Raw genomic sequence first — 70,798 nt, forward strand, 5'->3', positions numbered from 1 at the left:
GTGGCGGCCCCCGAATTCCGATCCGGTATCCCCATGCGGCTCACCTCCTGGAAAGAGAAGGGCCTATCCTGGGGTTCATCGGTAGAGCTGACCGGACTCCAGACCTGCGTCAAAAACATGATAAGCAAGAAGATCAAGCTTGTCAACGTGGTCCAAGTCATGCTCTTCCGCCGGATCCTCCCGTGTCAAAGACGGGCATTCAATTTGTGGGAGTTCGAGCCGGCTAAGCACCAGACGCTGCGAGAGCTCTTCGACACGATGCACAAGGACGTCTGGAAGGTGTTGTTCAAGGGCGCCGAGGTACCTCCTCCCCTTACCGAGGATCGCGGACTCAGCGCAAGGCGCCCTGCCAATCCGGTAAGTCTTTTATATCTCATAAGATGTTCCTTTCCCCAGTATAACCGTGCGAGGGATCTGAGCCTCCACGCCTTTTGACAGGACTGGGTAGCAACAGCGGAGCAGATTAATTGTCCAGCCCCCCTGCCCGAAGATCCAGCATATGCTCTCCTAACAGAGATGCTGGTTCCGGCGCCTTATGAGGTGCCGGAGAAGAAGGCCAAGAAGAAGGCCGCGGGGGCCAGGAAAGGTCTCCAGCGCAAGGTTATATCGAACTCATCGTCCGAAAACACCGAGGCGCACTCCTCCCGCGAAAACAAGGAGGAGGAAGAGGAAAGTTCTCCCCCCCAGCCGGGGGAGACAAGAAAAGGAAGGCCGCCCCGTTTGGGGAGGCCGAAGGGTCCAAGAAGGGAAGGACTCTCCTTCCGGACTGTTCCACGACGGCCGCTTTTAGCGACGAGGAGTGGTTGCCCAGGGACAAGCCCCTGGCGAAGTCGTAAGTATTCGGATACCATAATAGTTCTTGGTATGTTTTATTTTATTGCTTCTTATCACACCGAACATGATTATGCAGTCCATCCCGAGCCCATATCGACGTATCTTCTTCGGATGATTCTTTGGCCCCGTCGGATATGAACAGCGATTCACTCCCGACCGCCTCCTCCCCCCGCCCTACGGACGATGCCGAGGTGTTGTCTCAAAGGGAACTGAACCGGGGGGAGACAGTTCCGGAGGCGCCTCAAGGCGGCATTCCAGGCGCTGGGCGCACGAGGGGCAAGACTCCCCAGGGCCCTAACGCCGGGGGCAGCAAGTCTAGCCCCCAACCGAATACTGCGTCGGAACCTCCAGTGGTTCCGGATATTGTCAGGCAACCCCTCGCTAAGGGGGGCAAGGCGTCTGTGCCGATGGCCTCTGTCCATCCAGAGGCATCGGACAACTTGCTGGAAGCGCTTCCATTGATGAAGAGCACCGCACTGTGATGAGTGCGGTGGTCAAGAAGGTTCAGTCCGCCAAGAGCGGACTGACTGAAGCCTGTGCCAGCCTCCTAACAGGCTTTGAGGTAAGTAATAGAATTATAAGAAAATGTTATAGCATAGACAGTAGCCCCTGATGCTCTGTTTGGCGCTCGCGAGGAAAGGCCGAATAGAGGATCAAATAATAATCGCAGGAGTCTAATCAGAATGTGTCTATGTGAATAAGCAGGCTTCACTGCTGGCCGCTGCCGCTCGTACTGCGAGGTCGCCGCACTGAAGCGGGACCTTGAGCGGTCCAAGGAAGAGCTCGGCCTTACCAAGAGGCAGCTCGAAGAGAACAAAGGTAAGTGATACCCCGTCTGTATATTGATAAAGAAAAATGTGGTTTTTGAATAATAGGTTCGTCATGAATTTTGCTTAGGGGCCACGACCGAAGTGGCGGCCCTGAAGAAGGCGCTGTCCGAGGCCGAAGACAAAGCGGCCAAGGAGTGCATCGAGCGAGAGAAGCAAGAGGCCCGAGTCGGCGAGGTGCAGCAAGAGCTCCAGGCTCTCGTCAAGAAACACGAGTCCTTGGAGCGTGACTCGAAGACGCAAGGGTCCGAGCTTGCGAAGGCCCTCGAAAACGCACAACATGCCAAGGCCGAATCCCAAAAGGCCCTCCAGGAAATTAAGGCGGTTAAGAAGATAGCGGCGGGTAAGGCATTCATTATGCAAAGCAAGCATGTGAAGGAAACTTTCCTTTTGCTTGCCCGAATTCGGAGCTCTCCAGGAGCGTTCGCAGATCTACCCCACAGTGTGTCGGATGCCGCGGAGTTCTACCGGGCCGAGGAGGGGAGCTCGACGGAGAAGTTGTTCTGGTCTCAGTATACTGGGACCGAACATCCGATGCCCTTGAGCGACCAGTTGAAGCAACTAGTCGAGCTTCACAAGGCAGCCGAACTGGCCATGAGGGGCCTTATAGTCCGGATGTGGCCTCGCGAGCCCCTGCCTGGCAGCTATTTCGGCCTGGTAAGGCGACTTGTGAACGCCTGCCCAAGGCTTGAAGTCATAAAGCTGCCCGTCTGCATCGAGGGTGCGCACAGGGCTTTTGCCTGGGCGAAAGTGCACTGGGCGAAGCTGGACGCCGAAAAGCTGGTGAAGGAGGGGCCGCCGGAGGGCAAGGAGCATCGTCACCCCGAAAAGTATTATGACAGTGTCCTGAAGGGTGCTTGCCTTGTGGTGGAGGAATGTGCTAAGGATGTAATATTTGAATGAATGTACTCATGTGATCCTGTAATATGAAATGAGTTCATGTGCGCTATGTAACGCTTTGTTAATTTAAAATATTACCTTCTGTGCGACCATTTATAAAATCTGAGAGTTGGCCAGTCGTCGGCTTCTGCCCCCATGTAACTAGTACTGAGGTGTTCGGGATAAACCTGATCACTCTTTATCCCAATTTTGGGTCCTTCGAAGGAGGTGTTCAGCACAACGAACCAAGCAATCGGACTATAAAGCTTTATCACTCTCACTTAGCTATAGAATTCTACAATTTTAAATTTTGGCGAAGCCCCTAGTATTCGGAAGGCTGAATTTGGGGCGCTATATACGCCTAAGTCGGACAAGGTCGACTCCTCGGCCGAAGCGGAAGAAGTCTTTAAGGACTTGAGACCTCTCGAACCGCGACCAGCTCTCGCCGGATCATGACAGTCAGTTTTCGGCTTTCTCTACTGAGGTGCTCGTCCGGAAGAACCGGGACACAATCGCAGTAGTTCTCCCAGTGCTACCTTAGCCGATATAGCGGAACGTAAGGTACCAAAACATGGGAGCCGGGCAAACCCAACTATTGACCCAAGACATGATTCGGAGCTGATGCATATAATGTTATAAGTTCGGGGTGCCGCACTGTCGAAAGTGTTCGGACTTTTCACGCCATGTTATGGGGTACACTGAAGCCCCTGGTGCACTGGTCGTACCAGAATGTACGGGTGCAATTTGTCGTAAATAAGCAGACAAGGGGAAAAAACGAAGTGCAATAATAGGCTAACGCTATGCATTGTTATTTAAATAATACGTCAAAGCGTACGGATACAAGTAGTGCAATAAGCAAAAAACTAGGACTATTTGACACGTCCTATCCAAGGGCAAGCTGCGTACGGGTATGTAAAACAGGTATTCGATCGTTATCAGAGACCACCTGGGGATTCCCTTGTACGTCAGAGCGTCTTGCTTCCTTGGTAATTCCTTCCCGCAATGAGTCAACAATCAGACTGCCAGAGAGGTCTTCCTGAGAGTAAGGTCCTAAAAGAGAAAAATCATAAAGGTATACGTGCCCGGGGGCGGTTGAGCCGCATTGTGGGCCGTGCCATAGCCGTGCCTCCGCCTATGCCCATGGTATCTTGAGTGCGTAGTTATGTACGCGCGGCACAAATTTTGCCGCTTGACTGGGACTATGACGGAGGCCGAATTGCTAGGCGAGCTCAAAACGTACCTGGTGATCCTCCTGCGGGGTACCCCGGACTCGCTTGAAGGTGTCCGGGGTCTTCTTTGCCGAATTGGCGGTTTGCCTAATAAGGCTGCTTTGCACTTCTGCTGCGAGGGCCGCAGTGTGCTCCTCCGTGCGGAGCGAGCGTTCTGTGTTTCCATTCACTGTTATAACCCCACGTGGTCCTGGCATTTTGAGTTTGAGGTATGCATAATGCGGTACCGCATTGAATGTGGCAAATGCGGTTCGTCCGAGCAGTGCGTGATAGCCGCTGCGAAAGGGGACGATATCGAAGATTAACTCCTCGCTTCGGAAGTTGTCCGGAGATCCGAAGACCACTTCCAGTGTGATTGAGCCCGTGCAACAGGCCTCTACACCTGGGATGACACCTTTAAAGGTGGTTTTGGTGGGTTTGATCCTCGATGAATCTATACCCATTTTGTGCACTGTATCCTGATAAAGCAGGTTCAGGCTGCTGCCACCGTCCATAAGGACTCGAGTGAGGTGAAATCCGTCAATGATGGGATCAAGAACCAATGCGGCCGGACCGCCATGACGGATACTAGTGGGGTGGTCCCTGCGATCGAAAGTGATCGGACAAGAAGACCATGGGTTGAACTTTGGGGTGACTGGCTCCATCGCATAGACGTCCCTTAGTGCGTGCTTCCGTTCCCTCTTGGGAATATGGGTTGCGTATATCATGTTCACCGTTTTCACTTGGGGAGGAAATTTCTTCTGTCCTCCTGTGTTCGGCGGCCGGGGCTCCTCCTCGTCGTCGCTATGCACCCCCTTTTCCTTGTTTTCGGCGTTCAACTTGCCGGCCTGCTTGAACACCCAGCATTCTCTGTTGGTGTGATTGGTTGGCTTATCGGGGGTGCCGTGAATTTGACACGAGCGATCGAGTATGCGGTCCAAACTGGACAGGCCCGGATTGCTTCTTTTGAACGGCTTTTTCCGCTGACCGGATTTAGAGCCACTGAATCCGGCATTGACTGTCGTGTCTTCGGCGTTGTCGCGTTGTTGCGGCGCTTGTGTCTGGTGCGACGTGGTCTACCGTTGCTGTCTTTGGCATCTAAATTGCCAGGATTTCTTGATGTGTTATTGCTGCGAGCCAGCCAGCTGCCTTCGCCCGCGCAAAGTGGGTCATGAGTGTTGTGAGGGCTGCCATGGACTTCGGCTTCTCTTGGGCGAGGTGTCGGGCGAGCCACTCGTCACGGATGTTATGCTTAAATGCCGCTAAGGCCTCGGCATCCGGACAGTCGACAATTTGGTTCTTTTTAGTTAGGAACCGAGTCCAGAATTTCCTGGTTGATTCCCCTGGCTGTTGGGTTATGTGGCTCAAGTCATCAGCGTCCGGTGGTCGCACATAAGTGCCCTGGAAGTTGTCAAGGAATGCATCTTCCAAATTCTCCCAACTGCCAATGGAGTTTGCTGGCAGGCTATTCAGCCAATGCCGAGCTGGTCCTTTGAGTTTTAGTGGGAGGTACTTGATGGCATGTAGATCATCACCGCGGGCCATGTGGATGTGGAGGAGGAAATCCTCGATCCATACCGCGGGGTCTGTAGTACCATCATATGACTCAATGTTCACGGGTTTAAATCCTTCTGGGAATTCATGATCCATCACTTCGTCCGTGAAGCATAGGGGGTGTGCGGTGCCTCTGTGCCGGGCTATGTCACGACACAGTTCATACGAGTCTTGTCTGCTATATTCGGCCCGGCCGGATTTGCTTTTAGTGTATCCGGCGTGACGATCATCGTCACGCGTTGGGGCGCGCCCCCGTGATCCGTAGATCGATCTTGTATGTCCTGCTTTGTTTTCCAATACGTCTCGCAGGTCCCGCGTGTTGCCCCGGGCCTTGGTGTTTTCGTTTGAATGGCGGCGGGGTGCGGGCTGAACTTTGGGCTGATATGCCACTCTGTCTCGGCCACGAGGTGGCCGATCAGCCGCATCATACGCTGGTAATGTAGGTTTTAATGCTTCCTCCTCGAGTTGGGGTAGCAACCTGCGCTTTGGGTAACTCTTGGTTGGGCATTCGAGTTCGTATTCCTCGGCCGCCAGGACCTCGGTCCATCTATCCGCTAGCAGGTCTTGGTCAGCTCGAAGCTGTTGTTGCTTTTTCTTCAGGCTATTTGCTGTGGCTATAAGCCAGCGCTTGAAGCGCTCCTGCTCGACGGGATCCTCAGGCACGATAAATTCTTCGTCGTCGAGGCTCACCTCGACTTTGGAGAGAGGCATGTAATTGTCATCCTCTGATTCTCCGTCTGCTGCCTGTTCTTGAGGGCTAGCTTGCCCATCCTCCCGCTCGAGGCCTGGCTGGAAGGGATTGTCATCGTCTTCGGCACTATCCGGAGAGTTATTGTCTCTTGTGCCGGTATCGCTGCTTTTGCTATGGCGAGACTTAGAGCGGCGTCGCTGACGTTGGTGCTTGGATTGCTTCTTGGAGGGATTATCCTCTGTTGCCTTATCGCCATTGCCTTCTTTGGGGGTGTTCACCATGTATATATAATATGATGAGGTGGCAGTCCAGCGCCCTGTGGGCGGTGGTTCCTGTTCGTCTCCTGCATCGTCGTCCATACCGTCGATGTCTTCGGAGCCGAAATCGAGCATGTCGGTTAAGTCGTCGACAGTGGCTATTAAGTGGGTGGTGGGTGGGGAACGAATTTCTTCGTCGTCCGCTTCCCACTCAAGCCGGACATAGTTCTGCCAAGGGTCTCCAGACAAGGAGAGAGACCTTAATGAATTTAGCACGTCGCCTAGTGGCGAGTGCTGAAAGATATTGGCGGAGGAAAACTCCATGATTGGTGCCCAATCAGATTCGATAGGCACGGACGCAGGCGGTTCGGAGCCCGTGGCCGGGGACGAATCCAGGTGTCCGGTAGCACAGGCCTCATAGGGGGTGAAGTCAGCATTCGGCTCTATCACCGCTGAGTGTGCGGCCTCCGTGGCGGGGTCTATCCACCCTTCCTCAGACGGCACGATCTGCTCCGAATTGAGAGTCAGAGTAGCCGCGGGTGTGATCGCCCGAACATTGTCCGATGGCAGAGCAGTCGTGCTCGTCGTGACTGTGCGGCGCACCTGACATGGGCTCTAATCCGTCGAAGATCAAGTCTCCGCGGATGTAGGCGGTATAGTTCAAGCTTCCAAACCTGACCTGATGGCCAGGAGCGTAGTTTTCGATCTGCTCCAGATGGCCAAGGGAGTTGGCCCGCAGTACGAAGCCGCTGAATATGAAGATCTGTCCGGGGAGAAAAATCTCACCCTGGATCGCATCGTTGCCAATGATCGAAGGAGCCATCAAGCCTTATGCTGACGGCATAGTGGAACTCTCAATGAAAGCACCAATGTCGGTGTCAAAACCGGCGGATCTCGGGTAGGGGGTCCCAAACTGTGCGTCTAAGGCGGATGGTAACAGGAGGCGGGGGACACGATGTTTACCCACGTTCGGGCCCTCTCGATGGAGGTAATACCCTACTTCCTGCTTGATTGATCTTGATGATATGAGTATTACAAGAGTTGATCTACCACGAGATCGTAGAGGCTAAACCCTAGAAGCTAGCCTATGGTTATGATTGTTGTTGTCCTACAGACCAAACCCTCCGGTTTATATAGACACCGGAGGGGGCTAGGGTTACACAGAGTCGGTTACAAGGGAGGAGATCTACATATCCGTATTGCTAAGCTTGCCTTCCACGCAAAGGAGAGTCCCATCCAGACACGAGACGAAGTCTTCAATCTTGTATCTTCATAGTCCAATAGTCCGGCTAAAATATAGAGTCCGGCAGTCCGAGGACCCCCTAATCCAGGACTCCCTCAACGAGCACAGGGCGCGGGTGGCGACGAGCACAGTGGGCACGGGCGCAATGTTGGCTTGGCCGCGTTGTGCCCGTGCTTGCTGCGGCGAGCTCCGACATCGGCGAGCGCCAGGGTGAGTTAAGGACGTCGGGACGGTGATTGTGGCGAGGTTTGGCAAGGCGCGGCGGGGTGGGAAGCGAGCACGCGCTAAACAGAGCACTCGGCGGCATCCAGAGCGCATCGACTAGCTCATTGGCATCATGCACACGCGTGGTCACCGCGCGAACTCTGGCATAGAGCCACGTCTTGCCATAAATTCATGTCTGGCGGTTTGTTCTTGATGATCTGAGTCACTCCATGGGTTCGAGTTGATCACAGGCGCACTGTGTGAGTCGGTTTCTTCCTGGGAAGTTTCTGGTCAGAAACTTGTGAGGTTAAATGTGATCAAACCAAAAATAGTTTAGGGCTGATTTTTGGTGGTTAGTAGTTTCTTAGGAGGGTAATGAAGCCCTAGAAATTTGAGCTCCATTGGATAAAGGAAAAGTATACTTGCTTTAGAAACTGCATTTTCTGACCAGAACATAAACGATTTTCTGTACCAAAAATATTCCAAAAACCTATGCAATATTTTTGCTCAGGGATGTGTTCCAAGGTTCAAAGAATATTTGGGATATTTTTTAGATTTTTGTGAGCAAAGAAAATGAGGGTTGCTTTGGAGCATATGTTGCTGACTAGGGTTTTTGAAGGAAAAATGAATATTTTTCAATTATGAAAAATATTCCTAGGATTATTTTGGGATTAATCAGAGAGGAAATGATGGTTTGAGGGAGAGATGAGCCACTTGGGTGAAAATCAAGTGTATGCCCAAGGGTTTAAGTCCAACTGAGTTGATTCAAAAATCCAAATTCAAACCAAATGGAAATAAAAATCAGAAAAAGAAAATAGGGCAAAAACCAGGCTGTCACATCAAGTCTTTGATTTTCTTTCTTTTTTTGCGAGGAAGGAAGGAGGACAAAATTGAGAGTTCCTGGGATTCAAACCCAAGACCTCTCGGTTGAAAACCAAGGGTGCTAGTCACTTATGTGGTGAATTTTCCTGAGAGGAGGACGGCAGACGAACGCATTTTCCTCGCAGTTTTAGTTCCGACGCAAGATCGAACGGTCGCAGTTTCGGGAATGTTATCAGGCGAACGAGCCCAGTTTTTCTTTTCTTCCTCTATATAAAAAAGTATGCTACTTGGTGTCGGCTTAGTCAACAAACAATTGTGCCAACCTTGATCGTTGGATTGACATTCAACGTTTGTCGTGTTTCTTCAGTCTCTTCTTCCTCCAACAGCCAAAGCCAAACCAGCGCCGGCGGGACCGCCTGCTCCCGCCTCCCACGGCTGGCTGTGCTGCCGCGCACGCATCATGGCCACATCGCACCCTAAAACTCTGTGCATCTTCCCCGGCTCCTGTTCGTTCCCGTCCGAGGCCTCACCATGGTGCTCCGCCTTGGTTCGCTCGCCGCGGCGCTGCCCTCCGGTGTTGTCAACATGGTCAACAACCGAGAGGAATAAGGAGATGATTGTACATGGTGAGGATGACAGTAGGGACCCAGCAGCGCGCGCAGTAATTTTGTTTTTTCGGGACGAAGAAGGGTATCAACCGGGTTGTGCGGGAGCTGTGGCCCGTCTAGCCCAGGCTTTTATATCATATGTTTAGCACATGACCAGCCCAGTTTGTTTTTTTCCTTTCTGAAAATGGCTAGCTGTGATGCCCCCGATTTGACTGTACACTAATCATACACGCAAATGTGTACGATCAAGATCGAGGACTCACGGGAAGATATCACAACCCAACTCTAGACACCAATTAAAATAAAACAAGCTTTATATTACAAGCCAGGGGCCTCGAAGGCTCGAATACATAAGCTCGAAAACACAAGAGTCAGCGGAAGCAATAATATCTGAGTACAGACATAAGTTAAACAAGATTGCCTTAAGAAGGCTAGCACAAAAGTAGCAACGATCGAAAAGGCAAGGCCTCCTGCCTGGGACCTCCTAACTACTCCTCGAAGCCGAACTCCACGTAGAATCATCCTCGGGATCTCTAGCTCCTGGACTCCAGTATCTGGTTGCGACAACCAGGTATAGAAAGGGGAAAAGAGGGAGAAAAGCAACCGTGAGTACTCATCCAAAGTACTCGCAAGCAAGGAGCTACACTACATATGCATGGGTATATGTGTAAAGGGCCATATCGGTGGACTGAACTGCAGAATGCCAGAATAAGAGGGGGATAGCTAATCCTGTCGAAGACTACGCTTCAGGCCACCTCCATCTTGCAACATGTAGAAGAGAGTAGATGGTAAGTTCACCAAGTAGCATCGTATAGCATAATCCTACCCGGCGATCCCCTCCTCGTCGCCCTGTTAGAGAGCGATCACCGGGTTGTATCTGGCACTTGGAAGGGTGTGTTTTATTAAGTATCCGGTTCTAGTTGTCATAAGGTCAAGGTACAACTCCGGGTCGTCCTTTTACCGAGGGACACGGCTATTCGAATAGATAAACTTCCCTACAGGGGTGCACCACATAACCCAACACGCTCGATCCCATTTGGCCGGACACACTTTTCTGGGTCATGCCTGGCCGCGGAAGATCAACACGTCGCAGCCCCACCTAGGCACAACAAAGAGGTCAGCACGCCGGTCTAAATCTTATGCGCGCAGGGGTCTGGGCCCATCGCCCATTGCACACCTGCACGTTGCATACGCGGCCGGAAGCAGACCTAGCCCCCTTAATACAAGTGCGAGCTTACGGTCCAATGCGGCGCACGCCGCTCAGTCGCTGATGTCACAAAGGCTTTGGCTGATACCACGACGTCCAGTGCCCATAACTGTTCCCGTGTAGTTGGTTAGTGCGTATAGACCAAATGGCCATACTCAGATCAAATACCAAGAACTCGTTAAGTGTGTTATTTTTAAGTATCCGCGGACGCCGACCAGGGCCAGGCCCACCTCTCTCCTAGGTGGTCTCAACCTGCCCTGTCGCTCCGCCACAAAGTAACAGTCAGGGGCCGTCAGGAACCCAGGCCCACCTCTACCGGGATGGAGCCACCTGTCCTTTCAGCCCCCTCATCAGAATCACTTGCGGGTACTCAATGAGCTGACCCGACTTTAGTCACCACATGTGTCATGTATATAAAGTATATAGTATATACCCGTGATCACCTCCCGAAGTGATCACGGCCCAGTAGTATAGCATGGCAGACGGACAAGAGTGTTGGGCCACTGATGGAACACTAGCATCCTATACTAAGTAGTAGGATAGCAGGTAAGGGTAACAACTGTAGCAACAATGACAGGCTATGCAACAGAATAGGATTAACCGAAATCAGTAACATGCTACACTACTCTAATGCAAGTAGTATAGAGAAGAATAGGCGATATCTGGTGATCAAGCGGGGGCTTGCCTGGTTGCTCTGGCAAGAAGGAAGGGTCGTCAACACCGTAGTCAAACTGGGGGTCGCCGGCAGTCTCGGGGTCTACCGGAAAGAAGTAACAGAGGGGGAACACAATAAATAACAGAGCAATCAAGCATCATAAAGTGTAACATGGCATTATGAGGTGCTAGAGGTGACCTAACGTAGTAGGAGGTGATACCGACGAAGGGGGGAAACATCCGGGAAAGTATCCCCGGTGTTTCGCGTTTTTGGACAAATGAACCGAAGGGGGAAAGTTGCGTGTGTGCTATGCTAGGAATGTGTGGTGGATGAATGGGCTGCGTATCCGGATTCGTCGCGTCGTTCTGAGCAACTTTCATGTACAAAGTTTTTCCATCCGAGCTACGGTTTATTTTATATTGATTTTTAAAGTTTTAAATCATTTTCTAAATTATTATTATTAAATTAATTCGAAATTAGTATTATTGCATCAGCATGACATCAGCATGACGTCAGCAGTCAACAGAGGTGTTGACTGGTCAAACTGACGTGTGGGGTCCGCATGTCATTGACTCATCAGGCTAATCAGGATTTAGTTAAGTTAACTTGTGATTAGGTTAATTTAATCATGATTAATTAAGTTGATTAATTATTTAATTAATTAATATTTTAATTATTATTATTATTTATTCTTTTTTTATAAAAACGTTCTGGGGCTAGGCCCCACATGTCAATGGGCCAAGGGGACTTAACGGGCGCTGGGTACGGGTAACGGGCGGGCGAACCCGCTTGAACGGGCACGGGCAATGGGGCGCGCTAGGGCACCAGCGCCGGCCGTGGGAGATGGCCGCGGGGGCGCGCGGCCGGCGGCCACGGCGCGGCTGGAGCCGCGGGGGGGGGGACTGGTGGCCGGAGGCGGCGCAGAGGGGTCAACAGCGCGGCAACAACAAGCAACGCCCGGGGCCGCAGCAATATCAGAAGGCAGTTGCGGCCAAGTAGGGAGCGGCACGGGCGGGCGCTTGCGCACGACGGCGCGGCCGGGGCACGGTCACGGCGGACAGCGGGCGGGTACGGCGCTAGCGACGTGGACAAGGGAGAAAAAAAGGGGTTAGGCGGAGTGGGTCGGGGTCCTCACCCCCGTTGCAGGGGTTCGCCGGCGAGGCTCGACGGAGTCCGATGAGGAGGAGGTTGAGGACGGCATGGCGAGGTCGAGGTGGACGGTGACGTTGTGGTCGGGGCGGCGTGGCTTGATGCGGGCTGTCGGGGAGGAGGTCGAGGACAAGCGACGAAGACGGGGAGGCGGCGGCGAGCGCTGGCACCGGGGAACGGCGACGAGCGGCGTCGGTTTGGCGAGGCGTTTGCGGGGGAGAGCTTTGGCGCGGGAGTGGTGGCGAAGGTTGGTGCAGGGGAGGGTGAGGCGAGATCGGGGGATTCGGGCACGAGGGCCCTCGCCGCTGAGTGTGTGGCGGCGCGAGGAAGATGGGGAGGGAATCGAGCGAGAGGGAGTGGGGGTCGGCGCAGGCTAGGGTTAAGAGGGAGTTAGGTGGGCCTTGGGCCAACTGGTCCGGCAGCTGGGCTCCCTCTCTCCATCTTACATCTCTTCTTATCTTTGTTTTCTTTTATTCCTTTTATTTTATTTTCTATTTTGCCTTTTTCTTTTTATTTATATTACCTTTTCTGTTATAGTTTTGTTTCCTATTATTTTAGTTTTAGTAAAATATATACTTAGTATTTCAACTTAGTCCATAGTCAAAAAGTCTATTCCTCAAATAAATTAGTTTGACATTTTATTAATTACAAAAGGCATTTAAATATTTGTTTTTGCTGTTGTTTTATTCATCTCATAGTACTTAAATATTTTATAAAGGTGTGGTTTCTCCACCATAATTATCTATGCAATATTTGGTTCACTCTGAACATTTTAGTTTAAATATTTGAAAACTTTTATTGTTTGCTTGATTTTGGATTTGAATTAGAATCGGTTTCGACCTAACGCGAGATTAGCAACCATAATCGAAGTGACGTGGCATCATTAGCAGAGAATTACTGTAGCTTAAATATCCGGGCGTCACAATTCTCCTCCACTACAAGAAATCTCGTCCCGAGATTTAAGAGGGGAAGTGCGGGGAAGGGATTTGGTTACGAAATTCTAACGAGCGTACTCGATCTTCTCGGCCCTGGTTGCTTTTCTCGAAGAGGTCAATCCACTACGTTGATGTCTTCATTTCTCTGCTTCCAGTCATCATGATGAAGTAGGCATTCTTTCTTCGGGAACTCCATTGTACTTACGAAAGAATAAGGGGGTATTCTGGGAGAATGGACCTCTGCAAGGTTGACTATGCGGTCAATAACATCGGGGAAGGTGGTGGAAAGTAACTCTCGAATTGAACTTAAGAAAATACCGAGAGCAAAGTAAGGAGGTATCATGGAAAGTTTCGAGCGGGTACGCAATCGCTCGATGTCTGAAACAGGGCATGAAAGGGGTTCAAAGCAACGGGGATAAGTATTGTGTTTGATACCAGAATTGATGATCCCTCGAAAGGTGGTCGTGAATTATATATGAGGTCACGCGCGAGGAACAACCTTGGGAACCAGTGGTGTACAGGAGAGTCAGGTTTCGATCCTGTGGAACTGTGGGTTATGGACCCACCATGTGGGTTAAAAGTAGGAAGAGGGGTGACGTCTTGCATGGTCATGTAAGCAAGGCATGTCAGAGAATAACCGGTCAGTTATGTTGGCAGCATCGTTGGTACCAAGGGCGAGGGACGAAGAGAACCATTTTCCTGCTCGTTGAAACGAGGCGGACCAATAGGCAAAGTTCTCGTCCATCGGTGTTTACCGAAATGTCATCAACAATAGTAACACAGTCTTGCTGACACAGTTGCACACCAAGGTGTTTACATAAGCAGAAGAATATTACTGCTTAGATCATATAGATCACAAGCAACGTTAAACCAACCAATGGAAAGGAAAATATGACTATCAGATTAAACAGATCAATGGAAAGGAACATGTGTTTAAACACATATTTCAAGGGTATATCCTTCCGAAGGTCAAGCAGAGCATGATATCCATGTTAGGATATAATGTAGAAAACTCTTTAGGTAGGGGAGAGAAATTTCATGACATTACCCATACAGCGGTGTTTGGATAATTAAGCAGGAAACATTTAGCATTGGGCTTCAAATGTTCTTGTTGAAAATCGGAGTACCATAGGCATGCTTCGAGATAGCATTGACATGGTCATCAGGTGAAGATCAAACTTTGGAAACACAAAGGATCCATCAAGAATAACTTGTAGAATAAGTCTTACAATTTCCTCATGGAAGAATGGATAACCTTGCTGAAAAGGAATCTGTAACAATAGGGCCTCCGGCCAGGTGTGCTATGCATGACATAACCTTACCGGGTCATATAAAGACCAACATTATAACTCTTGGAAATATGTTCCAACCATCACATCTGACCGAGATTCAGACCTGATTGGTGTCACGATACCTTAGACTTAGGATGCCTGAGAAGAAAAGGTGCGGCACAATTTGACGAGATGACATTGTAAGATTCTCGGGAAATGAACTATGGAAGCGAGTTCCGAAACAAGAGTCCATCAGTAAACCAACGAGAGGATGAGGAGGTGGCTGATGGAATCAGCGACAATTCATCGAGATTAACAAAAGATGGATTTCCACAACTATGTGAACAAGGAGATAACATTTGTTAGATCAAATGGTATAATGATGTATGCTCGAGGAAAACATACACAATTAAACATTGGTTGAAAGGTGCGCCCGAAATATGGGCTGGGTTGCACGACCAACGTCGGAATGGTGATTCAATAATCAATAGTCTAAGAATGAACGGCCGACCATTAACTTCAAAGCAATAGGGTTGCTAGAAGAGCAGGATCCAAACAGCACCGGTCACTTGTTGGTACCCCGGTTGGAATCAACACGAGGACCCAAGAAAGAATGGTGATGTGAGAAGTATCACCATACCAAGAATTCTTAAGAGGTGGTGAAATTCTCACAACATTGAGGACAAAAGAGATGTTAATGTTCCAAGGTAAAGAAGAACAATTGCTGGATAGCAAGGAACTCAAGGTATAACACCAAACACGAACAAGCTTGTGTTGGTGGGAAGGCAATAAAGTGGTCGATGATAACACAGATCATCGCGGGCAAGGATGGTATTTCTCAGCATGAACTCAATCAATATCCTGGAAGAGCTCATAAGGTTGATGATGATCATGACACATTTGTCGAGAGATTTCATGAAGATGTAATCAATCAGCGACGACATCAAGTCAGAGGAATGATGAAGCAGACGGTTATTGGAACCATGGGTAGGACACAAACTTGAAATCAAGCTTGTTGTTCAAGGTGAAATGGTATGAGAGGAAGATCGGCGTAAGCTTAGCTCATCATTGAAAGTTGTGCTCCGGGGTTAAGGACCAGGTAGCACAGTTAAAATTTAGCACGCTAATGATATAGCCGATCAGGCTAGGAATGACTTAAATGATTATTAAACTCGTAAGCAACGAAAATTACTTAGAGTTATTGAATTGGAGTGCGGACTCGATTCACTATTCGGTGTTCTCGGTTGACAAACAACCCAGAACCGATGAAGTGAGAAAGACAAGGTAAGGTAGTACTTCATCAAAGTTTATAAGATGTAGTGCAATGGTAAGATATCCTCGAGATACCAGGGGTAATACTCAAAGGTAGATCATAATAGAGGTTGGGCAGGCGTATTGACCTGCAGAAGACAAGTGATTTAACTTATCCAAGAAATGGTATTTAAAGGAGAACATGGTCGGAAACCACGATCATAAATGATTGAACCACGGATACAAGATGAACTTATAACAAGGGGGGTAATTATTTTTACGAGCAGCTTCCATGATAAGTTATACATCGTGTCCATAGGCATGAACACAAGGTTCAAGGTCGACTCCCACTTCTTCAATGTATAACCTTCCATTCACTTCTCGCCTTGATAAAGGCATTAGTGTTGAAAGTTTTACCTGGTGAAATACCAGATGAGTATGACTCGTGAAACTTCCGAGTTCACACATATTAAGGAAGGCATAGGTTCAACCCGTCAGGGTATCGTGGAAACATATACCACAAGCTTCAATAGTAAATACCACCAGCTCGAAAACAGAGCATGGTTGAGAAAACAGAGGATACAATTTACCAAAGGCATTGTGTATCAGGGGAAGAACTCAAGGTTTTGAGAATATGCAGGAACGGTCGGATAATAATCCACCAAAGGATCTGGTGGACCGCAAAGAAACTGATTTGAGTATATATGTTCAGCCAGAAGAAGAAATAATGCCAAGGCGTCGGATTATAGAAAAATCTGGATAATTCGAGACCTTAAATGCAAGCAATTATGATTTCCAAATTGGGGGATCAAAAGCAGATGCTCTGATCAAAAGACAAGTAAGTTGAATAGACTTAGAGGCACAAACGGTGGCAATTTGATTGGTCGACAACCAGCTCATGTTCAAAATGACGTCCGAGCCGGAAGGATAATTTTCAGGGAATAACTGATGATTGTGTGCATTCACACACATGTTGATCCAGCATGATCAGAATGTCGATCACAAAGTATTTTAATGAATATTGTTAGACATATGGAAGTAACCATTATGCAAGCAGGTAAAGAAGATCAAGAGCAATAGGCTACTGAGGATTTCATAAGATCGAATGGCATTTCGAAGAATTTTGCGAAACACCTGAACAACTAGGGATGAACGAATCCCCGGTAAGTGTGAGGAATTATTCATACATGTATTCATGAGGAAAAGAAGCTGCAAGGCAGCAGACCCAAAGGATTCTCGGAATATCCGAAGTATTTCAGGGTATCTTGTAATAACAAGAACAATTGGAAATGAAGTTATGGACGACAAGTGTATGTAGCTTTCCATAGGGATTTATCGGTGGCATGGATTTGCAACGGCGAAGGGCACCAGGGTCTCGGGGAAACATCGGAGAGTATCTTCAAAATTTTCTGGTGCAGCAGGCGGTCATCTGGACTGAAGGGGCTCCCCGGGAGAAGTATTCTCGAGAACCTAAAGTTAGATTTTAGAAAAATCATTTAACCCGAATAGAAGAGAGATAAGAGTCCCAGAGTATAGACGAGGAATAAAAGATCCTAATACCACCCAATGGCGACGTGGGCCCGTAAGACACACAGCCATGTTAGTAAAAGTTTTGCAATGTCTAGACTCGACATCGGCCAAGGAGTGTGGAAGGGGGATTCCTACAGGCAGTTGGCTCTGATACCAACTTGTGACTCCCCCGATTTGACCGTACACTAATCATACACGCAAATGTGTACGATCAAGATCGAGGACTCATGGGAAGATATCACAACCCAACTCTAGACACCAATTAAAATAAAACAAGCTTTATATTACAAGCCAGGGGCCTCGAAGGCTCGAATACATAAGCTCGAAAACACAAGAGTCAGCGGAAGCAATAATATCTGAGTACAGACATAAGTTAAACAAGATTGCCTTAAGAAGGCTAGCACAAAAGTAGCAACGATCGAAAAGGCAAGGCCTCCTGCCTGGGACCTCCTAACTACTCCTCGAAGCCGAACTCCACGTAGAATCATCCTCGGGATCTCTAGCTCCTGGACTCCAGTATCTGGTTGCGACAACCAGGTATAGAAAGGGGAAAAGAGGGAGAAAAGCAACCGTGAGTACTCATGCAAAGTACTCGCAAGCAAGGAGCTACACTAGATATGCATGGGTATATGTGTAAAGGGCCATATCGGTGGACTGAACTGCAGAATGCCAGAATAAGAGGGGGATAGCTAATCCTGTCGAAGACTACGCTTCAGGCCACCTCCATCTTGCAGCATGTAGAAGAGAGTAGATGGTAAGTTCACCAAGTAGCATCGTATAGCATAATCCTACCCGGCGATCCCCTCCTCGTCGCCCTGTTAGAGAGCGATCACCGGGTTGTATCTAGCACTTGGAAGGGTGTGTTTTATTAAGTATCCGGTTCTAGTTGTCATAAGGTCAAGGTACAACTCCGGGTCGTCCTTTTACCGAGGGACACGACTATTCGAATAGATAAACTTCCCTGCAGGGGTGCACCACATAACCCAACACGCTCGATCCCATTTGGCCGGACACACTTTTCTGGGTCATGCCCGGCCGCGGAAGATCAACACGTCGCAGCCCCACCTAGGCACAACAGAGAGGTCAGCATACCGGTCTAAATCCTATGCGCGCAGGGGTCTGGGCCCATCGCCCATTGCACACCTGCACGTTGCGTACGCGGCCGGAAGCAGACCTAGCCTCTTAATACAAGTGCGAGCTTACGGTCCAATGCGGTGCACGCCGCTCAGTCGCTGATGTCACGAAGGCTTCGGCTGATACCACGACGTCCAGTGCCCATAACTGTTCCCGCGTAGTTGGTTAGTGCGTATAGACCAAATGGCCATACTCAGATCAAATACCAAGAACTCGTTAAGCGTGTTATTTTTAAGTATCCGCGGACGCCGACCAGGGCCAGGCCCACCTCTGTCCTAGGTGGTCTCAACCTGCCCTGTCGCTCCGCCACAAAGTAACAGTCGGGGGCCGTGAGGAACCCAGGCCCACCTCTACCGGGATGGAGCCACCTGTCCTTTCAGCCCCCTCATCAGAATCACTTGCGGGTTCTGAGCGAGCTGACCCGACTTTAGTCACCACATGTGTCATGTATATAAAGTATATAGTATATACCCGTGATCACCTCCCGAAGTGATCACGGCCCAGTAGTATAGCATGGCAGACGGACAAGAGTGTTGGGCCACTGATGGAACACTAGCATCCTATACTAAGCAGTAGGATAGAAGGTAAGGGTAACAACTGTAACAACAATGACAGGCTATGCAACAGAATAGGATTAACCGAAATCAGTAACATGCTACACTACTCTAATGCAAGCAGTATAGAGAAGAATAGGCAATATTTGGTGATCAAGCGGAGGCTTGCCTGGTAGCTCTGGCAAGAAGGAAGGGTCGTCAACACCGTAGTCGAACTGGGAGTCGCCGGCAGTCTCGAGGTCTACCGGAAAGAAGTAACAGAGGGGGAACACAATAAATAACAGAGCAATCAAGCATCATAAAGTGTAACATGGCATTATGAGATGCTAGAGGTGACCTAACGTAGTAGGAGGTGATACCGATGAAGGGGGGAAACATCCGGGAAAGTATCCCCGGTGTTTCGCGTTTTTGGACAAATGAACCGAAGGGGGAAAGTTGTGTGTGTGCTATGCTAGGGATGTGTGGTGGATGAATGGGCTGCGTATCCTGATTCGTCTCGTCGTTCTGAGCAACTTTCATGTACAAAGTTTTCCCATCCGAGCTACGGTTTATTTTATATTGATTTTTAAAAAATTAAATCATTTTCTAAATTATTATTATTAAACTAATTCGAAATTAGTATTATTGCATCAGCATGACGTCAGCAGTCAACAGAGGTGTTGACTGGTCAAACTAACGTGTGGGGTCCGCATGTCATTGACTGATCAGGCTAATCAGAATTTAGTTAAGTTAACTAGTGATTAGGTTAATTTAATCAGGATTAATTAAGTTAATTAATTCTTTAATTAATATTTTAATTATTTTTAATTATTATTATTATTTATTCTTTTTTTATAAAAACGTTCTGGGGCTAGGCCCCACATGTCAATGGGGCAAGGGGACTTAACGGGCGCTGGGTACGGGTAACGGGCGGGCGAACCCGCTCGAACGGGCACGGGCAATGGGGCGTGCCAGGGCGCCAGCGCCGGTCGCGGGAGATGGCCGCGGGGGTGCGCGGCCGGCGGCCACGGCGCGGCTGGAGCCGCGTGTCGGGACCGGATTTTCGGGGTATCAATTTCCCAAAAATGGTCCTTGTGCTCACCAGCCCCAGGATTACTGTTAGCTGATGAGGCACCAACTTGATACAGAAATTCCAAGCAAAATTACAAAATATGTGGTACAAGACCATTCTGGCATGTGAGTACGACAAATGGTTTCTAGTGGTTGATGGCGGAAGCGGTTTGTGGTTCATCAGTGGCCATGGGACTCCATTTCCCACAGGAACAGCTGGCCAGGATAACTCCTATCTTCGCGAGGCTGCTATCACCTTTTGCATGGGTTCCGGGGCTGTCGTTGCAACGCTCCTCTCCACGTAAGAAATCTGGCCAAGACAATAGCCAGGGACAAGCCAGTGAGTACTTTGAATGTACTCGCAAACATCATGAAAACAGGTATAACATAGCAGGTGATAATCATGCACTAAAATAATCCGCGATCACTTAGTCAGTCCCAAAATAAAACTCACGATGCACGTAAATAGGAAATTAAAAATGCACCGATCGGGTGTCTGAAGCGACACCTTGAATGGGTAATAATATAAAGCGTGCCTCAGTCGGGCGTCTGAGCGACGTCACATAAAGGGCTTATATAAAAGAATAACAAACATGCCACAGTCGGGCGTCTGAGCGACACCACATAAAGGGCTTATAAGGTAAATAAATAACAAGCATGCCACAGTCGGGCGTCTCAGCAACACCACATAAAGGGCTCATAAGGTAAATAAATAACAAGCATGCCACAGTCGGGCGTCTCAGCGACACCACATAAAGGGCTTATAAGGTAAATAAATAACAAGCATGCCACAGTCGGGCGTCTCAGCGACACCACATAAAGGGCTTATAAGGTAAATAAGCATGGTGAATATCCAGGAGGTAGAACCGTCCCAGGGATACTCAAAATTTCAAATAATGTAAATGGTTAGTCCATAATAATAATAATCATAATCATCACAAGTCACAAGTCAAGATCCAAGTTCTGGTTAACAGTTTTTCTCCTCCGAAGACCGACACTTGACCCATCCCAGACTGTAGTCCTTACCCATGGACACGGCTATTCGAATAGATGTATAATCTCTGCAGAGGGTGTACTCTTTACCCACGGGTAACGGATTTCTTTAGTCCATCGGGACTAATTCCGTCTACGGTCTTTTAATTGAAAACACACCTAACCGCACACACCACCCTAACTTACCGGTGTCTGGAATCACCCACGACACCCATTAAGCAAAACTCTAAGTGGGGAGGCTACAACCTCGACTTAGCATGGGATCACAAAATTTATACCGCGCGCAAACTAGGGGAGCTACCCCCTCGGCTCCAACCGGATACACCCATGCCCCCGGACCAGGTGGCATGCCTACCGGATGCAGCCGGTATCTTCCACCATGGCCTCTCTGTACGGTGTGTGCTAGGTAAGGGGTTGACAACTTACTGAACCGTACCCTACCTATGGCAGGGACAAGTGGTAGTACGAAACAAGTATGGGGGGTTACTGGAACAAGACTAGATCTACGACCGACTCAGGAGGTTTAAGTATTCCCTGCATGGTTAGCATAGCAATGTTCTTCATAGTTTCCCGACAGGGTCACCACCCCTCACGCCCCATCATGCCTTACTTCACATTCTCGCCACAACGAGACGTCAGTCACGGGGTTGTGTTCACCGGAACATAACCTCCTTTCGGACTCCCTCCGAACTATCATCAGGCACATGTGGCATGAGAAGTAGCTACTGTCACCAATGTCACATACATAACAGAAAAGATTTTCACCATGTGCTTATATGCATGAGTATGATTCCACATAAAATAACACCACTCCACATTAGCATAAATGATGGAGTTCTAAAATATTCTAGCAAAAAAACACCCAACTTGTATCATATCTGAGTTCAAGATGCTTGCTTTCAAGGTGTGGAGGGGTGAGGTGCACTCCAGAACTTTTGAAAGTTATAATCTCCCCTCCAAATTCCTATTTTCAAAAATATTCAAATAACACATACTTTAAAAACAGCGCAAAAAGTTGTCCTAGATATTTTTGAAATAAATCTTAAAATAAACTAGGTGGAATTTGAGAGAGGTAGGAAAAAAGAATTAATTCATTTGGAGTTTTATTTAAAAAGATATAGCCAGTCAAAGTTTCAGTCAAAATCTGATTTTAAAATAAAACAGAAAAGAAAGCATTTCGGATGAAAAACGCTTTCGAGAGGGGGACACGTACTTCGGGCTTTATGGCTCCACTTAAAACAGCGCGGGCCGGCTCGGGGTCACTGACAGTGGGTCCAGGGGGCCCACTGGTCCGGTTTGACCAGTCGCCCGCGCCTCCCTCCTCCTCTGTCCGAGTGGTGGCGGGCTCCGGTGATCGACGCCGGCGAACGGCGGCTCCCCACGGGGCCCCGGGGGCAGGGATGGATCCGCCAGTCCAGGGCGGTCCTCCCGGTGGTCGCTAGGTTGGCGGGGGTGGAGGGAGTCGCCGGCGGCGAGCTCCGCGGCGGAGGTGGCTTCGGGAGGTTTTGGGGACTAGAGCTACGGTGGTTCCCGATCGTGTTTGAGAGGTGGGGTGGCTCCGCAAGGTTCAGGGGAGTTGAACGGTGGCTCCAGACGGACGGGGGAGGCTCTGGTTGCGACGAGCGGGATCGGAACGTGGCGGCGGCCGAGCTGACCGGAGAGGGGGAAGACGGCCTTCCTTGGTCGATTGCAGGCTATGGGAGCGCTAGGTGGGTGGCTTGAGCTTGCCTGAGTGACTGGACGAGCTCGGGGCTCCTCTTATAGGCGGCCAAGGTCGGTTCCCGCGGCAGCCGTGGATAAGAACGGCGAACCGCCGTTCTATAGCTGCAGGGCGACGTGGCGGCGACGAGCGCGTGCCGACGAGCTTGCGGATGAGCTCGAGCTGTTCCAGGGGGCAGCTGGCGCGCGCATGTGGCTTGGGCGGCGCCGTCCATGGCAGAGACCTGCTGCCGACGTCGGCGTGCCGCCAAGGGGCTCTGACGGCGGCGCTGTAGGGCGCCAGGGGAGGGCTTGGTGCGCTCTGGTGTGTGCATGAGGACGGGCGTGGCTCTGCAGGCGAGCAAGTGCCAGGGGCGGGACGCGGCGACCCGTGCGCACGCACGTGCAAAACGCGCGCTCTGGGCGCGCCCAGCGCATGCACGCCAGGTGCTCGACGAAATGCCAGCGCGTGTTAGAGAGCTCGGATGATGCTGGTAGTTAACAGGCCTGGGTTAGGGTTAGCTAGGAGCTTAGTGGACAAGTTAGTTAGGTCAGAGGATCAAGCTCACAATGCCAACTAAAAATCATGCCAAATTTGGCCATGCACACAAAGTGCTCGACAGAATGTCATGGGCATCTAGGCATCTCTTGGGGTGGCCAAAAACTCCAGATCATAGTCTCTTTAGATGCCAAAGAAGGTGGTAAGGTTAGTTTGGCAAAAACAGAAACTTGTTAGTGCAAGTTTTTGAGAAAACCAATTCTGGACAGAAAGAAAAGGGCATCATTTCATGGACCAAACATATTCCAATGGGTCCACTCTCCTGGGCTTAAGGGTTTTGCAGGGTGGTCTATAAGTAGGAAAAAGAGTCCTGGGTAAAAGGGCAAGTTAAAATATGGTTGTAGTAGAAAATGCCAAACTGAACCAGAGAGCAACAGAGGATGATTTGCTCAAATTTTTCAAAGCATATTCATAGGTTTTTGCATAAAGTTGAATTATATACTCCTACTGACCTCCCCAAATTTTGGTGGAAGTTTTAAAGGAATATTTAAATAGGTTGTAGTGCAAATTACAAACTGGACCAGATTTGAAAACTTGAGGTAGGGCTCAAAATCTCCAAATGACTAAAAGATATTTTTGCATAAAAGTGATGTGGGAACATCACATGACATCTCCAAATTTTGGTGGGAATTTTAAAGAAGTATTTGAAAGGGTTGTAGTGCAAATGAGGCTCTAAAGCTTATAAAAATCATTTTTTTAAAGAATAAACCTCAGGAAAAACAATTATGCAAATAAATCCACTGATAAAAGCAATGTTTTCTTGAGAGGGTATACAAGTCCAATAATATTTTTGGAAAGTTTTCACTTGGGGTAAAAACTCCACAATATTAAAGAAAAGAGAGGTTCTGAAATCAAAAGACAAATCCAGAAAATAAAAATTTAATTTCCTGGCAAAATTTTAATTAATAAAACAAGGTCAAAATTTTGGGGTGTTACAACACTACCCCCCTTCAGAAAAATCTCGTCCTCGAGATTTGCTAAAAGCCGTTTTGAACCAATAATACTCTTACCAAAAAAATCGTCCTACTTATGCAATAAAATGTATCTACAGTGAGAGGGCAATAAGTGGTGTAAAACTACAGTGTGGTATACTGGAGTTGCGTGGAAAAATCCATGGTTGGGGAAAAACGAGATATTTCTACTATTGTTACAGTAAATTTAGAGTAAATTCTAAATTACTAAAATATGTTGGTCGTACCCAAGAGCACAGTGCTCTCTCTGGCTGACAGGTGGACCCGGGGCCCACTGTCAGTTTCTTCTTCTACCGCTGGCCCTCTCTTCTTTCTCTCTCTCTCGCGTGCTTTCCCGCGCTTTCTCCACCGGCGACGTCTAGCGCGTAGGGCATCTAGGCCGTACTGCGGTAGTGCGCGGCGTGCTAGCTGCCGGTGTAGCGTGCACTCACCTCGCGGGCCAGTGTACTGTCGGCACTGCTCGCGGATTCGCCTCCGAACACCGGCGATCGAGCGACGAGCGGCGCTGGTGGACCTCGCCCACTGTACACCGATCTCGAGCTATAAAATGATCGCGGTGCTCCTTTCTTCTTCCTCACACCTGGCCTCGCTTCTCCTTCTCCTTCCTTCCCCTCCATTTCTGTTTGCAGGAGCTCAAGACGAGGCTCTAATGGCGGAGGTGATGCCGGACTGGTACGTGGTCCTAATGTGCGGAGGATTGGCGGCGTTGCTGGGGTTCTCCGTGCTCCCTTGCGTGATGATCCTCGATGATCGTCGTGATGCTGCTGCTCGAGTGTTAGCCCTTCGCGGTGGCGGTGATCATGAGAATTAAGTGCGGTGTCGGGCGCTAACTGTTGTCAGTGTGTTGGAGGCAGCTTGTACCCGAGTGATTACCCACTAACCTCTCCTTCAGAGGTGATCAGTTAGGTGTAACATGTGTATGTGCATTAGCAATTAGTGCACGAGGTCGAGTGGTTGCGGTTGTGAGTCTGCTGTGGTGCTGCGTGAATAAAAATCTACACCGTGAAGAGATGTATGCCGCAACGATTCCGGGAAAAAAAATCTCACTTCGAAATTTACTGAGAGTGAAAATAGTTAATCACAATTAACAGCAGTACAAGCTACTCACATTAATTGAAACTAAAAATTTAATTCATCGCACAACTTTAGGGTACCACGCATGAGTTGCAACACAGAAACAAATGCTGAGACAATGAACATAGCAGTGATGTCTACCATGATAACGGTAAATGGATAGGGTCCTCAGAAAACGTCTCTGGTACTGGGACACACTCCTCTTCTATCGGGGGAAGCGGATTGACTAGCCGATGAATGCATCTCTCCTGGTCGGGCCTCAGTGGTCTGCCAATAGCGATCTGAGGATTTAAATCAGCGAGGTTCTGGAGATAACCCATTACCCGCTGAGTCAAATGCTCTTGAGCGATAACATACTGGGCAAGGTTGGCCAGTACCGGGTCTCTCTCAATTCGTCCACCGGGAAAAGATGCTACTTCTCCGGGTGCCGCACGGCTCGGGAAATAATAATACCCCCGTTCGCTGGCATAGGGCACCGCAAATCGAAGGCGAGCAAGTGCTTCGTATGCAGCAGCTTCCATGGCCATTTGCGGAGTTGGCATAGATTTCCCCACAAAGGAGACTTCCGTTGGGTCTTGGTTTGGATTTGTGGGAGGGATGTGCACCACTGCCCAATATTTCGAGGTGGATGGGGTGATCCTCGATTTGAGCAACTCGTACTGGGGTGGATGGATGGCACTCATGGTACTGCAGGTAAAGTCCCACAATATTTTGACAAAACTACCTGGGGTGGCATCTGGGGTTCTCATATAAAAACTAGGGCTCGACATGGCAAGAAATGGCTGTGAAAGTTGTGCACCAGATGACGGATACTTGGCAAGGTCACGAGGTGGCCTTTTATATAGCATCTAGGCGGGGTCATTTATCGTGGTGAAAGGTAACTAGTTTGTCGGTTCTGCTCTTATGGGGGTCGGGGTCAAAGCTACAGATATACATATCTCACAAAGTGGCGCATTACTGTGGGTGTCGTCGGGGTGGTTTTGGTAGCTGCGCCCGGAATTTAAAAATGCAACTGTACACTGACGTACTTATGCATGGCTACCATTCAAAAATAGGGGCACACAAGCAGACAGCATTTAATTATGGTGATACAGGATCACACAATTTCAAGGCGTAGAAATACTAAGGCTCGGTACTACTCGAGTGACTTAGTCTACTTCGTTAACATCTAAGCGGGCTTGCCTTGTGGATGTCGAGGCTTCTCCACGGGTTTCACCGTCGGGATTAGCTGGATGAGGTTGAGGGGCTGCAGGGTCAGGGTAGCGATGATGACCATCGCGGGGGTTGTTGGCCACAATCCCGTTGGAGCGTGTTCCCAAAAGGCGACGAAGCACTTCTGGGGACACCAAAGTATTTTGGCCGATGGCTGGGGAAGTCCTCAAGGACTCGATCGGTTGTCCGAACAGCACGACTGGGTTGTCGGCGTCGGGCTCATCTTCTCCTCTTGCCGGGGCTCGGCGAACCAGTTCTCCACGAGCTGCGATCAGATCAAGGGTGATTTGATCGAACAGTTCCTCTAGTGCACTTACATAGCGCACAAGATGCAACAATGCAGGATCCGTCTCGTGATCTCCGTTGGCAACCTGGGGCGGCCTACCATACCCATCACGGCTAGGGTAGTAGTAGAACGAGCGACAATTAACTCTGGGCGACAAGTGCCGGAGTTGAACTATAGCCTCTCGAGCTGCTAGCTGTATGGCTTGTGGCTCAAAGGAAGTTGTCCTTCCAGTGAACCTGTAGGGGCATTCTGGAGATAGACCCCTACCATAGATGTGCACTGTGGCCCAAAATTGATGGCTCTCACCGCTCATGGGTCCTTGATACACAACATACTCCGGGGGCTCTTCTAATGCATAGGCACGGCGGGTGAGGTTTGCGAGCACGGTCACAAAACCTCCAAGGTTGGTGGCTGTGGTCTCATTGTGCACAATAGGGCCAGGCATTATGCCTCGAGTTGGGGCAAGAGGCTGTGCTGTGCTGTGTTGAGGCTAGCGTGCCCTTTTTATAGAAAAGGGGACAGAGTCTTCCTTCGCACGCTTGCGAATGAGACAAATTAGGTGTCAGTAACTGGCGCGTGATCGACAGGCTAGGCTGATAGGTTGGGCACCGACTGCCAAAAGCGTCGGGGTCACTGTGTGGCTATCTTACACGGGAAGCTTGGCCGGGGTTAGGTTAAGGTCTGGTGGGTTGGTTAACCTAGGTTTATTGACCTGGCTAAGAAAGGATTAGCCAATGGTCAGCCTGGCTCTGATACCAAGTTTGTCAGGACCGGATTTTTGGGGTATCAATTTCCCAAAAATGGTCCTTGTGCTCACCAGCCCCAGGATTACTATTAGCTGATGAGGCACCAACTTGATATAGAAATTCCAAGCAAAATTACAAAATATGTGGTACAAGACCATTCTGGCCTGTGAGTACGACAAATGGTTTCTAGTGGTTGATGGCGGAAGCGGTTGGTGGTTCATCAGTGGCCATGGGACTCCATTTCCCACAGGAACAGCTGACCAGGATAACTCCTATCTTCGCGAGGCTGCTATCACCTTTTGCATGGGTTCCGGGGCTGTTGTCGCAACGCTCCTCTCCACGCAAGAAATCTGGCCAAGACAATAGCCAGGGACAAGCCAGTGAGTACTTTGAATGTACTCGCAAACATCATGAAAATAGGTATAACATAGCAGGTGATAATCATGCACTAAAATAATCCGCGATCACTTAGTCAGTCCCAAAATAAAACTCACGATGCACGTAAACAGGAAATTAAAAATGCACCGATCGGGTGTCTGAAGCGACACCTTGAATGGGTAATAATATAAAGCGTGCCTCAGTCGGGCGTCTGAGCGACATCACATAAAGGGCTTATATAAAAGAATAACAAACATGCCACAGTCGGGCGTCTGAGCGACACCACATAAAGGGCTTATAAGGTAAATAAATAACAAGCATGCCACAGTCGGGCGTCTCAGCAACACCACATAAAGGGCTCATAAGGTAAATAAATAACAAGCATGCCACAGTCGGGCGTCTCAGCGACACCACATAAAGGGCTTATAAGGTAAATAAATAACAAGCATGCCACAGTCGGGCGTCTCAGCGACACCACATAAAGGGCTTATAAGGTAAATAAGCATGGTGAATATCCAGGAGGTAGAACCGTCCCAGGGATACTCAAAATTTCAAATAATGTAAATGGTTAGTCCATAATAATAATAATCATAATCATCACAAGTCACAAGTCAAGATCCAAGTTCTGGTTAACAGTTTTTCTCCTCCGAAGACCGACACTTGACCCATCCCAGACTGTAGTCCTTACCCATGGACACGGCTATTCGAATAGATGTATAATCTCTGCAGAGGGTGTACTCTTTACCCACGGGTAACGGATTTCTTTAGTCCATCGGGACTAATTCCGTCTACGGTCTTTTAATTGAAAACACACCTAACCGCACACACCACCCTAACTTACCAGTGTCTGGAATCACCCACGACACCCATTAAGCAAAACTCTAAGTGGGGAGGCTACAACCTCGACTTAGCATGGGATCACAAAATTTATACCGCGCGCAAACTAGGGGAGCTACCCCCTCGGCTCCAACCGGAAACACCCATGCCCCCGGACCAGGTGGCATGCCTATCGGATGCAGCCGGTATCTTCCACCATGGCCTCTCTGTACGGTGTGTGCTAGGTAAGGGGTTGACAACTTACTGAACCATACCCTACCTATGGCAGGGACAAGTGGTAGTACGAAACAAGTATGGGGGGTTACTGGAACAAGACTCGATCTATGGACGACTTAGGAGGTTTAAGTATTCCCTGCATGGTTAGCATAGCAATGTTCTTCATAGTTTCCCGACAGGGTCACCACCCCTCATGCCCCATCATGCCTTACTGCACATTCTCGCCACAACGAGACGTCAGTCACGGGGTTGTGTTCACCGGAACATAACCTCCTTTCGGACTCCCTCCGAACTATCATCAGGCACATGTGGCATGAGAAGTAGCTACTGTCACCAATGTCACATACATAACAGAAAAGATTTTCACCATGTGCTTATATGCATGAGTATGATTCCACATAAAATAACACCACTCCACATTAGCATAAATGATGGAGTTCTAAAATATTCTAGCAAAACAGCACCCAACTTGTATCATATCTGAGTTCAAGATGCTTGCCTTCAAGGTGTGGAGGGGTGAGGTGCACTCCAGAACTTTTGAAAGTTATAATCTCCCCTCCAAATTCCTATTTTCAAAAATATTCAAATAACACATACTTTAAAAACAGCGCAAAAAGTTGTCCTAGATATTTTTGAATTAAATCTTAAAATAAACTAGGTTGAATTTGAGAGAGGTAGGAAAAAGAATTAATTCATTTGGAGTTTTATTTAAAAAGATATAGCCAGTCAAAGTTTCAGTCAAAATCTGATTTTAAAATAAAACAGAAAAGAAAACGTTTCGGACGAAAAACGCTTTCGAGAGGGGGACACGTACTTCGGGCTTTACGCCTCCACTTAAAACAGCGCGGGCCAGCTCGGGGTCACTGACAGTGGGTCCAGGGGGCCCACTGGTCAGGTTTAACCAGTCGCCCGCGCCTCCCTCCTCCTCTGTCCGAGTGGTGGCGGGCTCCGGTGATCGACGCCGGCGAACGGCGGCTCCCCACGGGGCCCCGGGGGCAGGGATGGATCCGCCAGTCCAGGGCGGTCCTCCTGGTGGTCGCTAGGTTGGCGGGGGTGGAGGGAGTCGCCGGCGGCGAGCTCCGCGGCGGAGGTGGCTTCGGGAGGTTTTGGGGACTAGAGCTACGGTGGTTCCCGATCGTGTTTGAGAGGTGGGGTGGCTCCGCAAGGTTCAGGGGAGTTGAACGGTGGCTCCAGACGGACGGGGGAGGCTCTGGTTGCGACGAGCGGGACCGGAACGTGGCGGCGGACGAGCTGACCGGAGAGGGGGAAGACGGCCTTCCTTGGTCGATTGCAGGCTATGGGAGCGCTAGGTGGGTGGCTTGAGCTTGCCTGAGTGACTGGACGAGCTCGGGGCTCCTCTTATAGGCGGCCAAGGTCGGTTCCCACGGCGGCCGTGGATAAGAACGGCGAACCGCCGTTCTGTAGCTGCAGGGCGACGTGGCGGCGACGAGCGCGTGCCGACGAGCTTGCGGATGAGCTCGAGCTGTTCCAGGGGCAGCTGGCGCGCGCGTGTGGCTTGGGCGGCGCCGTCCATGGCAGAGACCTGCTGCCGACGTTGGCGTGCCGCCAAGGGGCTCTGACGGCGGCGCTGTAGGGCACCAGGGGAGGGCTTGGTGCGCTCTGGTGTGTGGACGAGGACGGGCGTGGCTCTGCAGGCGAGCAAGGGTCAGGAGCGGGACGCGGCGACCCGTGCGCACGCACGTGCAAAACGCGCGCTCTGGGCGCGCCCAGCGCATGCACGCCAGGTGCTCGACGAAATGCCAGCGCGTGTTAGAGAGCTCGGATGATGCTGGTAGTTAACAGGCCTGGGTTAGGGTTAGCTAGGAGCTTAGTGGACAAGTTAGTTAGGTCAGAGGATCAAGCTCACAATGCCAACTAAAAATCATGCCAAATTTGGCCATGCACACAAAGTGCTCGACAAAATGTCATGGGCATCTAGGCATCTCTTAGGGTGGCCAAAAACTCCAGATCATAGTCTCTCTAGATGCTAAAGAAGGTGGTAAGGTTAGTTTGGCAAAAACAGAAACTTGTTAGTGCAAGTTTTTGAGAAAACCAATTCTGGACAGAAAGAAAAGGGCATCATTTCATGGACCAAACATATTCCAATGGGTCCACTCTCCTGGGCTTAAGGGTTTTGCAGGGTGGTCTATACGTAGGAAAAAGAGTCCTGGGTAAAAGGGCAAGTTAAAATATGGTTGCAGTAGAAAATGCCAAACTGAACCAGAGAGCAAAAGAGGATGATTAGCTCAAATTTTTCAAAGCATACTCATAGGTTTTTGCATAAAGTTGAATTATATACTCCTACTGACCTCCCCAAATTTTGGTGGAAGTTTTAAAGGAATATTTAAATAGGTTGTAGTGCAAATTACAAACTGGACCAGATTTGAAAACTTGAGGTAGGGCTCAAAATCTCCAAATGACTAAAAGAGATTTTTGCATAAAAGTGATGTGGGAACATCACCTGACATCTCCAAATTTTGGTGGGAATTTTAAAGAAGTATTTGAAAGGGTTGTAGTGCAAATGAGGCTCTAAAGCTTATAAAAATCATTTTTTTAAGGAATAAATCTCAGGAAAAACAATTATGCAAATAAATCCACTGATAAAAGCAATGTTTTCTTGAGAGGGTATACAAGTCCAATAATATTTTTGGAAAGTTTTCACTTGGGGTAAAAACTCCACAATATTAAAGAAAAGAGAGGTTCTGAAATCAAAAGATAAATCCAGAAAATAAAAATTTAATTTCCTGGCAAAATTTTAATTAATAAAACAAGGTCAAAATTTTGGGGTGTTACACCGCGGGGGGGGGCGGTGGCCGGAGGCGGCGCAGAGGGGTCGACGGCGCAGCAACAAGAAGCAACGCCCGGGGCCGCAGCAACATCAGAAGGCAGCAGCGGCCAAGTAGGGAGCGGCACGGGCGGGCGCTTGCGCGCGACGGCGCGGCCGGGGCGCGGTCACGGCGGATAGCGGGCGGGTACGGCGCTAGCGACGTGGACAAGGGAGAAAAAAAGGGGTAGGCGGAGTGGGTCGGGGTCCTCACCCCCGTTGCAGGGGTTCGCCGGCGAGGCTCGACGGAGTCCGGCGAGGAGGAGGTTGAGGACGGCGTGGCAAGGTCGAGGTGGACGGCGACGTTGAGGTCGGGGTGGCGTGGCTTGATGCGGGCTGTCGAGGAGGAGGTCGAGAACGAGCGACGAAGACGGGGAGGCGGCAGCGAGCGCTGGCACCGGGGATCGGCGACGAGCGGCGTCGGTTTGGCGAGGCGTCTGCGGGGGAGAGCTTTGGCGCGGAGTGGTGGCGGAGATTGGTGCAGGGGAGGGTGAGGCGAGCTCGGGGGGTTCGGGCACGAGGGCCCTCGCCGCTGAGTGTGTGGCGGCGCGAGGAAGATGGGGAGGGAATCGAGCAAGAGAGTGTGGGGGTCGGCGCAGGCTAGGGTTAAGAGGGAGTTGGGTGGGCCTTGGGCCAACTGGTCCGGCAGCTGGGCTCCCTCTCTCCATCTTACATCTCTTCTTATCTTTGTTTTCTTTTATTCCTTTTATTTTATTTTCTGTTTTGCCTTTTTCTTTTTATTTATATTACCTTTTCTGTTATAGTTTTGTTTCCTATTATTTTAGTTTTAGTCAAATATATACTTAGTATCTAAATTAGTATTTCAACTTAGTCCATAGTCAAAAAGTCTAGTCCTCAAATAAATTAGTTTGACATTTTATTAATTACAAAAGGTATTTAAATATTTGTTTTTGCTGCTGTTTTATTCATCTCATAGTACTTAAATATTTTATAAAGGTGTGGTTTCTCCACCATAATTATCTATGCAATATTTGGTTCACTCTGAACATTTTAGTTTTAATATTTGAAAACTTTTATTGTTTGCTTGATTTTGGATTTGAATTAGAATCGGTTTCGACCTAACGCGAGATTAGCAACCATAATCGAAGTGACGTGGCATCATTAGCAGAGAATTACTGTAGCTTAAATATCTGGGCGTCACACTAGCCCAGCTATTTTGTTTTTTGCAGAATAACCAACGTAGGCCTACTTTCTTTTCTAGGCCCTGCTGGGTCAGAAATCTTTCAAGACGAGGAGGGATGCATTTTGCCCAGAAAATGGGCTATAAGTAATAAGAAATGGGCTATAAGTAATAATAAATGGGCTGTAAAATGAAAAAATACAGCAAACAAGCAATTAGTTCCAAAATACTTTTTTCTTTCGGATTTTGATATTTTAAATTTCAATGTTTTTGTTCGTGTAAAATTTCATTGGATTTAAATTAAGGTATGTTTAGTTTGGGTTGTATGCTGTTTGGGACAGATTTGGAGGCTGACTTGTGGGTCTACTAGGTTGACGTGTACGAAAGGCTTTGTCAACTTAGTCCACAAACGATTCTAGCAGCAGTGACCGTTGGATGTTAATCCAACGACCGTGCTGCTTCTCAATATCTGATCTTCTTGCTCCAGCCGCCCAAACCAGCGCTGGTGGGACTACCTGCTCCTGCCTCCCGTGGCCGGCTATGCTGCCACACAGGCCACACCGCCCCACCCTACTCCGTTGCTGGCCAGGTCATTCCTCTACTCACCCACACCTCCTATTATTTTCCGGCGACAACAGCCGGACCAGTAAACCCTCATACTCCCCAACGCATGGGCAACCACTGCCGAGTCTTCCCCGGTTCCGTGTCGTTCCCTTCCTAGGCCTCGCCGTCGTCCACCGCCCTGGTGCTCTCGGCGCGGCGTGGTCAACATGGTCAATGAACGACATCCATCGGACGTGGACTGTACGTGGAGAGGCTGACAGATGGGCCCATGGCCGCACACAAGGAAATGCATCCTTATTACACGCAAAATAATGATTCCTCCACCTGACATCTGGGACCCACCGGAAGGGCCTCTGTATTTCATGAAAAAAATATTCCCCCCGCTGACAGGTCGGACCCACCAGCTATATCTTCGCACGCAAGGAAGTGCCTGCTAGCTGGGACCCAGCATAGTGTGAGGCTGACTTGTGGGCCTACTAAGTTGACGGGGACGGAGGGCTTTGTCAACTTAGTCAATATGAACGATTCTAGCTCCAGTGACTATATGATGTCCATCCAACGGTCGTAGTGCTTCTTCAACCTCTGGTCTTCTTGCTCCAGCCGCCCAAAGCAGCGTCGGTCGTGCCGCCTGCTCCTGCCTCCCGTGGCCGGCTGTGCTGCCACGGAGGCCTCACCGCCCCCTACTACTCCCACCGCTGGCCAGGCCATCCCTCCACTCACCCACACCCCATGTTATTCTGCGGCGACGACAGCCTCACACCAAAGCCGAACCAGTGAACCCTCATACTCCTCTCCGCGTGGGCATCCACTGTCGCGTCTTTCCCGGCTCTGCATCATCCCCTTCCTAGGCCTCGCCGTCGTCCACCGCCTTGGTGCTCTCGGCGCGGCGTGGTCAATGTGGTCAAGGAACGACTTCCATCGGAAGAGTACTGTATGTGGAGAGGCTGACAGCTGGGTCCATGGCCATAGCAAGGAAGTGCCTCCTTATTACGCGGAAAATAATGATTCCTCCACCTAACAACAGGGACCCACCGAACGGGCCATCGTATTCGCGAGAAAAAAAGCGTTTCCCCCCTGACTACTGGGATCCACCAACTACATCTTCGCATGCAAGGAAGTGCGTCCATATTATGGGCAAAAAAATGATTCGCCCCCTGACTGCTGGGACCCACCAGCTACCTCTTCGCACACAAGGAAGTGCCTGACAGTCGGGACCCACCTGGTTGAAGCATACGTAGCGTTGTCATTCTGGTCGCGAACGTGTACGTACATACGATCGGTCTGTCTGCAGGCTGCAGCGATGAACCGTGGCCGTGTAAGGAAGGGCATGTGTCGTAGTAGAGGCGCGCACGTGTCGTAGTATACGCGCGCACGTGTCGTAGTAGAGGCGCAGGTAGCATGTCACGCAGTCCCGTTAATATCGTATACACGTACGTATAGCGGCCAGGGTGCAAGAAAGTAAATACGGCCACGTACGTACATATGGGTGGGGTCTCGAACGCCTACTCGTGCATACGTACGGCCAGGGCTCGTGTACATGGCTAGGTCGGAACGAAGAAACTGCGTCGTCGTCGTGTTCATCGGGAGCCAACCGGCTTGGACGGAACAGCCGATCGAAACGAGCCCTGGCGTACTGCAGAACGGAGGAAACGGCCTTGTGTTCGACCGGCCACGGTCGAAACGGGATCCTGTTCATCGGGAGGGGTCTGGCGTACCGCAAAACAGAGGAAATGGACTTCTCTTGGACCTCCTACGATCAAAACGGGGTCCTGTTGACCGGGAGGAGTGTGGCGTACCGCAAAACGGAGGAAACGGACTTGTGTTGGAGCGCTACGGTCGAAACGGGGGTCCTGTTCATCGGGAGGGGTGTAGCGTACCGCAAAACAGGACTCCACGGGATACTGTTCATCTCCACTGTCGACTGCCTCCACAGGCTACTGTTCATCCACCATCGACCTCCTCCAGCCTCCACGTGCGACTATTCATCCACGGGCTCCTGTTCATCCAGCCTCCACCGCTCCTCCACCGGCTACTGTTCCACCAGCCCTCTCCACGGGGTCCTGTTCAACCACCCCTCCATGGGCTACTATTCATCCAGCCCTCCATCGGCTACTATTCATCCAGCCCTCCACGGGGTTCTGTTCATCCTGCCCTCCACGGGGTCCTGTTCATCCACCCCCAGCCGGCTCAATCGATCGGGGTCCTGTTCATCCAGAGGCAACACCACGGGGTCCTGTTCATCCAACCCCCCACCGGGAACTGTTCATCCAACCCCCCTCCCCCAACAACACTCACTATTCATCAAGGGAAGGAGGCAGCAGGGTTCGATCGGCTTCAGTTAGCAGCAGTAGCGAACGAATCACTCGGGTTCAGTTAACAACAAGGGATCGATCGGGGTTCAGTAACGTAGCTAGTACAATCGCTCGGGTTCAGTTAGAGCCCAACGCCTCGCTCGGGTTCAGTTAGAGCGCAACGCCTCGCACACACGCGCTTACGTGTACGAGAGAAACGCGCAAACCTTCGTGTATCGCTCGGCCCCGACCACCCACCGTAACAGGGAACACCCTGATATTTTCCTCGCCCTTGCTTCTACCACGGTTTTTTCCGTCATGGATGGCCCAAAGAATCTCAGGCAGCTGCATCTCCGGCCCGCCCAGGATGAAAAGCCCATTTTCTGTCATGATTTTTTGTCATAGAAGTAGGAGCCCACCACATCTATGATGATACCGGGTTTTGTCACAGTTATCGTCATAGAAGTGTCATAAGCAGGACAGAAAAAATTCGTTCGGGACAAAATGTCACGGATGTGTCTTTTTTTGTAGTGGAGAGAGTTGAGTGTTGGGGAGACTATCATTTGAAGAATAAGAGCAAGGAGTTCATCATCAACACACCATCTATTACCTTTTGGAGAGTGGTGTCTCCTAGATTGGTTAGGTGTCACTTGGAAGCCTCCGTCAAGATTGTGGAGTTGAACCAAGGAGTTTGTAAGGGCAAGGAGATCGCCTACTTCGTGAAGATCTACCCAAGTGAGGCAAGTCCTTCGTGGGCGATGGCCATGGTGGGATAGACAAGGTTGCTTCTTCGTGGACCCTTCGTGGGTGGAGCCCTCCGTGGACTCGCACAACCGTTACCCTTCGTGGGTTGAAGTCTCCATCAACGTGGATGTATGATAGCACCACCTATCAGAACCACGCCAAAAATCTCCGTGTCCCCAATTGCATTTGCACACTCCAATCCCATCCCTTTACTTTCTTGCAAGTTGCATGCTTTAATTTCCGCTGCTCATATACTCTTGCCATGCTTGCTTGAAATGTATTGTGAATGTTTAAACTTGTGCTAAAACTCCACCTTAACTTGAAGAAATAAAAAACTGCTACCTTTCTTTGTTGAGGGTCTAATCACCCCCCCCCTTTAGACACCTCTTCTCGATCCTTTCAAAAGGCAGAGCTAAGACGAGTTAGAGGTGATCGTGTCACTAAAAACGGAGAGTTTAGTTGAAGTACCCTCGGCCAAAGTTTTCTAATCATTCTATACAGCCATATAGTAAGGTAACCGACCCCCTCCCACACACACACACACCCATGCTTGCACGCGCGTGAAAAGAACAACGTCGACAAAATCTCTCATGTTCCTTCGTAACATCGCACCAAGTGCCACCGAGATAGATTGGAGTTGAAGGACTTTGAGACATCATTTCATTGGAGACAACACTGACATCATCGTGACACTAGTAGTTACCACACAAGGAACGATAAACGAGAATCCCTCCCCTCTGCCTCACAGTGTTGAAGTGACGACAACGCGAATGTGAAGGCGGATCTAAAACGAGTTAGAGGCAACCATGTTGCGGAGAGTTAAGTGGAAACGCTCACTGCCAGAGTTTTTTAAACCATGTCTGCTTTACATTACATCGATAGAACATACTCCCTCCGTCCCAAAATAAGTGTCTCAACCTTAGTACAACTTTGTACTAAAGTTAGTACAAAGTTGAGACACTTACTTTGAGATAGAGAGAATAGTATACAACCATATACTGAAGTGACTGGCCACCCCGGCCCCTTGAAGAACAACAGGGATAAAGATGTCATGTTCCTTAGTAACATTGCACCAAGCACCACTGAGATGGATGGGAGTCATAGGACTTTGATATACAGTAGTGTTTATTAGAGATAACACCAACATCATCGTGGAAGCGATATTGCCGCAACACCAACAGTTAGTACACAAGGAAGAAGAAACGAGAATCCCCGCCGCTCCGTCTTTTGGCATTGAAGCGACGACCAGAGGTAGAGGAGGGGTATTGGTTTGGTGTAGATTAGGATTTCTATCAAGAGTAAAAAGAAAATTGTAAGTTGACTGCCAATGATCTTAAAATGGTCTCCTGTGTTGGTTGTCCACCATCGAAGTTGAGAAAGAAGATGGAACGTTGGCGGCAACACCAGTGGTGGAAGTTTGCAAAGCATGGGACCTCCTATTTGACGGATGGTAGCTACAAAATAGAAGGGGTGTCACACACGTAGCGTCCTGGTGGACCGACCCATTTTACCGCCATGTAGCATAGCGAGCCTTTGTTTATTACCACTTTTGTTTTTCTGGATCTTATTAATTTACAGTCAATTTATTTTGGTTTTTAGTTAGTTTTTCATTCATTTTCAGGGGAAAACACAAAAAAATATATTTTAAAAGGTGATTTTAAGGAAAAAACCTCAGAACATTTTAAATCATTTTTTGAAAAATATAAACTTTTTGAAAATTGCAAATACTTTTTAAAAAGGAATATTTTTGAGAATTTTAAAATGTTTAAAACATGAATATTTTTTGAATTATGATTTTCTAACTTTTTAAAAATTCCATTTTAAAAAATGGCAAGAAACTGGGTTGCAACCTTCTAGAACTCCTAGAGGGTTCCAAAACCAGGATCTGTGTACTCGGCCAAATGGCCCGACCCAGATCTATCACTAGTTGGCTTGCCTTGTGCGAGCGTCAAATAGGAAATCGTGGCAGAGGCTAACTCCTATTTGACGCCCTCAGCGCCGTTTACACGATATTTCACCAACCGGTGCACACCTACCTCTGCGATGAGCCGGACCATTTGCCTTTTTTTCTCTTTTCTATTAACCTTTAAAAAAGGTGTGTGCGATGTAATTGAAACTGCAGATCACTTCGTTCAGTTCAAATCACAGTAACCAACTAGAACACCTTAACTATTGTGACTACTTACTTTTTTTTTTCTTATTTCTAATTACTTCTGTCCGTGATCGTTCTTATTCAGTTTTTCTTTCCTTTTTCCTTTTTGTTTTTTCTTGTTCGTTTTTCCTGTTATTTTTTCTTTTTGTTTTTAATTGAATTCTTTTAAAATTCGTGAATTTTCTAAAAAATCAGTTAAATCCATGGACATTTTAAAAATTCATGAACCTTCTTCATATTCATGATTGTTTTTTTCAAATTTATGACTTCTTTCCAATTTCGCAAAATCCATGAACATTTTTCAAACTTGTCAACTCTTTTCTCTAATTTATGTACCTTTTTCAATTTTTACGAAATCCATGAATTTTTTCAAATCAATGAACTTTTTTAAAACTCATGAATTTTTCTCAAATTCATGAATTTTTTTCAAATTTATGAGAAAAAATCAATTTCACGAAATCCATGAGCCTTTTTGAACCTCATGAACCTCTTTTTTTAAAACAAATTATTAATGTTTTCCAAACCATATAATTTTTTCAAACTCGTGAACTTTTACAACATGAATTGTTTTTACATTCGCAATTTCTTTAGATCCATGTTTTTTTCCAAGTCAACAGTCAACCGGTTAAATGGTTGACGGTGAACCAAACGAATGAACCAGGTTTTTTTGGCAAACATGCTTGCGTCGAACGAAGGGACGAAACGAAGGGAAGGAGCGAGCAACCAAGTCGCTAGCTTGGCCGGCCCAGCTAGCGCTAGCTTAGCGAACTGGTGCCTAAGGCGCCGAAGAGGTCTCATGTCGGGGCGCCGCTGAATGGGCTGAGATTGAGGAAATTGTTGTTCGGCTGACTGAGGATTGCTCCTGGGTTCGGTGAGTCGTGACCTATTTTTGCCCTAAGGTAGCTCTGACACTAGATCGCCAAAGAGGTTGTACTAGGTCAAACTTGTTGGTTGTGTACGAGCAATCTAACTAATCACTACTACATCGAATCGGGAAAGAAATGGCCCTAGCCACCGGCGACTAGGTTCTTGACTTTCGCTGGTTGCCCTCACCTTCGAGCTATGGATCAATGCTCAAAGTCTAGTTTATTTTGTATCTATGTTTTATTTTTGTGTCTTTGGAGGCAAATTCTCATGATGGAGGCGATATCGTACGGAATAAAAATCCCACAGCTCTATCATCGTCCTGGTGTGGCTATTGTGGACGATGCGACCTACATCGGGGATCCTGTGGTGTTTTGGTCCCGCGGATCGATGGCTCGCATTCTCACAGATTGTCGTACACTTCGGCCTATCTTGACGGCGATGGTGGCAATAGTATTGTAAGCATGCTCTTGGTCACTGGGTATGTTGATTCGTTCGCTCCTGGTCTTCTTCCCCAACGGTATGACACAAAGTAATAGTGTTCAACAATCCGTCTTGCAACCCCGTCCATACTGCCTTCAATGATCTTAAGTTCTCACCTATTGTGGTGGGCAGCTCATCGAAGATTTTGATGTTATTTCAGTTTGTGTAGGTTTGGTCTTCTGCATTTTCTTCATTGCATGTATGGAGAAAAGCAGAGATGCAAGAGATAGATCTATAGTAAACGACTATGGAGAACTTTGATGTAACTTTATGTTTAATCTTGACCTTCTATTGGTTCGTTTTCATTCAATTTGATGTACTTTTGTCCAATTTATATCAGTAAAGTCGGATTGTTTACCCAAAAAATAAGATTTTTTTTACTGGGTAGCAATAATAACACTTCGCGTCCACGACAAGTCTACTGGCAAGATGCACTTCCGAGATCGATCCAACATGCAATGAAACTTGCCATTCCCTCCCCTAAAAAAAATGCAATGAAACTTCTTTCCAGCGCCAAAGATAGGCACCGCCACCTTTGATTCTCAGTTTCATATTTGGCTGGGAAGGCCTGCTGCACACAGGGCGCACGCCGAAATCATCAGACATGGCTGCTATTTTACTCCTGGGAGAGCTCATCTTTTTGTTGCGTTCCTCCGCTCCCCGCCACCGACTAGCTCGGTAGCCAAAGCAAAAGCACCGCAACCTGCCAACGCCGGAGCGGGAGCGGCGGCCGGATTCACGCGCACCAACTCCACCCGCGCGCGCTCCTCAACACTACTGCCACTAAATACTCAATGCCTAGCTAGCTCGGCCGCGCAAGCACGCGCTATAAGAGGCCACGCCGGTGCGCGGCAACCGGCAGCTCGTTCGATCTTGCCTGCGACTTCGAAGCTGACTGTCACCGTCACTAGTAGTGTATTGCGTCGATGGCTCTGGGAAGAGGCAGTGCGAGGAACGGCGCCGCGGTCCTCCGCGCGGCGGCGCTGCTGCTCGGCTTGCTCGCGATGAGCGCCGAGGCGGCCAAGTACACGGTCGGCGACTACGGGGGCTGGAAGTTCAACGTCGCCGGGTGGGCCAAGGGCAGGACCTTCCGCGCCGGCGACGTGCTCGGTGAGTTGATGTCTGCTTCATTGTTAGCCGCCGCTCGCTAGTTTGTAGGAGTAATATATGCGTTCGTTCGTGACACGATGCGCTTGTGAGTGTGTGTGCAGAGTTCAAGTACAACGGGGCGGTGCACGACGTGGCGGCCGTGGACGCGGCGGCGTACCAGAGCTGTGTGGTGCCCAAGGGCAAAAGGGCGCTGAGCAGCGGGCACGACAAGGTGAGGCTGGTCAAGGGGATGCACTACTTCGTCTGCACCGTGCGCGGGCACTGCAAGGCCAACATGAAGATCGCTGTCAGGGTCATCTAGGGACCAGAAGTGGCTAGTGACTTGTTACCACATTCAGATCAGATCGATCCAAAGCTTTCGACTAAAGCCTTTTAGTTTGCTTAATGCTTAAACCAACTGTTAGTTTGCTTCCCATTGCCGTGCACTCTTGTTCTAGATGCAGCAACCGCGAGTTACAATTCCTGTTAATTTGAATATGGGTCTAAAGCTTTCTGAAAACTGGATGGACTAGCGCTTTTCCATCCTTTGTTTACACAGGAAAAACCTAACCAGTAAATCTCAAAAAATAAAGGAAAAAACCTAACCAGTAAGGAAGAGATAGCAAATCGGGCACTCAGGGGAAGATGACGACACAAGAGGTTCCATTTATAGTGAAACTTGTACTAGTGCCATAATATATCGATCGGATATTTGCATACCTTTTCTCCTACTTCAAAAATACTAAGGTTCGTCATAAAGATCCACAAACCTTGCCACGATAAATTTCACAGCTACCCACTATGCATCGTCATAGTTATAATAAGCTCTTGAAGATCACGTTTCTGTCATGTCAGAGTACACTTCTCTTCGCCAGGGGTGCGATAATCACTCGTCTTTGTCGTCTTTCTTCGGCTTACGGTATGTTTCCTCAATGTGCTTTGCCAGGAAAACATACGTGTTGAACAGCTTCTTGACATTTGGAACGTTGTAGTTCTGAGCTACATAGACACCACATCCCACTCCCACCAAAAACTTGAAGCTACCACCGAAAAGCCCCATCGCGAGAAAACCTGGAGACGATGATATAAGGTTATGTACATGCATCTCGACAGAGGATGTAAAAAAACATGGGAAAACAAAAAAAGATACAAAATGATTGCTGTCATGTGGCAGAAACACACTACCCTTTCCAAACATGAAGCCAAATGATACATATTTCGCAGAAGAAAGTAACAGAAGCTACGTTTACTGGCACTGTGTAATAACGATTCATTTCTTCAGATTCCAACCTCATACGTTTGGTCATTATATTATAGATATAATTCCCAAAGTCAGGATGTTGCCGCTCAGTTGCTTCATTGATTGTGTAGTCCAGTAGGATGCTACAACAGCAAGAATAAAAGACACTGGCAGGAGAGGTGGCTGCCGAGATACATTAAGCAGAGGAAAAGTCGAGTCAGTTAAGAAGTGATACAATGGCCAGCCTAATCGGACTATTTAAGCCTAGCTCTTTTATATTTCAAGCAATGAGAAATCTCCCTGTCCTAACACTTCCCTCAACCCTTCAGATTCTCTAATATGTCACCTTCCAAGAATACCAATATACCATGCTAGCAACCATGACCACTTGTTAACACAGGACCCATCCTCTACCGAGCTACCACTCCATCCCTGGTTTTTGGCCAGCACCACCTCTGATATTACTGACCCCAATAAGATTCCAAATCTAGAATTGGGCAAATGTAATTGAAGAATCTATCAGATCTGCTAGTAACCTTCATCTTGCAAGGTCGCCAAAACCGAATTCATGATCCAAGTATTTCATTTGAAAATTAAACAGCCAAACCATGCATGCTCATTTGTCAAGCTTAGAGCACCTACATCATTCTTGGGAAAATGCAACAATCCAATTTTTTCCTGGTTATAGCATCACAATCAAAGGAAAATACATTTCAACCTACAGTCAAGGTTTAAAATGCCGCTAACAATGCTCACTGAGTTGAGCGCACAACTATTTTGTTTAAGCAGAATTTAGAAACTCTACTGTTTTTACAGATGGAAAACTCTATTGTCATCATCATGTATAACTACATAATATATTTTATCAGGGCTAACTGCATGTCTACACACTTAAAATACTGAATATTCACTGGCATCAGCTCTAAAGTGTCATACAAATTTCCCTTCCCCAACTACTCCATAAAGAAAAGAACATTAGACATGTAATAGTTCTACGTGACTATTGTTAATGATGATCAATTCACTTTAGAAAGAAAATGGGACAAGAGGTGAAGGTACGATCTAAGGCCAACTCCAACCTTCGACCCCAAATGGACGGCCGTTTGGTCCCGATTTTGTCCGTTTGGGTCGGCAAAACGGACACTGGCGTCCAGATGCAGTCGTTCGGCCGTTGATGCACCCAACTGGCCCGCCACATCCCAAATTGTCCGTTTTTTTTTGAACTTGCAAATTTGACCCAAAACAAACTCAAATAGACATTGCACATAATTTATAAACATTAATATAACACTCTGACCTCTAAGCATTGCTGCAATGCTGCACCGGCAGTTTTAAGTTTTAAAACAATCAAGTACAACCAAAGAAAATACTATACAGTCTGACACATGATAGTTTTTTTTTCGAGGAATAACACAATAGTATAATATAATCCTCAACCACATGATACATATAAAACCAAAATAATTATCAGCCAGTAACATATTGAAACTAAGAGATTGGAAACAGTGGAATTTGACATGTCAAAATAAAAGCAAAGGTGAAATTATCATGGCATTAGGGGATAGGGCATTGATCTAGTTCAATACCGGGTTAGCAGCTGCAGGTCGAGGAGATCGGGCAGTCGGCCTCCGGCGCCGGAGTCAGGAGCGGCAGGTCAGCACGACGACGGCCAGGCGCAACGGGGGTGCGGAGGGAGGCGAGGGGTGATGGCGCCGGGAGTGCGGCGAGGTGGGCGGCGCCGAGGAGGGCAGGGGAGCACGCGCGGGTCGGCAGGGAGTCAGGGATCGGCGTCGCGGGGAGCGGATGCGTCGAGGAGTGGCGGCTGGCGGGGGATGGCGGCGGCGATTCGCCAGCGAGGGTCACCGGTAGAGGAGGGAGTCGGGAGGGGACTTTTTTTTTCTCCCGTAGCTTTATTTATCACGGGATCTTCTTGCAGAAGGGGCAAAGATCCGAATTGGGCAGCCACGAGGCTGCAGGCGGCCCACAGTCCAAATACGGTTTTAAATGTTGAAGTAGAGCCCAAAAACTGCATCTTGTCAGTTGAAGACGAGGAGTAACATAAACTCAACCCACCGAAAACAATATTCATGAATTTTAAAAAAATATTCAGTGTTTGAAAAAACATTATCGAACTTGAAAAATCTTCATGAATTAAAAAAAGTTAGCAATTTTGTAACATGTTCATCAATTTGAAGAATGTTCATGAATTGAAAAAATATTCACAAAATTCAAAAAAAGTTCAGGATTGCAAAAAAATCTTGCAAAATTCAAAAGATGTTCATGAATTCAAAAATATTTGCAAAATTAAAAAATGTTTGTGAATTAAAAACATGTGGGCTAATTCAGAAAATATTTATGAAATTGAAAAATGTTCGCAAGTTCAAAAGTGTTTGCAAAATAATATATATATATATATATATATATATATATATATATATTGATGAATTTGAAAAAAGGAAAATAAAAGGCGGGAAAATGCGAAATGAACACAGAAAAATGGTTTGGAAATGTTTCAGAACCTTCCCAAAACCAAAGAGAGGAGTCCTACTGGTTGGGCCGGCCCAACTGTACGTAGAGGCTATACAGAGGTACTTGGTAGGTCGCTACACGACACACGCAAAATAAGAGTGCCCAATGATCTTCTGCTGAAAGTCTGCCATGCCTGCTGATACGTAGGGTTTCAGGCCAATTGGCATATAACCGATAGATATGATCAATGGTGATGCCATCGAAGATGTGAAGTTAAGTGATTCATGCATCTTGTCTCAATGCATGTTGATCCACCAATTCTTCCTTCTAGAGATTATAAAGATGTCTCGTGCAATGACTTTGGGGCATTGCTTGCTATCCGGCCAAGAGGAGTGCCAAAAGTCAATCTTCATTGAAAATTGATGGCTCAAGCTCCTGAAATCCATTGGATTGGATGACGAAGAGGAAGAAGTTTTAGGGGAGGATGGATGAGCTATCATGCCAATGAAGAACCACCAAGTGATGGAAACCAAGTGGGAGAAGGGGAAGGTCACGCGTGACGCCGGGGCATCTAAAATACCCCGCCACAATGGACATACATTTTTTCCACAAGGAAGGAGAAGAGAGAGAAGAAGTACAAACTCATGTTGGGTTCGCAAAAAGAGAGGAAGGATTGGGAGCGAGAGAGGATGAACAACAAGTTGTAAATTGGGAGGGAGAAGATGGACTTGGAGAAGCAAGATGTGTGTGCCAAGGGGAGTCGAGAAGGCCCGGACTTTTGGAGCAATATAGCTCAAGAAGGAGCGATTATAACTTGCTTGAGACACGGAGGATTCAAGGATAATGCTTACTAATGCAAATCTCTTGGATCCGGAAGGTGATAACTGGGTTGAGAAGAGGAAGAAGGAGATCAATCTGCGCAAGGAGTACGAGGGGGAAAGAGCGTCCGCCGCCGTAGCAGACGCATCCCAGATGTTGAATTTCATTTTGGCATGTTTTAATCTTGAATTATGGTTCAGTTTGCTTTGTTGCATTGAATTGGTGATAAATTACAACTATGCGATCGACCGACGTGCATGGATATCTACTCCTAATGGAGCAGTTGGTAGTCTCCGCCGGTCAATTTTCGTCCCACCTCCCTTGATTTTTTGGGTACCTCCTCCCACCTCTGACTTATCCACCAGAAACCGAAAAAACCTCCTCCTGAGGCCCCAACCCGCACCCATCCACGTACCAAAAAAATAGACCTACGAAGGTTAACCAACGAAAAAAGACCTATGGGTTAACCAGCGACAAAAAAACCTAAACCTATCGCCCGCTCCCTCGCGCCCCTGTTGCTCCCTCCTCGATCCCGATCTGGATCGAGGGGACGAGGAGCTCCTACCTCCCCCGCCGGCCGGCCTCCTCCTCGCCCCCCCGCTGCGTCCGGCGCCGCCACGGCCTCTGGAGCCAGGGAAGCCATGGCCCGAGCTCGGCCTCGAGGTCCCCGCCGCCGTCTCCTGCAGCTTCTGCCCCGACGCCTCACCGACCGAGCTCGCCGTCGCACCAACCTCGGCGCCGCGCCGCCGCCGGCTCTGGTCGCCACGCCTCAGCCGGCTCTGGCGCAGATCTGGGCATGGCAGCGCGAAGTGGCCGTTTCTCTGGCTCGATCTGCTGCTACGGTGTCCAGGCGGCCGGAAGGAGATGGTGGTGGTTGTAGGGGCTGTAGGCGCGCTGGTCTTACACGGTGAGGGTTGGCAAGGTGGGCTACTCGGGTCCACTGGTTGGATGGTTAAGGTTGCCAGCGAAAGCTGAACTCCGGCAGTGGCCGGAGTTGTCGATGGCGGCACCGGCAGGCCGTTTCCTTGCTGAAGGTATCAATGTTGCAGTCCTCACCTTCCACTGCCCCATGCCTCCCCCTGTGATTCACTGAAAACCTGATTCGATCCAGCTTGCTTGCTTTGTACTGTATTGCGCAGCAGCCAGACATGCCCATCCGGCCGGAAAGGAATCGGCAAGCTGCAGATTGATCAAGCTAAGTAATTTTCTTATCTTTGTTTGCACGGCCAGATAGCACGCCTTCTTGCTGATTACTTCTTCCCGTACACTCACGTGAAACAACATAGATTCACTAATTGATTTCGGCCAGATGCGCTAATACAGAAAGTTAGCTTGATTAGTTAATCTTCAGCTAGATGAGCGCACACATGTAACGCACAGAACGTGCAAACACGGTAAAATCTATTGGATGGCAATGGGTGTGTGACGCACCTATGTTTCTATTGTTTTGATCTGGTCAAGTTCACACGGGTTCTTATTTTCATAAGGCCAAATGGTGTTCATCAATGCTTTCGATATCTTTCCTCTTTTTGCTATGTATGTTTTCATGATATTTCTCTTGTCCTTTACATAAAATATCTTTTCATTGCCCCTCGGATGACTCCCAAATGTTGTATTTCATCTGTCAAAAAAGGTGCTTTGCCTGATAATAATTTTTTTGTTATGTTTGTTCAACAGTACACAACAACATTGATTGTGCTAGGCGTGATGGAAACGTGATGCTCGCAGACACTTGTCAAGATGCGGAAGGATGGGGACACAATGGTGGGGAACTTGGGTATATGAATGATAGACATGATCAGAATATGCATGCCACATTAGGTTGACATGGAGTGGAGAGGAGCCGAGGTAGGGGTGGTGAAGGGAGGCATTGGAAGAACAAAGAAGAAGGTATTTGGCAGAAAATAAGGCAGAAAAATCAGTTGGGCACATAACGTTTAGCAAAAATGAGCTCACCATTTTCGAGTGTTTACTACATCCTGGTCATCTACAAGTACTACAAGACATCATATGTAACTACAACCTTCCTCTTCAACATGTCGTTTATTTTGCGGGTGTCATGTCTTTCATTTTTATGGGTAGCATTTATGTTGAAGATAATTCTTTATTCCTTTGTAAGGTTAAATACAAGCATGTTAATTATTGTATGATATAGATTTTGTTTATATATAGTATTTAAACTCAACATGTCGTTTATGAGAGAGAGAGAGAGAGAGAGAGAGAGAGAGAGAGAGAGAGAGAGAGAGAGATTACCACTCAAATTAGTATTTATTGTAATGAAGGTCAGACTCTTGTCTGGTTTGCAGGAGAGAGGGAGGTGTTGGCCGGGTCATGGTTCAGTTTACTCTAGATTTTCAGTTCTTTTCACCTCATAATTATCTTTATTTATGTGTTAAGCTTTTTTTCTTCTTTTGGTCCTTTCCATTTGAGGCTTCTTGTGCACCTTGATTTAGTTCTGTTATTTATTTGGTGCCAATGTCTTAGGACAATACTTTCATGCATGTATTATTTCCAGCATTCAAATTTGGAGACCTTTGTTCCACTAGGTTTGTTGCATTCACCTTATTGAAGATAATAAACACTTATTGAGGAACATGCTAAGGATGGAGGAACGGACGTCAAGTTCCAGCTGCATATTATTCAGCTCGATTCATTGCTTAGGATAATTCAGAATCTAAAATTTGAAGGTGAGGTAGAGGAATATTGTCTGTCCTGTCCAGAAACAATGCTCGTTTTTTTTATTCCAGTCTATGTATTTCTTGTGTCTCATGAATTGAGTATTTGAGTTGGAACATAAGTATATTAGTGTCATAGAATTCGCACATATACTTTATCCACTTGTGGTTACTATTTACAAAGCATATATTTATATTTGGATTACAAATTCTCTGTACTTGTTGTCGTACTTTGTGTTTTCTACTAATTGTGGTGCCTCTTGAAGGGAAAGCTAGGAGTCATTGATAACAGGTACGGAAGTTGGTGGACACCTACAAGGATGTGGAGGTGAGCATCATCGTGATGCGGCACAACCTCGGGGCGGCGCTGGCCACCCTGAACACGTTCAAAATCTTTGAGAATGGCCAATCACGGCGTTTGCGTTTTTTAGGCCGCGCGTGGGCGGCGCCAGCTTTAAGAAGCGGTTCCGGTTTGTTTTCGCCATACCTGAGGGCGTCGCTGTCCGGTTTATTTTTGCTGTTCAGATCACCGCAAGGTGAGTCGAATCAATCTCGTACGCCTTAGGCGATGCCCCAACTTTCTTGATATTCGTCGACATGATTCCTCAGTATGAGTCTAGAAAAATATGGCTATTTGATTGTAAAGAGCAAGAAAAGAAAATAATAAATTTGTATCTTCATGTGCATGTGCATTACATTCGTTTTCATTCTACTGATATTTTTTTGCAGGAGGAGAAAGCAACATGAAGTTTCTGGGGCAGGTAATGCTCTTCATGTCCATGGTTGAGTTTAATTGATTTTTTTTAATGATAAGGGAGGTCATGGATTCGTAGTCGTGGTTCATGTTATTTTTCTGAACTATTTTTTAATATGTTGAATCATGTGAGAGTATTTCCAGTTTTCACACAAATATACAAACTCATCTCCATGCTATATTTTAGGATAGGCTACAGATGTCTATGTTCTTTCATCCAGCCCATGACGCAAACTTCTTCCATTTGCCAAATTTGATCTAAATAATGTTGTCATTGAGAAAATTATTGTGTGTGGCTCTTCCAGCTGTACATTTGGTACGATTTGCTCCCGCATGCGTGATGTGGTTATGATTTTCTGGTGCCTATTTTTTTTTTGCAGAGATTAACAATATTTGGAAGATGGTATGGTTTGCCGGACCGGAACTAGAACAAGAACAAGAACGAGGAGGAGCTTAAGTAGGGCCATGTCAGGGTGTCGCTGCAATAGGAAATTGTCGCCGGCACTAAATACCAGGGGAACCAATTTTTTTTTTCTACAAAGGTAACAAACTTTATGCGTCTAATTGAACTATAAATTATTGCCTATATAGAGGGACCAAATCGAGCAGGCCATAAACAACCTATTCCTGCTTATCTTTGTTTTCTTTGTATTTGTATTATTAATCTTGGTTTCAACTGGTGTGTTGAGTGCAATCTTCCGGGTGCAATCCTCAAATATGGGATGTCAGTACTAGCCTTAATTCAACATCTGGATTGGCTTATGATGGCATGGAGTTCCATCGTTTCGGCTGCTCGCGGCGAGGAGTGTGTGGCCGGTGCTTGCGGCAACAGCGGAGTGGCGTGCGCGAGCACGGTGTAGGCAGTGGCCAAAGGCTCATCGGCCGCTGCGAGTACGCCGTTGGCACCAGGTTCATGACATTGTAAAATAAATAAATCTTGATTCAAGATAAATGAAACCTTTCCTATATACAATCAGCTTTTTATTGAAGGTTGCATTTGATGGTTTATTGGCTCTTCTGTGTTTCTAATTAACATTATTAATATTTAGGGTGTAAGAGCTTTTGAATTTAGATGGTAGTCGAAGGAGTGGGCCAGGTACTTAGCAAAAGGTTTAGCTGTTTTTTTAGAACAGAGATGGAGCATGGGTTACCGACAAGATCCAACACAGAACGTGAAGTAGTGTGACTAAGTCCAAGAAGGAAAAAATGCTAGAGGGGGACCAGCCAAAGGGTGAATTTCTTGTGCACACGGTCCTTTTGTTGGCATCCTTGAATGTTTTGAGAAAACATCTAATAAATATGGTTGACATGCTTAAATATGTTTTGAAAATAAAATCCAAAAATTATATGAATTACATGGGATAGATCGTATTTGCAAGATGGAACACTCGTGTCACAAATTTGAAGTCAAATTCATAACATAGTTCAAGAAAAAAGACGAATTCGATAGTACACAACATTAGTTGGGCTTTAAATTTGGCCAATTACCACTCGATACTATTTTTGTTTTTCCCGGTTGGGTTTCAAAAGTTACTTGATTTTTGTGACAATCGGTTCCTTTTGTACCTATCTGCGGACCTTTTCTCAGTTTGTTTTAGATGTTTTTAAGTACAAACCGATGCCAGGTGGGCTACAAACCTATTGCTTTATATACTTACCAATGGCCACAGTTAACAATTTGGGCCTAATATTGGACATGAACTTAAACAATAGACAGTGTTTTTTCAGGCTGATTGTTGCTATGAAGAATGGAACGGACATGCTATTGTTAAAGAACACTCTCGGAAGTTGGATCTCTCTTTTTGTGCTACTATTGCTCAAATTAAGAAGCTCATTACAAGGAATTGTCAGTTTTTGTGTACCTTGTAATAGTGATATGCATGGACGTGTGAATTGAGTGATATTGATACTATTTAATAATGGATGGTATACGTGGCGAGCGGTTTTCTGGTTTAGGAGACACCAAGACTGCCAAGAAAGAAAGAAGCCGAAGAGAGTTTTAATTTGTCACTATTTGATGAAACCATATGCCATCATGCTTAACATGTATTTCTGAATTAAAATAACAATATGATAAATGTGCATATTTCTATTATTTCATAGCAATGTATGGTCATCCGGCTTTTGCCCGTACCAACGTAGGGGCATTCTCTTAGTTTACATGGATTCAAGGTTGATGCGAGAAACATGGTTGTCCGACATGACGTTTGATGGCTCGTGCGGCGGTGTGGAGGGTAATGCCTCATGCTCTAAAAACTATATCGAGGACCGAGTGTTTATTTTTCGAACACTTAAGATTTAAACCACTTGGTAGATAAAAAGTCCGTCTGTATTTCCATCATCTGGTCTCAGATGGCATGTATCCCTATTGTCCTGAGTGTTATTTGTCTACCAAGTGCCTACGGAAATACACGAGCGTGTCATCCCGCGCTTGGTAAATTGCTCACTATACCGAGTGCCCGATGAACTGCACCCGATACAGTTGTTGGCACTCAGTACAATTCGAGTTCCCGGTAGTTTTGGTCATGCATCCGGGGACGGAACCCCTCCCGCCGTCTTATGGTCCGCGGCGAGCTCTCCCCGAGGGATCTCGCGGCAGCAGGCTTCGCCGTGGTTCCCGCAGGCCTGTCCAACTCCATGCACGCTGCTCAAGGCGCCGGCGTGGAGCAGAAGCAGGTAGAAGAGCTGCGTCAGCGTCGAGATCGTGATGAACGCCTCCAACGTCCTCTGCTAGCAAGACGAGCACATAATTCATAACTAGAACCACCGAGAGGAAAAGCAGTAATATACAAGGATAGATGCACCGGTGCGTGCAGAACTAGCATTGGCTGACGACGTACCAGGCGCCTTCCTCGGTTGCCTAGAGTGATGTGCTTGCACGCGAGGCTGCAGATGTTCAAGGAAAGATGGCACAGCACTGTGAGTTACTACGTACTAGCAGATGGCGAGTGATTACATTACTGGCGGTGCGAGTGTAGGGCAGAACCCGAAGGCGAGGGCGGTGAGCGCCCAGGAGACGAGCCCGGTGGAGGCGGCGGCGGCGAGGCTCTCGCTGTGCCAGGGCGCCCTGACGTGGAGTAGGGCGGGAAGCACCGAGCAGGCGCCGACCACCCCGGCCATGAGCGAGAAGACGAGCAGGTACCCCGTCGCCGTGTTGCCTCCTAGATCTGCACACCGCGTCACTCACGTCGTTAACCAGACCAGATCGATCATGTCGCACGCAAGGACGTAGTACGTACGGCGGTGCGTCTCGCGGTCGATGAACTTGTTGAGCGACCAGCCGGCGATGCCGAGGACGGCCGCGTGCATGACGAGGTTGATGCACAGCAGGGGCCCGATGTACCGCCTGCTCGCCGCGCCCACGGCCATGGATCCACTACTGCTAGCTCCCCGGCCGCGAATGCTACCGTCGGTCTCGAGTGTGTGCACAATTGATCTGGTGACTCTGGTCGCTATGTAACTACTACTGGAAGTGTTCGAGCGTCCAGCCGAGGGGCCGGGGCCGTTTGTGATGACGCGCACTAGAAGTTTCGTGCAACGGCAATGCTGTTGTGCACGCGAAGCTAGCATGGAGGACGGGCCCCGCGCTAGAACCGTGTGCCACGCAAAGGCACGCGTACATAGTAACATGGGCCAGCTTCGGAGGGCGACTGCCGGCCGCCGTTGCAGCTTGCATGGACGAGGTAAGCCCACCGATGTACTCCTACGGGACAATGTGGTGGTCTGGTATGGACTACGGAGCTGTGAGCTGAGACCTCTGTTCCTAGGACAGCCAACCAAACGCTGGGGGCCAGCCACAGATTTCTAAGATAGGCAGCCGGCCAATCAGAGCCCACCATCCTGCCATGTGGCCGATCACCGCGCAAAAGCATCAAATCAAATTCCGCCCGGGACACAAGGAGAAAGAGAGGCCCAGGGACGCACAGGACTAAGGAGCGTGTCAGCATAGCCAGAGCCAGAGAAGAGCTTGCAGGTGAGAACATGGCCGCAACGGCGTGCTCTACGGCGCTTCTGGGTGGAGCAGGAGCGCGCCTCCCCGTCCGCGCCGCCGCCGCGCCGCGGTCCGTTCTCCTCCCACGGCGTAACTTCTCCCCTCTTGGCCTCCAAGGTGCGCACGGTACCTATACTGCGTGCTACATTCATTCCGCAATGGCGATGCCCAGATACGTAGACGCCTTAACAATTAGCACGATGTTTTTAACCAGATACACCGCGGCTCTCTCTGCTCCGGGCGAAGGCCTCCTCCGATGACACCTCTGCCGCGAGCGGCGACGAGCTCGTCGACGACCTGAAAGCCAAGGTACTCTCAGAACAGGAGGCGCTAATGCGTATTCGGGGAGTACGTAGAACGGCGAGCTGATCGGCTTGAGCAACGGTGCGTGCGTGTTGTTTGCTTTGTCGCAGTGGGACGCCGTCGAGAACAAGTCCACCGTGCTGACGTACGCCGGCGGCGCCATCGTCGCCGTATGGTTCTCCTCCGTCATCGTCGGCGCCATCAACTCCCTGCCTCTGGTGTGTACGCTCATAAGTACATGAGTACATGACCATGACCACCGTCTTGGATCGACCGATCATGTCGATCGTGTGTCCACTCATCAGACTTGAGTACCGATGACACGTTGAATAATTTCTGCATGCAGCTTCCCAAGATCATGGAGCTTGTTGGGCTCGGCTACAGCGGATGGTTCGTGTACCGCTACCTCCTCTTCAAGGTGCGCGACCAGTTACGGGCTCGCTTAGCTGGTAGTATCTGGTGGTAGAACTAATTCGATTGCAAGAAACGTGTAATTCGTTAACATGATCTTGGACAAAATACCATTGCAGGAACGCAGGAAAGAGCTGGCCGACGACGTGGAGTCCTTGAAGAAGAGCATTGCTGGTACAGAGGCAGAGTAAAAGAAAATAATGTTGTATGGATTATTATTTTTGTTGGATGAATATCTCGAGAACGCTTATCAGAGGGTTTGCTTTTTTTTTAACAAGGCAAAAGACTTGCCATTTTCATTGATTAAAGAAGTCCGTTTAGACAAAACCCGTCTAGTAGGAAGACAAAGCAATTACTCTTGCAGTATTTACAATACTCAAGTGTGCAGCCCCAGCCGAGGGACAGAGCCTATCCTCCTCCTTCATCTTCGAGATAATCATCATCGCCCTCCTCCTTCATCTCCAAGATAATCATCATCGCCGGGGCAATGAGGTTGCGTAAGACTACCATTCCGTTCTTTCCAAACTTCTCACCTAACAAGCATTGTTGAGGAGGAGAATATCGACCGTCCAGTCCTTCACCGAGGTCACTAGGAGCCAATCCGAAGCCATGATGTGATGGAGCCCAAGCCAGGTAGTGACCTCCGACCAAATATGTTGCGTTTATCTATAGTGACAAATGAGGTGCACCACAGACTCCTGGAGATTGCTTACATAGGGAGCACAACCCATGGTTTGGCAATTTACGACGAAGCAAGTATTGGCGGTCCAGACTCTATCCTGCATGATAAGCCAGGTAAAGAAATTGCACCTGGGGGTGGGGGAGCCCAGGCCCTCCACACTGTGGGAACCATGGTCGTGGAGGCCGACCCAACAAATTGCACCTTGTATCCCGAGGTCATCGATTACTCCCCATTGGCAATGAATTTCCACGTAACGGAGTCCAGGATTCCTTGGTTGAGGTGAATATGAGCAAGAATTTCCCAAAGAGGAACAAACTGGTGGATGTGCTCTATGGAAAAGCCATGCTGAGTGTCAATTTGGCGGACCCACGAGTTATCCAGCATAGCCATGCTAACCGTGCAATTCTTTTTGCTGGAGAGGTCGAAGATCTTGGGGTAGACGCATTTTGGCTTAACGCCCTGTAGCCAAGGAGAATCCCAAAATCTTGCCTTGTTTTCATCTCCCACGGCAACTTGGTGGCTTCCACAAAGATGTCGCGATCAGTGGTGTTACTTAGAACAGGGGGGTTTGCTTTGAATTTAGTGGGGATTAGCCCGTAGGAAATTGGACCGTACGTTCATAAAATGCTATTGTGAATTTGAGATGATGCACTGCCAGATGTGAGGCATGCTGGTTTGGTCTGCTCGTAGACTGGACTGCACATTCAGGCTGTAAATAACAGTAAAGACTTGTGCATTCAGGCCGGCTAATAACGAGAATAGAAGTGTCTCGTGCATACCTCTCAGGGAGTGGACTGACCATAAGTACCTCCGTCTGTGCTCCTCTCTACTTTCTTCCACGATAAACCTCATATCGTAAATTCGGCAGAACATTATTTATCACAATACTCTTAGGGCAACTCCAACGGTGACCCGCAAAAATCCTCCCACATCTCCAACGACCCGGACGTGGGAGGCAGCCATCCAACCGTAGCCACATACATTTTCACAACAACTCGAACCAACCGGACGAAATTCGATCAAACCGGATGAATTTTGACATAAACACGGCGGATTTCATTGAAACTAGGATAATTTGTACATAAAACCGAACGATATTTCTTCCGGTGAACTATAAACCTAAAAATAAAACCCTAAACTATCCTATACTTGACGGTGACCTCGTAGGCCATGCTGGGCTGGCCGGCGGCTCCTCCTCCGTCATCGTGGGCCAGCCCGGCGTCGGAGTCGGGCTTGGGGCGGCGGAAGGTGGCTGCATCACGACAGGGCTTACCGACGGTTGTCAAGGCAACGATCCTGACAATGAGTAGTAGGGGTACGAACAAGGGGCGGAGCCTAGCTATGGCGCAGGTGTGGCACTTGGTTTTTACGGGTCCGGGCTCCTCTCGGAAAAGGTAACAACCCTATGTCTCGTGCTCGGAGGCTTGTTTTCTCTTGGGGGGGGGCTATGATTACAATGGATGTTGAACCCTTGCTGAGGAGGAGGAGGGCGGCTTATATAGAGTGCGCCGTGACCTCTTTACTCCCATGTTACAAGGGTGGTTTAATGGCTATAACTATGGTAGTTATGTGTTAATAGCCACAACAACGACAGTTACAGGTAACGGTAGCCATGACTATGCTTAAAGCCCGACTTAAAGCTACTCGACTGTTGCAGCTCCCACGTCGCCCTTTCACCTCCCTTGTCCGAGTGGTGATGGATGGGCCGATTGGAGGGAAGACGTCCGAGTGTCGTTGGTGTATCTGATTGGATTTCTTACATTGCACATCCGAATGTGTCTGTGGTCTAGGGACCAACCAATGATGGTGTGGGACCCCATGTGGGCCTTAGATGTCAGGTCCTGACCATACCAGTAGTAGGTGACCCCATCATTAGCCGCCGAACTGGTTGAGGCTTCACAGGACGGGTTATTTGAGTCTTTGGACTGGTCCGAGTGATTCGGGTCACTCGGCATCCGATCTCGGTTAACTTTGAGTGAAACCGCGGCCGATTCTGGACTAAAGGTCTTCCGAGTGATCGAACAATGCTGACCGCTGGGCAAAATTTAGTGGAATTCATGTGTCTCTCGGCAGAGATAGACTTGTGGTCCGAGTGAGGACATGCCATAAAAACCCGAGTGGCGACGCCGACGCATGGGCAGAATCCCCGGAGAGAAGCCACTCAGTATCCTAGGGGAACGTCGGCGCGGACCAGCCCCGTGTCTAAAGTTACGAGGCTTGCGCCTTGGAGCCTAGTAAAAGGACCAAGTCAACCCGTGGAGGGACACCAAGCTCGTCCCATCGCGATCCTGAAGATGACTTCAGTCGAGTGTTTTACGTGTCCCAGTGCACGGTGACCTGTGGAGGGTGGTGTTGGAAATATGCCCTAGAGGCAATAATAAATGGTTATTATTATATTTCTTTGTTCATGATAATTGTCTATTGTTCATGCTATAATTGTGTTATTCGGAAATCGTAATACATGTGTGAATACATAGACCACAAGGTGTCCCTAGTAAGCCTCTAGTTGACTAGCTCGTTGATCAACAGATAGTCACGGTTTCCTGACTATGGACATTGGATGTCATTGATAACGGGATCACATCATTAGGAGAATGATGTGATGGACAAGACCCAATCCTAAGCATAGCATAAAAGATCGTGTAGTTTCGTTTGCTAGAGCTTTTCCAATGTCAAGTATCTTTTCCTTAGACCATGAGATCGTGCAACTCCCGGATACCGTAGGAGTGCTTTGGGTGCACCAAACGTCACAACGTAACTGGGTGACTATAAAGGTACACTACGGGTATCTCTGAAAGTGTCTGTTGGGTTGGCACGGATCGAGACTGGGATTTGTCACTCCGTGTGACGGAGAGGTATCTCTGGGCCCACTCGGTAATGCATCATCATAATGAGCTCAATGTGACTAAGGCGTTAGTCACGGGATCATGCATTGCGGTACGAGTAAAGAGACTTACCGGTAACGAGATTGAACAAGGTATTGGGATACCGACGATCGAATCTCGGGCAAGTAACATACCGATTGACAAAGGGAATTGTATACGGGATTGATTGAATCCTCGACATCATGGTTCATCCGATGAGATCATCGTGGAACATGTGGGAGCCAACATGGGTATCCAGATCCCGCTGTTGGTTATTGACCGGAGAGGCGTCTCGGTCATGTCTGCATGTCTCCCGAACCCGTAGGGTCTACACACTTAAGGTTCGGTGACGCTAGGGTTGTAGAGATATGAGTATGCGGAAACCCGAAAGTTGTTCGGAGTCCCGGATGAGATCCCGGACGTTACGAGGAGTTCCGGAGGTGAAGAATTATATATAGGAAGTCCAGTTTCGGCCACCGGAAAGTTTCGGGGGTTATCGGTATTGTACCGGGACCACCGGAAGGGTCCCGGGGGTCCACCGGGTGGGGCCACCTGTCCCGGAGGGCCCCATGGGCTGAAGTGGGAAGGGAACCAGCCCATAGTGGGCTGGGGCGCCCCCCATGGGCCTCCCCCTGCGCCTAGGGTTGGAAACCCTAGGGTGGGGGGCGCCCCACTTGACTGGGGGGGTAAGTTACCCCCCTGGCCGCCGCCCCCCCCCCCCCATCCAGATGGGTTCTGGCCGGCGCCCCCCGCTCCCAGGGGGCCTATATAAAGGGGGGGAGGGAGGGCAGTAGTATTACAGCCTTGGGCGCCTCCCTCGTCCCCTGCTACACCTCTCTCTCTCGCAGAAGCTCGGCGAAGCCCTGCCGACATCCCGCTACATCCACCACCACGCCGTCGTGCTGCTGGATCTCTATCAACCTCTCCTTCCCCCTTGCTGGATCAAGAAGGAGGAGACGTCGCTGCACCGTACGTGTGTTGAACGCAGAGGTGCCGTCCGTTCGGCACTCAGTCATCGGTGATTTGAATCACGGCGAGTACAACTCCGTCAACAACGTTCATTGAAACGCTTCCGCTCGCGATCTACAAGGGTATGTTGATGCACTCCTTTCCCCTCGTTGCTAGTATACTCCATAGATGGATCTTGGTGAGCGTAGGAAAATTTTAAAATTATGCTACGATTCCCAACAGTGGCATCATGAGCCAGGCCTATGCGTAGTTACTATGCACGAGTAGAACACAAAGTAGTTGTGGGCGTTGATGTTGCCAATTCTTCTTGCCGCTACTAGTCTTATCTTGTTTCGGCGGTATTGTAGGATGAAGCGGCCCGGACCGACCTTACACGTACGCTTACGTGAGACAAGTTCCACCGACTAACATGCACTAGTTGCATAAGGTGGCTAGCGGGTGTCTGTCTCTCCTACTTTAGTCGGAACGGATTCGATGAAAAGGGTCCTTATGAAGGGTAAATAAAAATTGGCAAATCACGTTGTGGTCATACGTAGGTAAGAAACGTTCTTGCTAGAAACCTACAAGCCACGTAAAAAACTTGCAACAACAATTAGAGGACGTCTAACTTGTTTTTGCAGCATGTGATGTGATATGGCCAGAAGATGTGATGAATGATATATGTGATGTATGAGATTGATCATATTCTTGTAATAGGAATCACGACTTGCATGTCGATGAGTATGACAACCGGCAGGAGCCATAGGAGTTGTCTTTATTATTTTGTATGACCTGCGTGTCATTGAATAACGCCATGTAAATTACTTTACTTTGTTGCTAAACGCGTTAGCCATAGAAGTAGAAGTAATCGTTGGCGTGACGACTTCATCAAGACACAATGATGGAGATCATGATGATGGAGATCATGGTGTCATGCCGGTGATGAAGATGATCATGGTGCCCCGAAGATGGAGATCAAAGGAGCAAAATGATATTGGCCATATCATGTCACTATTTGATTGCATGTGATGTTTATCATGTTTTGCATCTTATTTGCTTAGAACGACGGTAGTAAGTAAGATGATCCCTTATGATAATTTCAAGAAAAGTGTTCCCCCTAACTGTGCACCGTTGCGAAGGTTCGTTGTTTCGAAGCACCACGTGATGATCGGGTGTGATAGATTCTAACGTTCGAATACAACGGGTGTTGACGAGCCTAGCATGTACAGACATGGCCTCGGAACACACGCAATACACTTAGGTTGACTTGACGAGCCTAGCATGTACAGACATGGCCTCGGAACACGGAGGACCGAAAGGTCGAGCATGAGTCGTATAGAAGATACGATCAACATGGAGATGTTCACCGATCTTGACTAGTCCGTCTCACGTGATGATCGGACACGGCCTAGTTAACTCGGATCATGTTTCACTTAGATGACTAGAGGGATGTCTATCTGAGTGGGAGTTCATTGAGTAATTTGATTAGATGAACTTAATTATCATGAACTTAGTCTAAAATCTTTACACTATGTCTTGTAGATCAAATGGCCCACGTTGTCCTCAATTTCAACGCGTTCCTAGAGAAAACCAAGCTGAAAGATGATGGCAGCAACTATACGGACTGGGTCCGGAACCTGAGGATCATCCTCATAGCAGCCAAGAAAGATTATGTCTTAGAAGCACCGCTAGGTGAAGCACCAATCCCAGAGAACCAAGACGTTATGAACGCTTGGCAGCAGCGTGCTGATGATTACTCCCTCGTTCAGTGCGGCATGCTTTACAGCCTAGAACCGGGTCTCCAAAAGCGTTTTGAGAAACATGGAGCATATGAGATGTTCGAGGAGCTGAAAATGGTTTTCCAAGCTCATGCCCGGGTCGAGAGATATGAATTCTCCGACAAGTTCTTCAGCTGTAAAATGGAGGAGAATAGTTCTGTTAGTGAGCACATACTCAGAATGTCTGGGTTGCACAACCGCTTGTCTCAGCTAGGAGTTAATCTCCCGGATGACGCGGTCATTGACAGAATCCTTCAGTCGCTTCCACCAAGCTACAAGAGCTTTGTGATGAACTTCAATATGCAAGGGATGGAAAAGACCATTCCTGAGGTATATTCAATGCTGAAATCAGCGGAGGTGGAGATCAGAAAAGAACATCAAGTGTTGATGGTGAATAAAACCACTAAGTTCAAGAAGGGCAAGGGTAAGAAGAACTTCAAGAAGGACGGCAAGGGAGTTGCCGCGCCCGGTAAGCCAGTTGCCGGGAAGAAGTCGAAGAATGGACACAAGCCTGAAACTGAGTGCTTTTATTGCAAGGGAAGTGGTCACTGGAAGCGGAACTGCCCCAAATACTTAGCGGACAAGAAGGCCGGCAACACCAAAGGTATATGTGATATACATGTAATTGATGTGTGCCTTACCAGTACTCGTAGTAGCTCCTGGGTATTTGATACCGGTGCGGTTGCTCATATTTGTAACTCAAAACAGGAACTGCGGAATAAACGGAGACTGGCAAAGGACGAGGTGACGATGCGCGTCGGGAATGGTTCCAAGGTCGATGTGATCGCCGTCGGCACGCTACCTCTGCATCTACCTACGGGATTAGTTTTAAACCTCAATAATTGTTATTTAGTGCCAGCTTGAGCATGAACATTGTATCTGGATCTCGTTTAATTCGAGATGGCTACTCATTTAAATCTGAGAATAATGGTTGTTCTATTTATATGAGAGATATGTTTTATGGTCATGCCCCGCTGGTCAATGGTTTATTTTTGATGAATCTCGAACGTGATGTTACACATATTCATAGTGTGAATACCAAAAGATGTAAAGTTGATAACGATAGTCCCACATACTTGTGGCACTGCCGCCTTGGTCACATTGGTGTCAAGCGCATGAAGAAGCTCCATGCAGATGGACTTTTGGAGTCTCTTGATTACGAATCATTTGACACGTGCGAACCATGCCTCATGGGTAAGATGACCAAGACTCCATTCTCCGGAACGATGGAGCGAGCAACCAACTTATTGGAAATCATACATACCGATGTGTGCGGTCCAATGAGTGTTGAGGCTCGCGGAGGATATCGTTATGTTCTCACTCTCACTGATGATTTAAGTAGATATGGGTATGTCTACCTAATGAAACACAAGTCTGAAACCTTTGAAAAGTTCAAGGAATTTCAGAGTGAGGTTGAGAATCAACGTGACAGGAGAATAAAATTCTTACGATCAGATCGTGGTGGAGAATATTTAAGTCACGAATTTGGTGCGCACTTAAGGAAATGTGGAATCGTTTCACAACTCACGCCGCCTGGAACACCTCAGCGAAACGGTGTGTCCGAACGTCGTAATCGCACTCTATTAGATATGGTGCGATCTATGATGTCTCTTACCGATTTACCGCTCTCATTTTGGGGTTATGCTTTAGAGACTGCCGCATTCACTTTAAATAGGGCTCCGTCAAAATCCGTTGAGACGACACCGTATGAATTATGGTTTGGGAAGAAACCTAAGCTGTCGTTTCTAAAAGTTTGGGGATGCGATGCTTATGTCAAGAAACTTCAACCTGAAAAGCTCGAACCCAAGTCGGAGAAATGCATCTTCATAGGATACCCTAAGGAAACTATTGGGTATACCTTCTACCTCAGATCCGAAGGCAAGATCTTCGTTGCCAAGAACGGGTCCTTTCTGGAGAAGGAGTTTCTCTCGAAAGAATTGAGTGGGAGGAAAGTGGAACTTGATGAGGTGATAGTCACCCCTTCCGTACCGGAAAGTAGCGCAGCGCGGGAAGATGTTCCTGTGGTGCCTACACCGACTGGGGAGGAAGTTAATGATGATGATCATGAAGCTTCGGATCAAGTTACTACTGAACTTCGTAGGTCCACAAGGACACGTTCCGCACCAGAGTGGTACGGCAACCCTGTCCTGGAAATCATGTTGTTAGACAACAGTGAACCTTCGAACTATGAAGAAGCGATGGCGGGCCCGGATTCCGACAAATGGCTAGAAGCCATGAAATCCGAGATAGGATCCATGTATGAAAACGAAGTATGGACTTTGACTGACTTGCCCGATGATCGGCGAGCCATAGAAAACAAATGGATCTTTAAGAAGAAGACAGACGCGGATGGTAATGTGACCATCTATAAGGCTCGACTTGTCACTAAGGGTTATCGACAAGTTCAAGGGGTTGACTACGATGAGACTTTCTCACCCGTAGCGAAGCTGAAGTCCGTCCGAATCATGTTAGCAATTGCCGCATACTATGATTATGAGATATGGCAGATGGACGTCAAAACGGCATTCCTTAACGGCTTCCTTAAGGAAGAGTTGTATATGATGCAGCCGGAAGGTTTTGTCGATCCTAAGAATGCTAACAAAGTATGCAAGCTCCAGCGCTCAATCTATGGGCTGGTGCAAGCATCTCGGAGTTGGAACATTCGCTTTGATGAGATGATCAAAGCGTTTGGGTTTACACAGACTTATGGAGAAGCCTGTGTTTACAAGAAAGTGAGTGGGAGCTCTGTAGCATTTCTCATATTATATGTGGATGACATACTATTGATGGGAAATGATATAGAATTCTTGGAAAGTATAAAGGCCTATTTGAATAAGTGTTTTTCAATGAAGGACCTTGGAGAAGCTGCTTATATATTAGGCATCAAGATCTATAGAGATAGATCAAGACGCCTCATTGGTCTTTCACATAGTACATACCTTGACAAGATATTGAAGAAGTTCAATATGGATCAGTCCAAGAAGGGGTTCTTGCCTGTATTGCAAGGTGTGCAATTGAGCACGTCTCAATGCCCGACCACGGCAGAAGATAGAGAAAATATGAGTGTCATCCCCTATGCCTCGGCCATAGGGTCTATTATGTATGCCATGCTGTGTACCAGACCTGATGTAAACCTTGCCGTAAGTTTGGTAGGAAGGTACCAAAGTAATCCCGGCATGGAACACTGGACAGCGGTCAAGAATATCCTGAAGTACCTGAAGAGGACTAAGGATATGTTTCTCGTTTATGGAGGTGACGAAGAGCTCGTCGTAAAGGGTTACGTCGACGCTAGCTTCGACACAGATCTGGATGACTCGAAGTCACAAACCGGATACGTGTATATTTTGAATGGAGGAGCAGTAAGCTGGTGCAGTTGCAAGCAAAGCGTCGTGGCGGGATCTACATGTGAAGCGGAGTACATGGCGGCCTCGGAGGCAGCACAGGAAGCAGTCTGGATGAAGGAGTTCATTACCGACCTAGGGGTGATTCCCAATGCGTCGGGCCCGATGACACTCTTCTGTGACAACATTGGAGCTATTGCCCTTGCGAAGGAGCCCAGGTTTCACAGGAAGACCAGGCATATCAAGCGACGCTTCAACTCCATTCGTGAAAGTGTTCAAAATGGAGACATAGATATTTGTAAAGTACATACGGACCTGAATGTAGCAGATCCGTTGACTAAACCTCTCCCTAGGGCAAAACATGATCAACACCAGGACGCAATGGGTGTTCGATTCATCACAATGTAACTAGATTATTGACTCTAGTGCAAGTGGGAGACTGTTGGAAATATGCCCTAGAGGCAATAATAAATGGTTATTATTATATTTCTTTGTTCATGATAATTGTCTATTGTTCATGCTATAATTGTGTTATCCGGAAATCGTAATACATGTGTGAATACATAGACCACAACATGTCCCTAGTAAGCCTCTAGTTGACTAGCTCGTTGATCAATAGATGGTTATGGTTTCCTGACCATGGACATTGGATGTCATTGATAACGGGATCACATCATTAGGAGAATGATGTGATGGACAAGACCCAATCCTAAGCATAGCATAAAAGATCGTGTAGTTTCGTTTGCTAGAGCTTTTCCAATGTCAAGTATCTTTTCCTTAGACCATGAGATCGTGCAACTCCCGGATACCGTAGGAGTGCTTTGGGTGCACCAAACGTCACAACGTAACTGGGTGACTATAAAGGTACACTACGGGTATCTCTGAAAGTGTCTGTTGGGTTGGCACGGATCGAGACTGGGATTTGTCACTCCATGTGACGGAGAGGTATCTCTGGGCCCACTCGGTAATGCATCATCATAATGAGCTCAATGTGACTAAGGCGTTAGTCACGGGATCATGCATTGCGGTACGAGTAAAGAGACTTACCGGTAACGAGATTGAACAAGGTATTGGGATACCGACGATCGAATCTCGGGCAAGTAACATACCGATTGACAAAGGGAATTGTATACGGGATTGATTGAATCCTCGACATCGTGGTTCATCCGATGAGATCATCGTGGAACATGTGGGAGCCAACATGGGTATCCAGATCCCGCTGTTGGTATTGACCGGAGAGGCGTCTCGGTCATGTCTGCATGTCTCCCGAACCCGTAGGGTCTACACACTTAAGGTTCGGTGACGCTAGGGTTGTAGAGATATGAGTATGCGGAAACCTGAAAGTTGTTCGGAGTCCCGGATGAGATCCCGGACGTCACGAGGAGTTCCGGAATGGTCCGGAGGTGAAGAATTATATATAGGAAGTCCAGTTTCGGCCACCCGGAAAGTTTCGGGGGTTATCGGTATTGTACCGGGACCACCGGAAGGGTCCCGGGGGTCCACCGGGTGGGGCCACCTGTCCCGGAGGGCCCCATGGGCTTAAGTGGGAAGGGAACCAGCCCATAGTGGGCTGGGGCGCCCCCCATGGGCCTCCCCCCTGCGCCTAGGGTTGGAAACCCTAGGGTGGGGGGCGCCCCACTTGACTGGGGGGGTAAGTTACCCCCCTGGCCGCCGCCCCCCATCCAGATGGGTTCTGGCCGGCGCCCCCCCCTCCCAGGGGGCCTATATAAAGGGGGGGAGGGAGGGCAGTAGTATTACAGCCTTGGGCGCCTCCCTCCTCCCCTGCTACACCTCTCTTTCTCGCAGAAGCTCGGCGAAGCCCTGCCGACATCCCGCTACATCCACCACCACGCCGTCGTGCTGCTGGATCTCCATCAACCTCTCCTTCCCCCTTGCTGGATCAAGAAGGAGGAGACATCGCTGCACCGTACGTGTGTTGAACGCGGAGGTGCCGTCCGTTCGGCACTCGGTCATCGGTGATTTGAATCACGGCGAGTACGACTCCGTCAACAACGTTCATTGGAACGCTTCCGCTCGCGATCTACAAGGGTATGTAGATGCACTCCTTTCCCCTCGTTGCTAGTATACTCCATAGATGGATCTTGGTGAGCGTAGGAAAATTTTAAAATTATGCTACGATTCCCAACAGGTGGTCAGTCGGGCTAACTGGTGTCCTTTAGGAGAGGAGCGGTGTGCAAACAATCGGGTTGTTTTGGTGCGGAAATTTCGGGATTTGAAATCGAGTGAGCGCCTGTGGAAGCGGTAGCTAGCATCGTGGCTTAGTGGGGAAAGTGGGGCATGATGCCTCGATTTTCTCCCCGAAAATCTGCCACGTGTTGTAGTTAACCTGCACGCGCAGCCGCTGCGGGTGTCGTCAATCCAGGGATCTGTGGCCGAGGATTCGCGGCGAGATCTTCACGCGTGGTATAAAAGATTCAGAGGGTTAGGGTAAATCCAGATCCCCTTTCTCCCCCACACACTTCGCACTCCGTCCTCTCCGCCTCAACATTCAGCGTGTGCGCCAGCTTGAGTCGAATGGCGAAGGACTCTACCCCCAAGCTGGACAAGGCGAAGAAGGCCGAGAAAGCCACGTCGTTGAGCTCCGGCGCTCCGGTCGGCTGCGCCGTATTGGATCCCCTCGTGCATCTCGGTGAAGCGATTGGAGGACCTTGCCGTGGAGGGGCTCATCCCGACGGACGGGTGGAGACGTCCGAGGGTGGGTTAGGTCAAGCCAGCGCCGTAGGAGGACGACCGCGTCCTCTTGGTCACCCACATTGAGTGAGGTTTTCCGATGCCTCCTCACCCTTTCTTTCGTGCTTTCTTGGACTATTCTGGAGCGCAGCTCCACCATCTTCCTCCGAACGCCATCGTCTAGCTGTCTGCCTTCGTCTCTCTCTACGAGAAGTTCATCGGTTGCCACCCGCACTAGGGCTTGTTCAAACACATTTTCACGTGCCGGTCGATGACCGTGAAGGACTCGTCGGCTGGTGAGAAGACTCATGTGACCCAGCTATGCGGAGGCTTGGGGGTCCAGCTCATGGGTGGCAGTGCCTTCCCCAAGATGAGTTTTCCCGACTCCGTCAAGGGATGGCAAGGCACTTGGTTCTACTGCAGGGACGTCCCCGGAGCCAAAAGCCAGTCGGGCCTTCCTCCGTACTCGGCGGAGAGGGTGAGGGCCCCATGTCTATCACAGTGATGAAGGAGGATAAGGTGAACGTGGGCATCCTGGCCAACCCCATGGTCGGGTTTGTGAACGCCGGCGTCAACCGAATGGACCTCCTGGAGACATTCCTCAGTCGGCGGATCCAACTGCTGCACCAGGGCGCACCCCATGTGGTTGTACGAGGGGCCGAGTGATCCCACTCGGGTGCACCCGGAGGAGCTCGTCGAGAAGGACGTGGGTGGCAAGATCAGGGCCATCACTTCTACCCGAGACAACCCATGCAGGGCCAGGAGGGTGCCCCCGTATGACAAGGACACCCCGCCGATTCAGGTAACCCCATCTTTGATCAGTCAGACTGTTTGTAGGTTTCTTTCTGTGCATCTGAATTTTGACTCTGTGATGTCTTTCTTTCTTTCCTCGGAGCTTTCAACGGCTGGTCTCCGGAGTGCCGGTGGTCGACCGATCACCGGAGGATGTGACGAGTGACACGGAGCGTTAGTACTCAGAGGAGAGCGACAAGGACGAGGAGGAGAGTGACGAGGAAGAGAGCACCGAGGAAGGGGAGGAGGCCGAGTCCTCGCCGTCGTCTGGCGGCCCCAAGGAACCGCGCACCAAGGCGCAACTCGACCCGAGTGGTTGGGCGGGGGCAATCCGCAGCCGACTGCCTCGGGTCGCACGACGCGCAACTCGAAGCGCGAGTGAGCAGAGGCGGAGAGCTCAGCCGAGAAGCAGCCCAAGCAGATCTCCGCCAAGCCCTGGAAGGCTGTTGTGCCAAGGATCAAGGTGGTGGTGCTTTCTTTTTGTTGGATGATTATTCGAAGAACCCTTATCCGAGGGTTTGCTTTTTTAACAAGACAAAAGACTTGCCATTTTCATTGATTAAGGAAGAACGTTTAGACAAAACCCGTCTAGTAGGAAAACAAAGCAATTACTCTCACGGCATTTACAATACTCCAGTGTGCAGCCCCTACCAAGGGACAGAGTCTATCCTCATCCTTGATCTTCGATATAATCACCATCGCCGGGGCACCGAGGTTGCGTAAGACTAATATCCCCTTCTTCCCAAACTTCTCACCTAACAAACATCGTCGAGGAGGAGATGTCCTTCCTATGTTGGCCCCTCATGCTGGCCATATCGATCGGCCAGTCCTTCACCGAGGCCACTATGCGCCTATCCGAAGCCATGATGTGATGGAGCCCAAGCCAGGTAGTGACCTCCGACCAAATATGCAGCGTTTATCTGTAGTGACAAATGAGGTGCACCACAGACTCTTGTAATTGCCTACATAGGAGGCACCGCCGGTGGTTTGGCAATTCGCGACAAAGCTACCTATCGGCCGTCTAGACTCTATCTTGGATGATAAGCCAGGTAAAGAAATTGTACCTGGGGCGGGGGAGCCCGGTCCCTCCACACTGTGGGAACCATGGCCGTGGAGGTGAGCCCAACAAATTGCACCTTGTATGCCGAGGTCATCGAGTACTCCCTATTGGCAATGAATTTCCAGGTAATGGTGTCCAGGATTCCTTGGGTGAGGTGAATATGAGCAAGATTTTTCCTAAGGGCAACAAACTTGTGGATTTGCTCTATTGACAAGCCACGGTGAGTGTTAATTTGGTGGACCCATGAGTTATCCAACATAGGCATGCTAACCGTGCAGTTCATCTTGCATGAGAGGTCAAAGAAATTGGGGGAGACGCCTCTCGGCCTAATGCCCTGTAGCCAAGGAGAATCCCAAAATCTAGCCTTGTTTTCATCTTCCACGGTAACTTGGGTGGCCTCCGCAAATATGTCACGGTCATTGTCATTACATGGCGAGCCAAGACCAAGCCAAGTCTTGGGCGGAGGGGTGGGGTGGGTGGTGGGTGGTGTTACTTAAAACCGGGTGGTTTACTTTGAGTTTAGTGGGGATTAGCCCGTAAGAAATTTTTTCGTACGTTTAAAATTTCTGCTATTGTCAATTTGAGATGATGCACTACTACTACTCCCTTGTTCCTAAATATAGGTCTTTTTAGAGATTTCAACAAGTGATTACATACATAGCAAAATGAGTGAATCTATACTCTAAAATATGTTTATATACATCCGTATGTGGTTGTTCATTTGAAATAAAAAAAAAACTTACATTTAAGAACGAAGGGAGTAGATGTGAGGCATGCTGGTTTGGTCTGCTCGTAGACTAGGCGGCTAGGCGCTCAGCCCACCAGTTAAAAAAGGGGTCTGGTTAATTAGGAGTAGGTCATTTAGCCGAATGAAAGCTCGACAAGTAAGCTAATCCGTAAAGTTCCGTCAATTTAGTCCGTGTGTCCAGCATTTTTGTAAAACCTCATACCGTAAATTCGGCAGAACATTATTCATCACAGTGCTCTTATACACCATTTTTTATAGTCACACCGCGTTAAACGGTCAGGATACCCACCTTCGTGGCTATTATGACTCTGTCACACCACCAATTATCAAAGTCTCCCCATATAAAACTATGTTCATTCATTACTATTAGTCGCGAGTCGCCACGCGTTATCCAAACCCCTGCCTTACCCATACCCAGTTGCCGGCCCTCCTTGCTATGCCCAAAGCACTATATATCTGCGCCTCTCTTCTCTCAGCATCATCGCGGTCGTTTGAAGCTAGCTACTCAACCCATAGCCATGGCAACCAGTCAAAGCACGGCACCTTCGTTCTTCAACTTCCTAAAGGAAGGCGTCCTCCTCCCGACCCGCAACCGGAGGCTCTTCATAGCGGTCGGCGCCATCATCATCGCCTCCACCGCGCTGCTCCTCCTCGGCAGCGACCTCGCCCTCCAGCCCCTCGCCGACGAGATCCAGCTCGACGTCAAGGCGCTAAACGGCACCGACCCCGGCAGCCTGGAGTACGCCAAGCTCGTACAGGAGATCCAGAATGACACCAAGGAGCTCCTGCTCGTAGGCGCGGTGTACCTCCTCTTCGCGATCGTCGTCAGCTCCGCCGTCCGGATCATCCTCCTCTTCGCCACCGTCTTGACGTACTCCGGCGAGCAGCGTGCTACCTTCAGCGAGCTCCTAGGAAAAGCTAAGGCGCAGCTGAAGGGCCCCCTGCTCACGCTCGCCTTCGTCTACGTCCTGGAGATCGTCTACATCGTGTTTCTGGCGTTGATGGGGGCACTTCTCGTTGTTCTCATGGCGAAGCAGTACTTCGTGTTGCTCATCCTGGCGTCGCTGCTAGTCCTCTCCGCGGCCATCTCCCTCGTCTACTTCTCCTTCGTCTGCTCTTTCAGCGTCGTCGTGGCGGTGGCCGAGCCCGGCTGCCAAGGGGCAGCCGCGTTATGCAGGGCGTGTAGGCTGGCGAAGGGGAAGAAGTGGCAGGTCGTGCTGTACGTCGCCGTTACCTGTGCCCTGGCCAGCGTCCTTTCGCCGGTGCACACGCTCGCGACGACTTGCGCGGGTAATAGCGTGGCTCTTGGGTTGCTCCTAGGTTTTGTGTACGCCGTTCTGATGGCACTCGTGCAGTTGTTCGCCGTCTGCGCCATGACCGCGTTCTACTACGAGCGCAGGGAGAACATCGACAGCCAGCTGGGGGATACTGCATACGCCAAGTTATCAACGGAAGAAGCAAACGCTTGATCATTCTACTTGTCACAACGATTGGTGGTGGCATGTAATTGACTTGCTTGTATATTACTATTCCCTCCTATTCCCTCCGTTCCTAAATATTTGTCTTTTTAGAGATTTCAAATGGACTACCACATACGTATGTATATAGACATATTTTAGAGTGTAGATTCACTCATTTTACTCCGTATGTAGTCATTTGTTGAAATCTCTAAAAAAACAAATATTTAGGAACGAAGGAAGTATATGTTTATTTTTCGGAATGCATGCTCCTACTATATGTAATATATACTTTCTTGCACAACTATATACGACCTTTTGGACATGACATATTGTACGTAAAAAATCTTTATATATTTTAACTGCCCAAAATTATAGGGTGTGGTTAGGTCTCAATCGACTGAGATTTAATGTCTCATTAAATGACATAACATGTAAGAGAGAAAAAAACTGATTTTTTTTGCACGGATCTCAATGCTCACAAATATAGCATCAACTGAGAATTAATGAAGTCACAGTCGACTTAGACTTAGCAATACTGAAAATTATATTTTGACCCTCAAAATTCGTGTAAAATACAAGTGCTTAATCCGCTAAGGGAATAGAGAACCCCCCTTTTTTTGAAACTTGAAATAGAGAACCTCCTAGATGGAATCAAACTTCTCGGTACTATCGAGGTATAAATCACATTTCTCAAGTGAAAATACTATCACTATTAGGGACTATGAAAATTACTTTCATTAGGGCATCCCCAACGTCAACCCTAAAACCGACCGCATACGTCCGGATC

The 70,798-nt window shown here is 48.5% G+C and overlaps 5 protein-coding genes across 6 annotated transcripts; 3 read left to right on the top strand and 2 right to left on the bottom strand.

Moving 5' to 3' along the window:
- The first annotated feature begins 40,539 nt into the window (after positions 1–40,539).
- Positions 40,540–41,505, top strand: LOC109766095 (basic blue protein). The gene is made up of 2 exons (XM_020324863.4): positions 40,540–41,006; positions 41,108–41,505. Exons 1-2 carry the CDS (start codon positions 40,823–40,825, stop codon positions 41,305–41,307), a joined length of 384 nt encoding a protein of 127 aa, XP_020180452.1. The 5' UTR covers positions 40,540–40,822; the 3' UTR covers positions 41,308–41,505.
- A 126-nt stretch (positions 41,506–41,631) lies between these two features.
- Positions 41,632–42,056, bottom strand: LOC109766096 (uncharacterized). Its single transcript, XM_020324864.2, has one exon. It carries the CDS (start codon positions 42,043–42,045, stop codon positions 41,872–41,874), a length of 174 nt encoding a protein of 57 aa, XP_020180453.1. The 5' UTR covers positions 42,046–42,056; the 3' UTR covers positions 41,632–41,871.
- A 9,197-nt stretch (positions 42,057–51,253) lies between these two features.
- On the bottom strand, positions 51,254–52,442 carry LOC109766100 (membrane protein PM19L). The gene is made up of 4 exons (XM_020324868.4): positions 52,182–52,442; positions 51,929–52,109; positions 51,783–51,828; positions 51,254–51,669 (listed from the first exon to the last, which is right to left on the bottom strand). The coding sequence occupies exons 1-4, from the start codon at positions 52,309–52,311 to the stop codon at positions 51,466–51,468; spliced, it is 561 nt and encodes a 186-aa protein (XP_020180457.1). The 5' UTR covers positions 52,312–52,442; the 3' UTR covers positions 51,254–51,465.
- Positions 52,443–52,797: 355 nt separating this feature from the next.
- Positions 52,798–53,897, top strand: LOC109766097 (protein CURVATURE THYLAKOID 1A, chloroplastic). Of its 2 annotated transcripts, none has more exons than XM_020324866.4 (5): positions 52,798–53,050; positions 53,148–53,242; positions 53,347–53,454; positions 53,583–53,654; positions 53,767–53,897. In XM_020324866.4, the coding sequence occupies exons 1-5, from the start codon at positions 52,924–52,926 to the stop codon at positions 53,836–53,838; spliced, it is 474 nt and encodes a 157-aa protein (XP_020180455.1). In that variant the 5' UTR covers positions 52,798–52,923; the 3' UTR covers positions 53,839–53,897. The 2 variants fall into 2 exon arrangements, with proteins under 2 accessions (XP_020180455.1, XP_020180454.1); XM_020324865.4 differs by having other exon boundaries at positions 52,836–53,059.
- A 15,102-nt stretch (positions 53,898–68,999) lies between these two features.
- On the top strand, positions 69,000–70,285 carry LOC109766101 (uncharacterized). The gene has a single exon (XM_020324869.4). It carries the CDS (start codon positions 69,070–69,072, stop codon positions 70,018–70,020), a length of 951 nt encoding a protein of 316 aa, XP_020180458.3. The 5' UTR covers positions 69,000–69,069; the 3' UTR covers positions 70,021–70,285.
- The last annotated feature ends 513 nt before the right edge of the window (positions 70,286–70,798 follow it).

This window comes from Aegilops tauschii, chromosome 6, assembly GCF_002575655.3.
Source record: "Aegilops tauschii subsp. strangulata cultivar AL8/78 chromosome 6, Aet v6.0, whole genome shotgun sequence".
NCBI classification, from domain to species: Eukaryota; Viridiplantae; Streptophyta; class Magnoliopsida; order Poales; family Poaceae; genus Aegilops; species Aegilops tauschii.

Coding starts and splice junctions, on each gene's coding strand:
- LOC109766095 (XM_020324863.4), top strand. CDS start 40,823: ATGGCTCTGGGAAGAGGCAGTGCGAGGAACGGCGCCGCGGTCCTCCGC. Junction 41,007..41,107: donor CCGCGCCGGCGACGTGCTCG/GTGAGTTGATGT, acceptor GTGTGTGTGCAG/AGTTCAAGTACAACGGGGCG.
- LOC109766096 (XM_020324864.2), bottom strand. CDS start 42,045: ATGGGGCTTTTCGGTGGTAGCTTCAAGTTTTTGGTGGGAGTGGGATGT.
- LOC109766100 (XM_020324868.4), bottom strand. CDS start 52,311: ATGGCCGTGGGCGCGGCGAGCAGGCGGTACATCGGGCCCCTGCTGTGC. Junction 51,829..51,928: donor CTCACCGCCCTCGCCTTCGG/GTTCTGCCCTAC, acceptor GAACATCTGCAG/CCTCGCGTGCAAGCACATCA. Junction 51,670..51,782: donor GCAACCGAGGAAGGCGCCTG/GTACGTCGTCAG, acceptor TCTTGCTAGCAG/AGGACGTTGGAGGCGTTCAT.
- LOC109766097 (XM_020324865.4), top strand. CDS start 52,924: ATGGCCGCAACGGCGTGCTCTACGGCGCTTCTGGGTGGAGCAGGAGCG. Junction 53,060..53,147: donor TGGCCTCCAAGGTGCGCACG/GTACCTATACTG, acceptor GTTTTTAACCAG/ATACACCGCGGCTCTCTCTG. Junction 53,455..53,582: donor CCATCAACTCCCTGCCTCTG/GTGTGTACGCTC, acceptor TTCTGCATGCAG/CTTCCCAAGATCATGGAGCT.
- LOC109766101 (XM_020324869.4), top strand. CDS start 69,070: ATGGCAACCAGTCAAAGCACGGCACCTTCGTTCTTCAACTTCCTAAAG.